Here is a 72,089-nt window from a genome sequence, read left to right as displayed (position 1 = left end):
GACTCAGGGTTGAGGAGGAGACCGAGATCGGAGACTTTGGCGAGGAGCACAGCAGGGAGGTGATGACCCGGTTGGTGACGGCGTTGAACTGGGCAATGGTGGCGCGGACGGTGGGTGCCACGTTGCGGCTCTCCTTCTTGTCCCGCTGAGACCAGACACAGCCCAGGCACTGGAACGGGACCACTTTGATGAAGAGGTCCTATAGGAAGGAGGGAAATACACTTTGTAAGATTTGTCATTCATGCGGAGTGATTGAACAGAAAGGATCGGGTCATAAAGATGATTAACACTTACAGAGTCCAATCGTGTCAGCTGCTCTGCCACTTCTATGACAGGGAAGTCCATAAAGTCTCCAGTCACCTCCTTCAGTACTTCCTCTCCTGATGCCTCCTCTCCTGACCCCTCTTTCTGCTGACAATCACCATTATCTATTGGTGCAGACTGATGCAGACTAATGCGATCTAGGAAGAAAATAAGCAAAAAAATAAGCAAAATCACAACTTGTAAGACTTCTACTGGTGAGGTAGGATGCCGTTTTTTGCTTGTGAGAGAAAGAGACAAGGATAAAAACTTGAAACAGCGATGGACTACCTGCATTTGTCCAATAAAACCCTGAGTTTGATTTGTGTTGAAAAACGTTTTTCTACGGTTTGCCTTACTGAACGCTACCAACCTTCTTCCTGGAGCTTCTTGAGCAGTGTCTCAGCTGTTTGTGCGAGGCGACGAAAGGCGAGGCGGTGACGGAGGTGGAAACAGAGCAGCCTCAGGGAGGGGTGCCGAGGGGGTTCCCTGAAGTCCTCCCTGTGTTCCTCTAGCCAGGTTCTGATCAGGGGCACCAGGGTGCTGGAGGAGGGGGTGGTGATTAATATCAAGGGTGTTTTATGGTGAGAAGACATTGTAGAAGTAGTTGAGAGAGTGAAGTTCCTCATACCTCCTTGGGCAGACTGTGTTGTCTAGGTTGGCAATCATATCATCCCTATGGAAATAGAGACATGCAGTACTTAGAAAAAAACAGAATGTTTGCTCAATGGTTACTGCTCCTACAAGGGATTTAGGGGCACAAAGCAATGTTTTGACCAACATGGTCTCTCCTCCCACGCCATGAATCTGACACGCAAGAGTAGCCCTTTACTAACATATAAACTACAGAGACCTGACCTTCGGGGGAAAGCCCATTGCTGTCGATTACAATCCATGTGCCATGGGGCTAGCGTATGGTGACGTCAGTTTCATAAGGAAGCCTGTTGCTACCAGCGCTGCAGAAACGAAGGTGACAGCTTAAAAAACAATTCATCATTATCTCTAGGGTTCTAAATGTCATAGGTCAGAGCAGATAGCTTTAAACTCCAGTAAAAGGCTAACTACTGAACTGGTAAGGGGTCTTACTAGTCAATAGCTCAGAAAAGTTCAATACAATGTTATCGCAGAATAAGGTTCCCAGATTTTCCAGAAATCCCAGTTAGAGAATTCCTGGATATCATGAGGGAATAAGCAGGAGATCCAGGAATCCTCCAACTATGATATCTGAAAACCTCAGTTGTATTTTTTGGGCAGAAAATATTATGAATAACCTATGAGGCAGCATTTTTAGAAAGGAGTCTTTAGACATTCTTGTTGGACCCGTCATGTGGTAGGTAATTAGGAACCGGTTAGGCAAACTCATAACTGACTGATTGTTGCCTCCCACGGCATCACACAAATATGTATGGGGTGAAACTGAATTATTCAAACTAGGACAGACTTACAACATTAGACTGGTAGTCCTGCATCATGCCAGATGCCTTCCAAATATTGTTGAAAGAGGTGCAACCAAAGTGCAGCCTCGGAGATTAGTCAGAGGTTATTAGTCTGATAAGATTTCAGGTCATTTTGTATGGGTCCTATCTAGGCAAGACTCAAGGGTTTACTTTACAAGATGTCTTTAGTCAACTGTTTTCAATTACTTTTCCCATTTACAAAAACACATACAGTTAAAGTTACCTTAACAGTAAGTGTCTGCTAAATACATTATCATATGACAAAACATTCGAAAAGTAACATAGCATCATATAATCTCTGTAACCATCTCACCTCTGGATGAGCAACAGCACTGTGCCACATACCGAATTACATTTATGGTAAATGTATGTTGCTCTGAATAACAACAAAAAAACAACAACCACCATGAAATCCTATTCTGTGTCTCACCTCTGGAAGAGCAGTTCTATGAGTGTGTTGGTGGTGGTGAAGGTTCTGTAGGTGGACAGAAACACTCTGACATAATCAGATTCCTGGTGTTCTGAGTCCAGCAGGTGGGTTACCAGGCGCTCCAGGGTCCCCGCTTTCAACCGACGCACCTTCAATCAAATACAAATCTACTTTATTCATAATGAACTTTTTACATTAGCAGTTGTCGCAAAGTGCTTGTCTCCCTCTCCCTACATATCTTTCCCTTTCTCCGCCTCTTGTCCTTTGTCTATCCCCAGTCTTTCCTTCTCCACATCTCTCTCTGATCATTCATTCTCTCAAAGTGCTTTTACCTTCACTGTGTGGTACTGGATGAAGTTGAAAGCCGTTGGAGTCGACAGGGACATAGTGAGAGGCTCTGAGGGGTCCTGGGTGGAGGGGCTGGGGAGCACAGGCTCCCTACATAGCGTTATGCCGAACACAGCCCCCTCTTCCACCTCCTCCCCCCACTCCTGCACTGGGTCCTGGTGGGAGACAAAGGGAGTGGAGGTGAGACTTCAATAGAATAGAATAGTAATTGCACATTAAGGGTTGTTGACATTAGCCAAAAGTGCCATAACACACAGAATGAATCAAAATGGGTTTGCCGGTCCTACTAAATTCACATAGATGTTCAACTTCAACTGCAGTGAAGTGGCCTACATTTTCCTCATGCTCTGTGACACAAACACCACCAGCCAAATGTAGAGATCTTCACATTCAAAGCATTCAGGCAATGAGCAGTTTAAGTGAGAAGGTTAAGCACAGCTACGTCAATAGCAGCGTTCCACAGATGCTGCTTTCAAACAACATAGAATTATCAGTTCAATCCAGGCAGGCACTGCAGAGGCATCAATTAGTCTGTCTAGCAGCTGGTGTGAGAGCTTTTTAAACATTGATTGCACATCTCACAATGTTAAGGGACCAAATGTAAAACGTGTGGCACATTTTTAGCTAGACATCCATCTATGCAAATGTAAATGCTGCAGAGGCACCTGCTATTAGACTGCATGCCTGTACAGCAACAGGTATGTGACGTCATTAAATAGATATTAGACATTCACAATGTATAGGGACCTAAACGTCAACGTGTGGCATGTTTTCAGCTAGACATGTTTTTGGTAACAGATGAATTTACTATACTGTATGATTATATCCCATCTGACTGGTATGAGGGCACATTATACATTTTGAAATGTATAATTGCTAGTTATAGACCTCCATGTCTAAAATGTGGAAGGTTTTTAGCAAGACGTGCAAAATCGTTGCTCCCTCCACTCAAGCTATACTACATCAACTCCCATTCCATCATCCAGAGCAAAGATAATATTCAATCTCCATCAAAGAGAACCACAATGGAAATACGTTTAAGTTCTCCTCAACGTTTTTAAATGCATTGCATCCATGTGTTGTTCAATTGTGCCATTAAATGGTCAAATAAATACAATTACATAAAAACACTATGGCATTTCCTTCTCTTTTGAAGAGGCCAACGTACGGCGTTAAAACCATTTCATTTCAAATGACAGCCTATTCCCTATGGGCCTTGGTCAAAAGTACTATATAGTGAATAGGGTGCCATTTGACACACAGCCAGACACTTCCTGGCATACAGAAGGAGACCCACATAGCCCATATTAGCCCAACATCCCATAGACTAGACAGAGGTTATACCCTCACCATGTAACCAGAGAATCAGGTTTCAGTTTCACTGATAGGGCAGAGTGTAGAGTGAGTAGGGTAGAGTGAGTAGGGTGTGGCGCTACCAGCTCTGTAGCCCCTAGACTTTGACCCGACTGGGTGGGTAGACCAGACCTGTAGCTTTTAGACAAAGCAGAACTCACTGTATCCATGGGGCCTGCCTACCCCATGCACTGGAGAGCACTACAGTACCTCTCAGCATCTCTGTGTTCTGTTCACGTCGGTAACAAAATCGGAGTAACACATTTCAGTAACATCTAGCAGTTCCCAGTCCCTGGAGAGAGCCCATGAATTCCATATAATAACTTCTAGGGTGAAGATTCTAGCTAGTATCCCACTGACACACAATAGAGAATCAAGCCATAAATAGAGGATGAGGAAACAAGGAAGTTTCCACATGGTCAGACATATTGGACCTGAGTTATATAGATGGCAACGTCCAAACTCTATATCTATCTCTGGTTGATGCTATTCACAGCCACTAAAAGCCTGTCGATATCCATAGTCTGTCGTAAAGAACATTGACATTCTCCAAATGAGTGTTTTGTCATTATACAACACCTAATGGAGTCTGGCTGGCTGCAGAGGGAATGAGAACAAGAGCCACTATTTACTGTGTCCTCCATATCTGTGTCCTCCATATGCCAGACATGCAAGTTTTGTTGATAACTCTCCATGGTACACTGGTCTGGACCAATAGGCTACCTCAATGTTCTGTCCCTGTCTGGTGTGTGAACACAGACACAAATGCACCTTCAAAAGATGACATAAAAACCAAAATATGAAATCTTGAAGACAATATTGAGTTAAAGTTGTGATTACACTATATGGAAAACAAAATAATATTAACGGGGGGGGGAGAAAAAATTATAATATCACAATATGCCCCTATAATAATACTTTCGATTCTTTGCTTTGTCAGTAAATGTATTAATTATTTGATCAATTATGAAGGTTTAATTATTTTAGGCTATTATTTTTTTTAAATAGCAAAATCTCACAGGATAAAAGGCTGTGTAATTAATTGATTGCATGCGACAAAAGTTGACCAAGTAGCCTAAAAGAACAGAGACATTTCAAAAGAACACAGTAAGCAATGAATAAAAGGTAAAACTAATACCATTGACAAACGCCATTTCCCCATATTTCCCAATCGTTTTAGTTGATGAAAGAAGGTAAAGTTTCCAGTAGTTTAGGGAGAAATGTCTTCTGTTTTGTTGCTGGTAGATACTGATATTCCAATGAAGTAATCCGTGAGTGAATTACCGAATGAAGTATTGGATGGCGAGTAGCCTAGTTCCGTAAATTACCTGGGATGTCGCTGATCCGACCAAAAGAACAATTCTGAATTGCGTATAATAGAGTATATTTTATATACTGTATCAACTCAAACGACATTAATAGATGAATATACTTCTAAGCAGGCTTCAAACTCGATAGCCTAGCCGCTACACAGCCTGTCTGTGTGAGCTTCGCTGTGCGACAGCCGGTTTCTGTGCAAGTCGCAGTGACTGATTGCACCTGAGCGCGAGAGCAGAGGCTGTACTAGCAGGTGAGGGCAGGGCGGGAATCTCGATACCACGCGCTTTTACGTCAACATATTTGGTGATAGCAGTGTCACAAACAGACGGTAACAGGCCATGGCATTCACAACTTTCACACTTGTAATGTTTTTTTTCTGATTATTTAGGCAAATTAAAATAATTTAAAACAATGTAATAAACAAACATTTGCACCATCTTAGTAGGTATAGATGATGTCTGATTACTGTAGGCCTACTATAGCCATAAAGGGAACATTTGCATTTTTTCCTTAAATACATTAATCCACTTTCTATTCTCTATGTACAGTATGTTAAAAAACTGGAGGCACTATGAGCTTTTTACTGTTAGTGTTTTGGGAATTCTTAAACCATCACAAGTCTGAGAAAATTCTTCAGACAAGAACCATGGGCCTGTAATGTGCTTCTCAGGTGACTGCTCCTGGTATCTCCTTCATACCTTACTGCCACTATTCTAAAATCCAGTCGGGACAGTTCTCAGGACTGCTCTCAACCCATGGTGTCTAAGAGGTATGGCATGGTTGGAAATTCCACAGAAAACTAGTCTGTTTTGTTTCTATTGAGTGTTCCAAGCCAGTGTCACCTGTTGCTGTCCTTTTCTACTGGCTGGCTGAAAGTTCCAGAATGACTTAAAACCATATTTATCATTTGGTGAAGAGAAACATGTAGGGTTTCTGTTGAGCCGAACAGTAGCTCTATAGTCCCAATGTTCTTATAGCCTTGGCTTGTGCGAGCCAGAACGAACAGCTGATATAGCATGAGGCAGCTTAATGTACAAGTACCCCCCTGGACAGGACACTAGTCTATCGCAGGGCCTTACCCCCAACATATCTCCTTAATTCTGAGTACCACTCGAGATGCATCGGGTCCCGTTTTTACAGTCTTTGGTATGACTCGGCCAGGGATCGACCTCCCAACCTTTCACTACTCATATCTGATTATAAAATTGTTACTGTAGTCTAATCTACTTTTATCCCTAAATTGTCCCAATGAGAAAGCGCCTTGACCGCCCAATGATAAGAGTGTCAACCATCTCTAGCTCAGCAGATGCCGTTTGATCAATGGCGGTTTCTATTATAAACACCCCTCATTAGCAAACAGTGGGTTTCAAAAGGGGAGAATGGGTAACTGTTGCTTAATGAGTTTCTCCCCCCCCCCTCTCTCCTCTGAATATCTGAACCATGACCATGGCCATCCAATGCCACACTCTGCCAGTCCAGAGGCACAAAGAATGAGAGGGGGTAGCCGAGGGGGCAGGGTGAACAATTAACATTAATGAGACACAGTGAATTCACAACAACGCACAACAATTGTCCGATTAGATGACTTCAAAACAAATTCATCTCGATTTTGTATAATCGATGACATGAGTAAACTGTCTTTTTGGAACAATATTTTTGTTATGAAATACGGTTTACAACTGTGGGACATGTCCAAATGATAGCCCTTATCAGAGGAGGCATGTTAAAACCAGCACGCTTCAGAAGTGACAGACACACTTCCTGTTGGACTTCCTTCCTCCTCAGTGTCAAAATAGCTACTGTGTTCAACAACACAAACTACTGAAGAAAAAGGTAACAAAAGCAGCAGCCTACATGAGAACCACATCTGCTCTGACGTAAAACCACCTCACACTGAGGTACATGACCCCTCCCTCTTACCATTTACGCAGTAACCTAACCTAGACAGTAAAGCTGGCCCCTATAAATCTCAACCCTAAATCTGCAACTAACGTCACTGGAGATGTCAGGCTCTTATAAATCAATCCTGGTAAGAGGAAGCTTCCAAAATTAAGGCAACAACTGGATATTCTGACACAAGAAAAGTGTTTTCATGTCATATTCAGGAAGCTCCCACTCACTGGTTTCACTTGCCAAGTCCCTGTAGGTCTAATACCTGACATTTATATGGTTTTAAATGGAGCTACCAAGCTAACTGACTGCTCAAATGTGTATGCACAATAACTAAATAAGGTATCAGTCAGACAAAACCCTTCAGCCTCTACACATTGAGACTCAAGCAACTCTTTTACCTAACTGGAAGGGGGAAACACCATCCCACCAAATCTAACCTCCTAAATTAATACATTACTATTTGATAGGTACTTTACACAATACCGAGTCAGACAGACCTTTAATCCTCTACGCATTGACACTCAATGCAACCCACTCCACTCTCGTCGGCCCTTAGCTATAACGAAAGGGCAAACATCACTTTTCCACCAACTCACCTCAGTGACCTCTGTGTCCAGCAGCTGGAAGCGCCTCAGCCAGAGCCCCGGCTCCATGTCCGTCAGGACGTCCACACGGTGGGTGTGTCGAAGGCACAGCAGTCTCTTCATCCTGCCTACCCGGGCTCTCAGGCCCCTGCCCTCCCCTTCTCCTCCACAGAGAGATAGTGTAGACCGCATCGTCATCCACAGGTAGTAGAGTCATCAAGGTTCTCACCTGAGAAGGGGAGAGTAGAGAGAGCCCTTACCACCACACAATAGTACAACTATGTAGGACAAGTGACAATGAATGAATGACAGGTCTACAGGACAGAATGAAAGTCATTCTTTGTTATGTTACTTTATTGCCAATTTTCTAGGAAATCCAGTAATCTTATGTTGCAAGGAAGACGTTCAATAAAGAAGACAAGAGTCATTCAACAGTACAGTACTTTATGGGAATTTCTTAATGGCATTTAGAGGGCTGGATAGCAAATATTTTGGAACACTGAATTCCTGTACATTACCCTAACATATTCATTGGTTCATAGAAGCACAATGACGTCCATTTTCTGACCCAATTCCATGAAAAGGGAATGTTGTCTACTTTTAAGAACAGGAAAAATACCAAAAATAATTTTTGAAAACTCCTCCAGTCAATCTATGAAACCATGACCAAGTCAATCAAGAAGTAACTGTCTGTCTACGTCATCACTGCTCTTTCCAGGACCGACAGGCTTTGTTCGCTCTAAACCCATATAATTCTTTGTTGACTCCACACCTTTGAGGCATTAACATAAGTGACAAAATATTATGGTTACAGTTTTGTCTTCACTTAAGTTGATATAAATAAATGGTCCACAATAGTGTACTGTGTGAGCATGAGTGAGGCTGGTCATACACACCAATCTGATTCACTATAGTCTTTTACATGCATCTCAACCCGTCCCTTCACCCAAAGGTGTAGACAACACATAGCCTGGTGCAAGACTGTGTTCTGTAGCCAACTTCATGGCAATGAACACACAGAAGAGTTGACTGAAGAACAAACAAACTATATTACCAGGCTAGGAAACACAAACAGTAACTTACATTTGATTGGTGAGCTTCTCCTTAACCACAGTTTAACAGATCAGCCAAGATTTATCTTTGGAGGGATGAAAATAACATTCCATACAGAGAAACTGTTGAGATGCCATATGATTTGGCAAGACTACAAACAGATCTGAGAACCACCCAGCCTTTTCTTGCTAAGACAGATGAAGTAAATACAAACAATACAAAAGATATGTTGTGTCAACAAGAAGACGCCAGACAACATGTGTTGTCACAACATGCCCTTTTTATAAATGGGGCTTATTTTACCAGCTTTACAGAGAAATAGGGAAAGGAGGCATAGCATGACTTAGGCTACCTATAATAATAATAACAACACAGCCATTTTACCCATATAATCCTTTGACTCCACGCCTCCATCTTTGAGTCATTAACATAAGTGGTGCCAAAAATAAACACAACCAAATATTTAGAACACAAAATGGAATGGTCACTCAGTGATTGTTGATTGTACTGGTTGGTGCTTTAACAACTTATGGTTACATTTTGGTTGTCACTTGGGTTGACTTAAATAATGCTCCACAATAATGTATGAACATGAATGACACTATTGGTCATACCAATCTGATTGACTTTAATATTTCACATGCATCTCAACCCGTCCCTTCCCCCAAAAGGTCTAGACAACACGTCGCCTGGGCCTAGACATTTAGAGTTCTGCCGCCAACTCTTCATGGCAATGAATGAACACAGAGAGGAGTTGGCTAAAGCAAAAACAGACTAGATTCCCAGGCTAGGAAACACAAATAGAAATTTCTGTAACTTACTGTGTTCGATTGGTGAGCTTCTCCTAAACCGCAGTTTGACAGATCAGCCCAGATTGATCTTTGGAGCCATGATGGTTGTACAGTTTCTCTCTGAGTGATGACAAGAGCATTCCATACAGGGAAACTGTGTTGATGGGGAGCTTGGAGCTGGAGAGAGTGGCATTGAATGGTCACTCAGTGATTGTTGATTGTACTGGTTGGTGCTTTAACAGCTGAACTATGGAGAGAGAGGGAAAGAGAGAAAGAAGGGCGGGTGGTCCTCTTTTTTCCTCTTTCCCTGTTCCCCTCTTCTCCATTGTGTAAGGTTATAATACAGTCCTGTATAAGTCATCTGTTGATTACAGATCTGTCTGGTCCAATATCTTTCCGCTTAACTTATCGCTTCATTAAAAATGAGCGAGCCCCCAACTCTGCCGCCTCGCTTTTGTTTTCTTGTTGGCAAACCATCAACACTGGAGAGATGAGCCATGCTACTGTCTCTCTGTGTGCATCGTGCCTGTATTTCTGACAATTAATATATGGAAATACTAGTCCTAAGACCTACAACTATTAAGATTAAACCGTTGTTGACCGTCAACTATATAGACAATAGTTTGTTTCTTACCTGCGAATATCCCCACATTACATGTTTGCATTGATTTTTAACCAGGGCTGATAGCATGTTTCATTATCATTTCATATGATGGTCATTTCATAAACATTGTTTTGATTACAAGTCCATGCATACACACTGGCCTCATTGACAGAGTGTGTGGAGTGGAAGGGTAGTTCAATTTAGGAAAACACAGGTGTACAATGACTAATTGATTGCCTAGCTAATTATCTTAAAGAGGGAGGGTACCTGTTGGTCTCCCTCTCACTCTCTCTCAAGTCATCAGGTTGAATAAGGGCATGAGGTACCTTGCCTTGAATGATGTTCAGACAGGTTGTTAGAACATTCTCTTCAAGAGAACGAAAAATGTAATTCGGGAGGTGTGTCTCATTGGCTACGTTCACACAGGCAGCCTAATTCACAAAAGATCTGAATTAGGCTGCCTGTGTAAACCTATGAGTTTTATATCCAAAACTAAGATTGAAAGCACACAAATCATAAATTAGTTAAAGCTTAGATTAACGGTATAGGCCTATACATGAAAAGTGAAAATGCACAGATGCTTCCAAACCTTATTCCTTATGATGTATTTGTTTACAGGTATTTTTTGCCATTTATGAATGTGTCATACAATGAGTTTATATGGGCTATAGCAGTAAAGGCCAAATTCAATATTTAAAAAAAATATATGTTTATACAGTTACACTTTTAAGAATGAAAAGCCTGTTGTATTAAATGAAGTGCCCTTTAATATAGACCACATGGAGAATTCAATAAAACTGCAAGAATGTATGTCACATTCGATCTATACATTTCATGTGTAGGCTAATGGGTGTGTCTGTGTGTATGGTGTGAGAGCAACCAATGGAAATCTAGCCCGAGCTCTGTATTAGGTCCTTTGAAATGAAGTCAATATTGTTTCCTGTTAGGAGAAAAAAGAACAAGAATAACCAAAATACACACCCATTATGCCTTGGCCTTTGTTCTGTCTCTCTGCGTGACATTCACCTCTTACCCTCTGTAGCTGCATGTAGACACACTGCGTCATAACTTCAGAAACGTCAAACACCCAATCTAAAGCAAGCACATGCTTCTTTCTTGTTGCGTCTGTGGAAAAAAAATGTACTGCTTAAACATTGATCGCTAAGGCCTGTTACAGCCCTTTGAGTATCAATAATGAAATATCTGATAGAATTGCAGGTACTGCAAAACTACAAAAACTACTAATTGAAACCTGTTCTCATTAACCAAGCAGGACTAAAGCGATTTCCAAGTACGTTTCTTCTCAGTACTCTTACAGTACACTGTCTGAAACATGTTGTCCACCATGCATGCCAGGCACTCATACTGTCAAACTCACACAAACACACACAACAAAGAACGCTTAATCCCAATGACTCATTGTGCTGGTTTGAAAAAGCATTTGTCCCTCTGCATGTCCCTCACCCCCAGCTGTCTGTCTGCCTGTCTGTCTCGTTACATAAGTCACACAGCCAGCATCATGTGAGCGAGCATGGAGAAAAGAAGGAAGAGAGAGGGACGGAGGGGAAAAGAGAGAGGGAAGGAGGGGAAGAGATAGGGAAGGAAAGGGAAGAGAGAGAGAGAGAGAGAGAGAGAGAGAGAGAGAGAGAGAGAGAAAGGGAAGGAGGGGAAGAGAGATAGAGATGGAGGGAGGGGAGAGAGAGACAGAGAGAGGAAAGTAGGGGAAGAGAGAGAGTGAGAAGGAGGGGAAGAGAGAGACAGAGAGAGGGGGAGAAAAAGAGAGAGATGGAGAAAGAGGGAGGGAGGGGAGACAGAGAGAGAGAGTTCTTGGACTTGCATCTCTGATTCTACGATATGAGGAAAGGTTGTCCCATCAACATAGTGTTGGGAGGAGATGACAGTATCATTAGTCACAGTTCAACTGAAGCACTAACAACTGGGTTGTTACACCAAATGAGTGCCTTTTGCATCCCTTTGATATTTTAAGTAGAAATTGTGCATCAATATTGAATTTTAAAAGCCTGTTATATTAAATGAATGCCCTTTAGTATAGCACATGGAGAATTCAATAAATCTGACAAACTAGTGCCAAAATGTCTCTCCGTGCATCCTCTGTGACATCTAGGAATATTTTAACTCACTTAACCCCAACATTTCTTCAAGTTTCTCTTGTTTTAATATGGTGAAACTTTATATAAAAAAAATATAAATAAAATTCTCAAAAGAAACATTGAACATCTAATAGTCAAATCATAGTGTAAAAGTAGATGAGGCGCCTCCTGAGTGGCGCAGTGGTCTAAGGCACTGCATCGCAGTGCTAGCTTAGCCACTAGAGATCCTGGTTTGAATCCAGGCTCTGTCACAGCCATCCGCGACCGGGGAGACCCATGGGCGGCGCACAATTGGCCCAGCGTCGTCTGGGTTAGGGGATGGTCTGGCCTGCATGGATGCTCTTGTCCCATTGCGCACTAGTGACTCATGTGGCAGGCTGGGCGCAATGCATGCTGACACAATTGCCAGGTGTACAGTGTTTACTCTGACACATTGGTGCGGCTGGCTTCTGGGTTAAGCGGGTATTGTGTCAAGAAGCAACGTGGCTTGGCTGGGTTGTGTTTCTGAGGACACACGGCTCTCGACCTTCGCCTCTCCTGAGTCCGTACGGGAGTTGCAGCGATGGGACCACGAAAAAGGGGTAAAAAAAAATATTTAAAGTAAAAAAAAGTAGATGAGCTTTGTAGTAACCTGGTATATTTATGTTTACCAATAGATGGCAGTATTGACTCAAGACGGGTTTTCGTTCCGCATCAGTAGCCATTTTCTGTCTGCCATATATAACCATGCTTGAGAAAGCCTCAGGTAGCTTACGCCAGGTGCATTAGGGAATGTTATTCTAAGTTACAATTAAATACTAAAATATACTTATGTGTCCGGTGTCATCAATCTAAGAAGCATTTTAAGATACTACATATTTGGCGATGAGGATGACTATGGAGGACTGCGTTGGATCTGTTTGCCACGAATTCAACGGAGTGTTTGGCGTGCGACGCTGGATGTGAGACTCAGGTGAGCGGTGGAAGATTCGGAAGGATGATTCCCTGGATACGGATAGAACAAATGATTGACTGCGTGAGGGGAGAGAGAATCGGAAAAGATGGCTTTGGCAACAATGGGCTCGCTACCACCATTTGATCCTAAAAATCAGGAATGGGAGGTGTACTGTGAAATAATGGACCATAAGCCTCTGATCTCTCTGTTCCATGAACAAAAGCCAGTACCACAAATGGTCTCTCCAAGAGTTCAACGTTGGGCTGTGTGGCTCAGGGCCTACGAGTACAGAATAATTTACAAACCAGGTAGATACCATGGAAATGCTGATGCTCTGAGTAGGCTGCCCATTCCACAAATCATCACTCAGGAAGGAGAAAATGACCAAGTCTTGATGATCGATGTGTTGGATGGAACACCGGTGAACACAGCACAAATCAGGCAATGGACTTCAAAGGATGTGACATTATCACAAGTCCATGAATTTATCCTGAAAGGATGGCCTACCGGGACAGAGCCTCAGATCATGCCTTACTATGCTCGCCGCTTGGCCTTGAGTGTTGGAGATGGGTGTGTTCTGTGGGGTTCAAGAGTAGTAATCCCATCACAAGGGCTGGGTATGCTACTGAAGTTGTTGCACCAATCGCATCTAGGTATGTCGGGAATAAAAAGCCTAGCGAGGTCATACGTCTGGTGGCCAAAGATGGACCAGGATGTGCAAAATGAGGTTAGCCTGTGTACAGATTGTCAGAGTAACAGGAAGTCACCCCCCACCGCACCATTACATCCATGGGAATGGCCAGAAAAACCATGGACAGGACTACATGTGGGCTATGCTGGAACCTTCCTAGGGAAAATGTTCCTTGTGCTGATTGATTCTCATTCAAAGTGGATAGATGTTTACCCCATGAACACGTCAACATCGCACGCTACGATTGAGAAGTTGAGACAAAGCTTCAGTGTCATGGGATTGCCTCAAATGTTGGTTAGCGACAATGCTACTTGTTTTACAAGCACTGAATTCACAAGTTTCATGAAACAAAATGGAATTCAGCATGTAACGTTGGCCCCTTTTCACCCATCTTTAAACGGATTAGCAGAACATACGGTTCAGACCTTGAAGGAGGGGATGAGGAAGATGCAAGGGCCCAGCATTGAAACAAAGGTGTCCAGATTATTGTTTAGCTACAGGATCACTCCTCAAGCTACAACTGGGTTGTCACCTGCAGAAATGCTGACGTCAAGGAGGTTAAGATCAACCTTGGATCTCATTAGGCCAGACCTGAAAGTGAAAATACAACAAAAGCAATGGAATCAAAAACGGAATCATAACAACAGAGCCACACTCAGACGTTTCTCACCTGGAGATGATGTCTACACAAGAAACTATGGGTTTGGTCCTAAATGGATTCCAGCTACAATTGAGGATTGCCCATGACCAGTATCCTATACTGTGATCATCAGAAGTGGACAAAGACTAAGGAGACGTGGATCAGATCCGAGCTCGAATTCCAGTTCCATCCGTGGACATGGATCAATGCTTAAACGAGCAGGACAGGACATTGGAACGCTCCCCAGAGTTGCAGTTGAACAAACAACCTGAGACCAACAAGTCTCAACCATTTCGGGACGACCTCCTCCTGTGAAGTCTCCACAAAAGGACTTTGTTTCACCATCAGGGGGTGAAGTGCTGGTGGCACCAGCTACACCACCTCTGAGATCCTCTATTAGAGAGACGTCCGCCAGACTATTTCAGATCGTAAGGGAGATCATGTTTGAAAAAAAATGTAATATAAAAATAGCATGTGATTGTTATGAGAAAATCATAAAATGTTTAGTTGGCCGCTTTGGGCTATAAATTGGGTTATTAGCTTTAAATGGGGGAATGTAGTAACCTGGTATATCTATGTTTACCAATAGATGGCATGTTTGACTCAAGACGGGGGTTTTCTTTCCGCATCCGTAGCTGTTTTCTATGTCTGCCATATATAACCATGCTTGAGAAAGCCTCAGGTAGCTTACGCCAGGTGCATTAGGGAATGTTATTCTAAGTTACAATTAAATACTAAAATATACTTATGTGTCCGGTGTCATCAATCTAAGAAGCATTTTAAGATACTGTTCTACTCTTTTTGGCCAATTTTCAGGTGTTTTGTGGTGGGAAACTGAGTGGGTCAAGCATAACACGTCAACCCTGTTACCCAACTTGCATTCAATTGCACCTCCCTGTGGTTCCCAACAAGCTTCCATTCCCCGTCACAAGGGATTTTATGGCTGATTTAAGATGAAATTGTCAACCCTGCCACAGTTGTTACTTTATTTGGCACTTAATAGGCATTTAGTATAGTATTTTTATGTATTTATCCTCTTCAGATGGGAAAATGTGTTTTTATGAAGTTGAACATTTTCAACTTTATGACAATGTAAAAAGTAGGTGACACCAAGTTACACTTTTCAAAAGGCAACGGATTGGTGGAATGACCCAACTAATTGAATGTCAGGTATAAAGGAGAAAGCAAAAAGAGTAAAAAAATACATTTTCTTAATTAGGACACTAGATAATTGAATCATAGCACAAGGGTGTAGGCTACGACTCAGACAGAAAGAATGTCTTTAGATCAGTAGCGTGAGGTTCTCTGTAGTTCCTCAGAGGTGAGGTGTGTGTCTTTCCCATAAGCCCACTGATGTTACACAGGATCTCATGTCAAACATGGACAATGGCACTCGTTTGTTAAGTAGTGTAGTGTATTGGATCGTAAGGTGACCCCGTTATTCACAATAGATGGGTTTGGACCATAAAGAGAGAAAAAGTAAAGAACAGAAACAGGTGACCTGCTCTTATGAAACCAAGTGATGCTTTCATACTATTCACAATACCTTAGGTATATAGTGGATGTGTCAATATACTTGGTACCGGTAGTTTCATTCAAATACACTATATTGTCAGGGTAAACACTTATTCAATTATTTTCAGTTTCAGAGTGTGTACAGTACACAAATTAAAGTTGGTGTTTGGTTTCATATTGTAAAGACATACAGTACAGAATGGCGTGATTGATGTGTAAAGACAGTGGGTCCAAAATTCTAATGCAGCCAGGTAAGAGACAGAATATTATTTAAATGTTTTATTTAACCAGGCAAGTCAGTTAAGAACAAATTCTTATTTACAATGACGCATACCCCGCCCAAACAACACTGGGCCAATTGTGTGCCACCCTATGGGACTCCCAATCATGGCTGGATGTGATGCAACCTGGATTTGAACCAGGGACTCGCAGTGACGCCCCTTGCACTGAGATGCAGTGCCTTAGACAGCTGTGCCACTCCGGAGACCCAAGTGTGAGTAATAGTGAAGGAAATGTTTTCGTGGGTAGGCTACCATGTTTGGCATGACAATGACCATATGATTTGGCAAGTCAGTACAAACAGATCTGAGAACAGCCCAGCTTTTCTTGCTAAAACAGAGGAAGTAAATACAAGCAGTACAAAAGAGAGAGAATATCTGTTGTGCCAACAAGAAGATGCCATATAACATTTCTGTTGTAACAACATGGCCTGTTATAAATGGAGTTTCTTTTACCAGCTTTACGGAGAAATAGGGAAAGGAAGCATAGCATGACTAATTCAACAGTTTTTTTCTATTGTATATTCTACAAAATCAGGGATCATCAACTACATTCAGCCGCAGGACGATTTCTTCTTGAGTGGATGGTCAGGGGATCGGAACATAATTACAAATAAATTGAGCACCCGCGGGCCGGCAGTTGGGAAACCCTGTTCAAAATTAGAGCAGGAGTGCCGCATTCAGTCTTCCCCGAGGTCAAGAGGGCCTCACTTTAAATTGATTATGTTTCTTCGCTGGCAAAATTAGCAAAAATCTCTATCCATTGCTTTTGGAATTTTCCCATGCTCCCTGATTGTCTTGCTTTTGTTCCGATGACGGTTAGGAAGCTGGGCAGAGTGAAGAGACTGTAGATGTAGGGCTATTATCATTTCCAAGGCTCGACCTTAAGGTTTGTCCACTTGCGTGGGGCAAGTAAAACAAATGTTGGACAACCAGAATATATAGATTTCAGTACAAAAAAATCACAATATCAAACAATTACTCCGGTCAGAATTGGATCAGACAGCAGGGTAGTAAATTGCCTATATTCCTATTTGCTATAGCCTATTTCAACAAATGTTAAATTTACAAAAAGCAAGAGGACAATGTAGACAGAGCTAAGAGTCTCACCAAAGCAGCGCAAAATATCAGGTCAGAATCTTCTTTTTTTTTTCTCTCTTTCTTGAATATCGGATGATCTGGGCCAATAGTCAGTCTATTTTAATAGCGGACACTCCGGTGTCTTATTGTTATAGAATCCCAAATGTTCTATTTCCTCTCCGTTTTATATGAATATGACTTGGCCTAGTACACCATTCTTTCAGCTAAATACATGCTAGGTTTCTCCTGCCGCGCAATTTCATGATCAAACATTGAATTAATCAAACGGAGTTCTAGGCTATCTCAGAAAGTTTTAAGTTGTTTTAGAATACCCCAAACACATGGGAGGCCTAAGGTAGTAATGAGAGAGATATAAGATACAATAGAAAGATATAATTTTGAACAAGCCTTGACAGTTGACCAACGCATTATAAGTCAGAAATGATGCATGCATTCTAGGAATGCGAACCGAACGACCAAAAGCCTAATCCTACTAACTGAAATATCATAAAAGCATTGACAAATTAAAGTTATGAAGAGTATTTTACAAACAATTCTAATGAAGTGTTTAATGTCCTAAAGTTGCAGCTTTCAAATGGGAATAATTATGAAAGTCGGAGTCTATGCTATTCTCATTCACAGATTTATTTTGAATTACATATATTTTAGGCCACAAGAACTGAAATTGAGCAATACCAAGATCGACAAATATAATGAGGAGTCAAAGGAAAACTTAGGCTTCAGCTGAGGAAAGCTGATGAAAGAAATGATGCGTAGTTGGCCTAGACTTATTTCCATGTTATTCTAGCCATGTGAAACCTACTTACAACACATACTGGCATATAGTAAGTAGCCTAGATGTGAATCAGTGTATAGTTATCCAGTTGTGAGGAGAGCAGAGTTGCTCTGCAGTCCACAATGATTTACAACCTATCACAAGACGCACAGCCAGCCATCGTTGACTGTGTCACTGCTCCATCTGCACACTTCGGCACACACAGGGTCACACAGCAGTAATCATACAGGAGTAATCATACAGCAGTAATCATACAGGAGTAATCATACAGGAGTAATCATACAGGAGTAATCATACAGCAGTAATCATACAGCAGTAATCATACAGCAGTAATCGTACAGGAGTAATCATTTATTAGGGGGTGCTGCTGCACCCTCAGCACCCCTAATTCCCACGGATATGTGTACTTCACTCATTTTCAGTCACTCTTTTGGCCTGTGTGACAGACCTTTTTTTGGGGGTACAAGTGACTTCAGAAACAAGTAAAAATTCTGTCCTACTTGTCCAAAGGACAAGTGGCTAAACAGGTTAATGTCAAGCCCTGATTTCTACACAGTTTCAATATTTAAGTCATTTCAATGCAGATTAAAATATATATATATATTATACAAAACAAACGTACCACGGGCTGTGTGTTTGACACCCCTGCATTAGAGAAATCTTACCTAACCAAAGATTGAGTAATCCTTCAAATCAAGCTTTTTATTGATTTTCATTCCTATTTTGATTACAATTTTATAATCTACAAATCAGTGGTGCAAGTGGGAAATCAATTATTTTGTGTTGAACTGCTTTGTGATAAAATCAAGTCTTGCATCCATAAAGTAGCTAATGTGGTGACTGCAAGGTACTATATGATCTGTCACCACAACGTTCCCCTAGCTACAGTATCATCAAATGTACAATATACATTTACTGTGTATTCCATTAGTTAATAAGGAATATAATTATTTAGCTAACTGAATAATTATATGTGAGGAGTAAGATTTCCCTAAAGTCCCCTATGCCATCTCAAGCAAAGGTATTTTCACTCAATCCAGGGCACAAATATGACCTATGACCTCACACTAAACACAAACTCATGGCTGCTCTCGTCATAGAAATATAATTACTAGAGCTGACATCCCCATTCTAGCAATTATATTTCTATGGCTCTTGTGACCTCTAGCCAGCCTAACTGATCTAGGATCAGAGCTTGCCCTTTTTCTTCTTGGTCCTGGTCTTCCTCTTAGTCTTGGAGTCGATGATGAGCTGAGACTGGTGCTTCAGTATCGCCCTGGTGATAATGTCACCCTCATCGTCCCCGCTCTCCTCCTCTTCTGAAAGAGAGGGAAAAGAGAGAGGGATTGCGAGATGAGTGTGTCTGTGTGTGTGTATGCAGTATTGCGTCTGATCCCATCTCACCATCATATGGGTCCTGTCTCTGAGCCTCAGGCAGCTTGATGCGGGTGTTGCAATGGGGCAGCTTCCCCTCGATGCTGGCATGGAACTGACACAGACACAACACCACAGACACAGAGAGACAGTTGTTCTCATCATAATAAGATGTCAAAGGGAACATGTTAGTCAAGGAGATCTGTTAATTCAACCATAGGAGTTGGCTATAAAGCACAAAGATCTGGGACCAGGGCTTATGCCTTCAAAATGTAAAGGCATACAACTTGAGACCAGTCAAAGCCAACATCATTAGAGAATCCCAGACAGACATTGCTACATCACAAGCGCTAACGGTATACCACTACCCGTACCCTCTGACTCCTGAACAACCCGTACCCTCTGACTCCTGAACAACCCGTACCCTCTGACCCCTGAACAACCCGTACCCTCTGACTCCTGAACAACCCGTACCCTCTGACTGCTGAACAACCCGTACCCTCTGACTCCTGAACAACCCGTACCCTCTGACTCCTGAACTACCCGTACCCTCTGACTGCTGAACAACCCGTACCCTCTGACTGCTGAACAACCCGTACCCTCTGACTCCTGAACAACCCGTACCCTCTGACTCCTGAACAACCCGTACCCTCTGACTGCTGAACAACCCGTACCCTCTGACTGCTGAACTACCCGTACCCTCTGACTGCTGAACAACCCGTACCCTCTGACTCCTGAACAACCCGTACCCTATGACTGCTGAACAACCCGTACCCTCTGACTCCTGAACAACCCGTACCCTTTGACTCCTGAACAACCCGTACCCTCTGACTCCTGAACAACCCGTACCCTCTGACTGCTGAACAACCCGTACCCTCTGACTGCTGAACTACCCGTACCCTCTGACTCCTGAACAACCCGTACCCTCTGACTGCTGAACTACCCGTACCCTCTGACTCCTGAACTACCCGTACCCGCTGACTCCTGAACAACCCGTACCCGCTGACTCCTGAACAACCCGTACCCTCTGACTCCTGAACTACCCGTACCCTCTGACTCCTGAACAATCCGTACCCGCTGACTCCTGAACAACCCGTACCCTCTGACTCCTGAACTACCCGTACCCTCTGACTCCTGAACTACCCGTACCCTCTGACTCCTGAACTACCCGTACCCTCTGACTCCTGAGCACTCAAACACACACCAGACTTCAAGGTGGCCGGCTGGCTGTGACTCGTTAATAATCAAGATCAAACACCTAATGGCCGTATTTCCATCCAGGAACAGATAAGCTATTCAAGCACCAGTGCACAGATTAAAGAACATGGTCTGTATGTAGCATCTAGTCTGGCTGGCGGGGCTGGTAAAAATCTTGGGAGTACAGTAGCGAATGGATGGAAAATAAGCAGATGGTTTCAGGTCATAAAGCTTTACCCTGGCAGGACCTATTTGAGTAGGTGCTCCATGTACTGTCTGAAACACCTGTCTGTCTCTACAATACCCAATTCACTGTGGGGAGCAGCAACCACCGAAAAATAATGAGTGTACACATGGGTACTGTCAAATTGGCCTGGTCTAAGGGTCTTTTCTATTCTTTAAATTTCTATGGCAACAACAGTCAATGTTTAACGAATAAGGAAGAGTCCTATCTCTGATCCTCTCCTCCATCTCCTTCATGATGGCCGCCATGTCCTTCCCCTTTCCCTCCCCTTACCCCCACCTCTCCTCCTCCCTCTCCCCACCTCCTCTTCCTCCATCTCCTTCATGACGGCGGCCAGGTCCTTCCCCTGGAGCTCCTCCTGCAGTAACAGCAGCTTCTGCTCTGACTGGGACAGCAGCTCCACCACGTACTCCTCTGAGCCGGGGGGCAGCTGGGGCTCCGGGCCCTCACCCTGGAGGAGGGGAGAAGGTGTTCGAGGACACAATTGACATAATGTTTCTGAGCACCTTCACATTTATTTACAAGGTTTCCCAATGCAACTTGATCTAAAGAATCGGACAGGTCTCAGGTCAGTGTACATTATATTGTTAATGGGGTCTTCTCTGTACCAGCTTGATGTGCTGCAGTTTGTCAGATAGGTGTTCCACCCCGGCCCGGACCGTGTTCAGGGTACGGGTCAGCCAGTCCAGACGTTCCTTGGCGGCGTCGCGCCTCCCCTGCTCCGCCTGCAGGTGGCGCTTACAGTCCTCCAGCATCTGCTGACCACTGTAGAAGACAGGACAGTAAGAAATATCCATCAGAATGACTTTACAGACACACTCAACTCAACACTAGGAGAGAAACCTTCCAGACCAACTTCTGTACAACAACAAGTTGCTTGATTGGTCTTCTCCCACAATGTACAATCGTCAAGGATCTGTTCTGAGGGTCACTGTTTTAATAAATAATACCTTCCGTTGAAGGTGTCAGCATCCGCTTACAACTTCTCTGGTCTGCTATGTTTGCTTGCTATGTAATCCCTAACCCTTGACCTCTAACCCCTGCCCACTGACCTGGAGAGCTTGGTCTCCCCGGAGTACTTGATGTCCTGGAAGTGTTCCTGCAGACGGTCCCTGTCCTCCTTCAGCTGTAGCAGGGTTACCTGGTTCTCCTTCTTCAGATCCTCCAGGTGCTGCTGGGTGTCTCCCTGGGAGATGAACCTCTCCACCACCTCCTGCATAGGGACACGGAGATGGATGAACACACACGCACGCACACATACACGCACGCACGCACACACACACACACACGCACATATAGATTAATACGCACGCACCCACACACACACACATATAGATTAATACACACACACACACATATAAATAGCTGAAAAACACACAACACTTGCATACACATACATGGATACAGTAAGTGCACAGACAAACTAACACACATGTACCACGCACACACTTGCATACAAAGACACACAAAACGCACACAAAATGAAAGAATCATATAAAATGACCTCTTCTCCGTACCCGTGTGTCAGTGACCCCCGTGGCCTCCTTGATGCGTCTGAAGGCCTCCTCGAAGGTGGAGATGGCCCTCTCCTCCTCCCCCAGCCCGGTGGCACTGCGCTGGGCGTCGCTACTCAGCTCGTCAGGCTGCATGGCTGCCCGCTGGGCCTGGAGGGAAGGGGGCAGGCATCAGGACATTTACTCTGTAGACTAAGTGATATGTAAGAAGTGTAGATATATAGCTAAATAGAATGGACACGGCACCTCATGATATATCCCTTGATATGGGTACGCCCAGTGCCGTCTCTAGGCATAAGCGATGTAAGCGGACTCTTAGGGCCCTACGAACACCCCCCCCAATCATCAATTTGTTTTAGGAAGTCAGTCGGGGTCTTAACTTACTGTTAGTTACAATAGTAGAACAAACAAGGTGCAATTTTGAAATGTGGTTGTGCATCATCAGATTTTCTCTTGTTATGTCAGTCACTGACAGTCACTCAATTAGCCATGTCAGCTAACATGTTAAAGATTGCTAGGTAAGTTGCTATCTAAACCTTGTAGTATTCCTGGCTGAATTACTGACCGGTCACGCAAGGCACCTGCCCAGGGGCCAAAATTAGTGGAATCACATATGTTTTAAAACTGCTAAATGTTCTCTCTGCCCCATGGAAAAACATGTAGAATTGCAGGTCATTAACTTGACAATTTTCCAAGAGGGTGGCCACTGAAATGTTTTGCCCGCTAGGTTGGGGAAGCCCCCAACCAAATCTCGAATAGGGCCCCCAAAATGCCAGAAACGGCCCTGGGTACACCCAATATGGCAGCCGGTCCAGCCATCATGGAACGTTGACTTGAATAGGAATATCCATTCTTGTCATTGTAATTCTATGGATGTAAGTGTAAAGTGGTGTGGACCAACCCTTCTCTCCACTCTCTCAGCCTGGGCCTTACGGTCCTCTGCCTCTTTCTTGTAACGGGTGAGGATACACTCTCTGTCCTTCCTCTCCCTATACATCTGTTCTTCTTGACGCTGCAGCTCTGCCTGAGAGAGAGCGAGACAGAGAGAGTCAATTAACTACTGTTTATCATACAAACAGCAAAGAAAAGCATTCAACTCACAACAAATAGCTGTAAACGCAGACAGCTGGACTTTACATGATGGACACATCAATGACTGTAAGGTGATGCATGAGGGGGAGAGGTACAGGACAGTCCTCAGTTACAATAATAATACCTATGCTGGTCACCTTGGCAGTGTCTTTGGAGAGGAGTGTGTATGTGTGCTGGTCACCTTGGCAGTGTCTTTGGAGAGGAGTGTGTATGTGTGCTGGTCACCTTGGCAGTGTCTTTGGAGAGGAGTGTGTATGTGTGCTGGTCACCTTGGCAGTGTCTTTGGAGAGGAGTGTGTATGTGTGCTGGTCACCTTGGCAGTGTCTTTGGAGAGGAGTGTGTATGTGTGCTGGTCACCTTGGCAGTGTCTTTGGAGAGGAGTGTGTATGTGTGCTGGTCACCTTGGCAGTGTCTTTGGAGAGGAGTGTGACTGTGTGCTGGTCACCTTGGCAGTGTCTTTGGAGAGGAGTGTGTATGTGTGCTGGTCACCTTGGCAGTGTCTTTGGAGAGGAGTGTGTATGTGTGCTGGTCACCTTGGCAGTGTCTTTGGAGAGGAGTGTGTATGTGTGCTGGTCACCTTGGCAGTGTCTTTGGAGAGGAGTGTGTATGTGTGCTGGTCACCTTGGCAGTGTCTTTGGAGAGGAGTGCGTCACTGTTCATGACCTGCAGGTCCTTCAGCTCCTGTCTCTGTCTCAGGATCTCAGCCTCTAGTTTATCCAGCTGGGACTGGAAGGTCAGGCTCTCCTCCTAATTATAATATATGCCAATTAGCACACGCCTGTATCCAAAGCTACTTACGTCAGTGAGTGTATACGTTTCCGTATGGGTAGCACCTGCGGGAATCGAACCCACGACTTAGCCACTGAGCCGCACAGGACAAAGAGCGAGGTAGGGTACTTTATCATCTGTTAGGAAATTAGAGTAGGTCATGGAAAAGGATTCAACTACCCAAAGAGCACATTGGAGAGGGTGTGTAGGCATGGCTTGGTTGCATAAAGTTAAATGTGGGGCGAGTTGGCGAAACAGCACAAAGAGATCTGGGACCAGGCTAGGACTAACCTGTAGGTGGGCCTTTAGTTTCAGATAGCCCCTCATGATGTGTTCAGCCTCCTGGCACTTCAGCTGAGCTTTCTCCAGACGATTCTCCAGCACCCGCAAGCTCTGGAAAACGACACGCACACACGCACACGCACACACACACACACACCACACACACACACACACACACACACACACACACACACACACACACACACACACAGGCAGACAACACACTTATAGATGGTTGATTGATCCTGAGCTGGGCATGCTAAGTGTTTGAAAAGTTTCTTATTGTGGATAAGACTGGCTAGAATCAGAGGGGTGAGGCAGCGTGGAAGGAAAGAGCGTAACCTTTTGGGGATGCTCCTCAGCCGCCTGTCCTTCACTCTGTGGACCAAGGGCAATACATCAGTCACCTCCACTATATTCACACCACTATATTCACTATTTTGTGTGTGTGTGTGTGTGTGTGTGTGTCTGTCAGTCAGTCTGTCAGTTAATCAACCAGTCAGTCGGTCCTGCACTACATAGAGAATAGGGTTCCATTCCAGTCGCACCCTCTGCTGCACTGTTTATCTCTATATAGTACCTTGGCCTCCTCGTTGCGTCTCTCCGTGTCTCTCTCTGGTCCTCTGTTCTCTAGCTTCATATTCTGGTACAGTGTCTGTAGGTCCTCCAGGCGACGGCGGTACGTCTGGGTGGTGTGCTTTAGAGCGTTCAGCTTCTTCATCTTGTCACACACCTTCTGGTCCAGCACCTTGAGAGCAGCCTGTCCAGCAGGATGCAAAGTAGTTCATCTTGATTATCCCCATTGGGCAATTTGCTTTACAGATGATAGTCAATAATACATAAAAATACACATACATCAAACAAACATAGCTATGTGTTTGCGATGTCCCCACCTTCCCTGACATGTTTCTGAAGGCAGCTTTCTCCATGCCTCGGCTTTGGAAGGCTTCCTTTATCACCTGCTCGTCCCCCTGGAATAGATAAAGAAAACGGCCTGTAACAGGGAAGGACTACCTCAACTTGTCTAATAATAAATGCTCCTTTTCATTTTTTGTTCCAAAATGTTTTGTTACGATGTACACTAATGAATATGACCCTGCACTCCAAAGTTCTAACAGGGAAAAACAACCTGGGAAGTACAAGCTGAGCATTGAAACCAAAACATTTTTGATAGAATAACCAGTTTTACTTACAGCAAGAGCGTTTGCCAACTTCTTGTGTAGTCTCTTGTTCTCCTGCCTCAGCTGAAGGATAGAATTCCTGTTTTTCTTGATGCTTGACTGAGACATTTCATAGTATGCACTTCTGTCGCCCTCTGTTGGGCGAATTCACAATTTCGTTATTTCAGCATCTGACTGACTTTTGGCCTTCTCTTAGTCTTATTCAAAGAAACAGGGAACTAGCAATTACATAACAAGTTGAATCCCATTTATATTTGTGTGTCCCAAACTGTTCCCCATTACTCAGGGAATGTTAATGGCTAGGAAGGTAGGCTAAATATCTCAACAAGCATTTGACTATTTCTAGCTAAGCCCATTTTGCTGGCAACATAGCCTACACATCACCTTACCTTGCAAAATGATTGCAACAAAGTAGCTAGTAGTTAACGTTCTATCTTTCATCATAGCTTCATGTGGCCATACATTTCCCAGCGAGAGTAAATTAACCTGTAAGTAACCTCAAAGATGGAGGTAGCTAATAATCTTTAGTATAATGTTAGCGAGATAGCGCGAATGCAAAGTCTGAATTTGCTATTCAACATTGCGTTTACACACACAACTAGGCCTAGCTATCTAACTAGCATAAGTTACCGGTCCTAGCTAGCCTGCTGCAAGTCTTAACCTACCAAGAAGTTGAATTTTCCTCTGCAGTTCTGTTATTTGGTCATGAAGGGGCGGCTTAATGGCCTCGGCGCTGAACGGCATTTTCAGTGTGCACTAATCACAAACTAATAGTTGACTTTAGAAGTAGCTAGCTAGCATAAGATACAAACTGACGCATTTTTAGGTCGTTTTATCCTTGTATGAGCGGATTTCGCGTGAAAACACCGTCGTTCAAGAGAGCCTCTCGTTGCCTAGCAACATGTACACTGACTTTCCTGTCAGGTCGAGGCTCGACACCGAACACAAACTTAGAGCAAACCGAGCAACAAAGCAGCACTGACTTGACTTCAGCTCACTTTAATTATGTATTTTTCTAGATACAATAACTTGAAATAATAATTTAGTATGTAGCAGTAAAAAAAAAAAACGTTATTATTTACAACACACCCTGCTCCAAAAACACGTTTACACTATCCTTCTCTTGAAAATGAAATATACAAAAGCTTGCATTTGAGGTTAAGTAAATAAATAGTCCATGGGCCAGCAGGCCAAATTTCACATGTTTGTCTACTTTGGGGTGGCAAGGTATAATGATGATTTTCATCTAGGTCCATGTCAGTGTTGGTATTATACCCATGATTCTGAGGTAGGTAAATGTGTGCATTTTATGTTTTGACCCCTATGCGGTTAGTTGGGCCCACAGGATTGATGGTATGAAATAATGTTGCATTATCTGGGAACAATCTTCTCAAACGAAGGGAATTGTATATGTTATTAACTTCATAATACAACATATTAAGGTATGAAACAACTGGAATGGTAATGACATCTCTATGGTCCCATCTTTCGGGGTCAAAGGTCATAAATGTATGCATTTTGGGGTATATCAAGACAGAATGGGAAGTATACAAATATCTAGTTCCGCTATTTGTAACAGTATTGTTTCAACGATGAGTCAGTCTAGGTAAATCATTTTGAAGAGATGGCAAAAATGTACCAAATACCATGTTTTTACAATGATATCCACCCAATAGAATGTACCAAATACCATGTTTTACAATGAGATCCACCCAATAGAATGTACCAAATACCATGTTTTACAATAAGATCCACCCAATAGAATGTTCCAAATACCATGTTTTACAATGAGATCCACCCAATAGAATGTACCAAATACCATGTTTTACGATGAGATCCACCCAATAGAATGTACCAAATACCATGTTTTACAATAGATCCACCCAATAGAATGTTCCAAATACCATGTTTTTACAATGAGATCCACCCAATAGAATGTACCAAATACCATGTTTTTACGATGAGATCCACCCAATAGAATGTTCCAAAATGTTTACGATGAGATCACAATAGAATGTTCAAATACCATGTTTAAATGAGATCCACCCAATAGAATGTTCCAAATACCATGTTTTTACAATGAGATCCACCCAATAGAATGTTCCAAATACCATGTTTTTACGATGAGATCCACCCAATAGAATCTTCCATTGTTGTTTGATACAGTCATTTTCACTGAGCATGTGAACATTCCAACTTGCCTTAATAAAATGTATTTATCAGCCTTCAAACATTCTATTGCATAGACTCCCATACAACTAGACATATGAAGGTGTGAAAAGCATAGAAAGCTACTCTTTTGGAGTGGGTATCACATTTTGTTCATAGGAATGGGGGGAATAAGATGAGACTATGAAACATTTACTACCCCAAAGTGGACTAGATTTTTTACTGGCCCATGGACTACTTAACAAATCGTCAGTCCCAAAACTAATACTGCATTAGAACATGTTGTTTTCTTTACTTTGGTAAGTTACAGTAAATGTACACTGCAATATGCAGCCATTATACAAAGATCAACCAACAGCAGCAATAGTGAAAAATAATATTATTAATGAACCTGATGCAAAAATGATTTAGCATTTAAGCAAAACATTTTTGTGAACTAAATGTAAAAAAACCTATGTAATTCATTATACATTTGAGAAAACTTACAAAAACTTGGAGAATTCTCATGTAAAACATGTGTTCAAATTGAACACATTATACAGAGTCAGCCACAAAAAAAAGGTATCAACGTTTTGTATGTTCAAAGAGTTTCAAGAGGACTGCAGAAAGTAAAACAGCCTAGCCAAAGTAAAACAGCCTAGCCAAAGTAAAACAGCCTAGCCAAAGTAAAACAGCCTAGCCAAAGTAAAACAGCCTAGCCAAAGTAAAACAGCCTAGCCAAAGTAAAACAGCCTAGCCAAAGTAAAACAGCCTAGCCAAAGTAAAACAGCCTAGCCAAAGTAAAACAGCCTAGCCAAACAAAAGGCACAACAAAAAGCAACAACATTAATTTGAATAAGACAAGAACAGATTTACATCTTTAAGAAAACGAAATATTATAAACTCTGTCATAGACACCTTCTGTGGGAAACACAACAGGATATGTTGGCTACTCATTCAGACCTCTCTGTTTGTGACGATGGCATCATTCTGTAGCCATACAGTATCATGATCTTAAGGCACATTCGATACACACAGCACACTGCGCAGGCGAGGCGGCTTGACCTCATCTTTCTCTGTTCTCCTCACACATACACGCACACACACACAAACAGCTAGTCTACAGTCTTGGCCTGATCCTCGTTGGACTTCTTCAGAATGGTGAGAAGGTTCTGAGACATGAAGTAGGGTCTCTCTGCAGTTCCGTCATTGCGTTCCAGGTCTTCCACTGGAAAATCAATGAATTGATGAGACAACAATAAGAGAACCAACCATTGTCAAACTCAACATCTCTTCAGGTAAAACAGTATCCTATTCCTAACAACCTAAAGGGCCGGTTTCCCAGACACCGTCTAAGCTTAATCCTGTACTGAAAAGCATGTGTTGATGAAAGTGCTTGTATAGTTCAGGACTAAACTTATTAAGTCTGTATCTGGGAAACTGGCCCAAAGTGAATAGAAACTCACCATTGTGTCATTCTCCCACTGTCCTATCATCATTCAATATGATTACCTTTGTCATTTACATACAAAAAAAAACTATATATTGATCAATACAACAAACTTTAATCAACTGCTGCATCCAACAGAAGCAAACTGAGTGGAAAGTATGATATATAAGTGAAATACTACACCAGCTAACATGTTTACAATGTGACACACACTGACAGAAACAGATAGAAAACATTGACAGAAGGTTGCAAGGTTAGTTTTGATAAAGCACTTGATAGGCAATGTTACTGAAACACCATTCAGCACAGAGATAGGAAGAAGAGAGAGAAAGAGAAAGAGACAGAAAGAGAGACAGATAAAGAGTGAGACAGAAAGAGAGAAAGAGAGACAGATAGAGAGAAAGAAGAAAACAAAGGCAAATAGGGTCAGTAAACATTGAACAGGGCTTGCAGGGTCATATTCATTAGGCCATGCAGCGGAAAACGTTTAAAATCATTTTGCAATGGAAAACAAAAACAAGTTCAGGTACGCCTCATAATAAGGCTGGAATGGAGCAAATGGAAGGGCATCAAACACATGGAAACCATGATTTCGATGTATTTGATACCATTCCACTGATTCCGCTCCAGCTATTACCAAGACCCTGTCCTCCCCAATTAAGGTGTCACCAACCTCCTGTGGTTAATACGACCCAGGCCTGAGAGGTTAAAACGATTGCATCACAGCAACACAATCACAGCAGTTAAGCCAGTCCGAAATTCCAAGGCAAGTAGTTTGTGGAATTTCACTACAATACATTGAGTCCAAAAACGTGTTCTTGGCTGGAGGGAGCATCTATATAATTGATACAGAACTTAATAAGCAAAATAAATAATTACAGACAGATGTAATAAGACATAATAAGCATACTAATTAATAAATACATACTGTACATACACATTGATTCCATTGGAAATCACATTTTCATATCAAAGGATATCAAAGGATTTACCATTTGGTGTCAGCTGGTATCAATGTAAACATTGCTCATTTTCACCGTTAGTTGAAGTTTTGTTTTGATTGACTGTAAACATTGTAATAGTGAATTCATAGTGCATTCATTACTCATTAATGATATTAAGACAATTAAATATTCATAATAACAATTGTAGTAGTCAGGCACAGACAGGTTCAGCACTCACAGATCTACAGATCCTCACGATAAAAAACCATCACTGTCTAAAACCAAACCAACACAATAAATGAATAATCAATAAATAAACATAATATTTTCAAGCTACAGAGATGCACTGGGTTTTTGATCAGCCTTTTACAACCACAGGACCTTGTTAAAACCATCTACCGTTACGTTAAAGCAACCTTAAGTGTGAATACAATACATTAGCACTGTGAAAAGTCTTGCATTTAAAAGCTGGTCATACATTTAACTGGTTCAAATCACACAGTCGTTAGCATAGAATTACATATTAGCATAGAATTACATATTACGTCGTTAGTAACAGGTACTGTATACTGGCTCCATACGACACGTTATATGAGTAGGGCCAGGAGCATTTCCTGACCTAGTTATGAGGTTTACCAAGCTTCACGTCTCCATGACAACGTAAACTACTACTCCTGGGGTGTAGAAGGAGGGTCTTTAGGCTCCGCCTCTTGAGGTTTCTTTTCCTCCGTCTCTTCCTTTTTAGGTTCTGTCGGCTGGTGATCCTTCTCTTCAGGCTTGTCCTCCTTTGATCCCTTTTCTTCCACTCCTTCCTCCTCTTCTGGTCCCTTCTTTTCTGGTCCCTTCTCTTCCTTCTCCTCCTTCACTTCAGATTTCTCCTCTTGTGGTTCTTCCACTTCCGCCGCTTCGGTCTTCTCCTTCAGAGGTTGCTCCTCTTCGTTGGCCTGCATGAACACATCTTGGCGTTTCAGTTGTATCTCTCCATCTTGTTCTTTCAGCGGTACTTCCTCCTCCAGGTGAACTTCGTCCATCAGTGTAGGTTCACTTGGGTCAGCGTCTGGCTGTTCCGTACCATCTTTGTTGTCCTCTTCCTCCGCCATTTTAGTTTTGGAGAGAATCTCGTGAAGCTCCGGAGACATGAAGTACGGCCTTTCTGGAGAGCCGTCGTTTCTCTCCAGGTCTTCGCCTTCGTTGTGTGTGTGTTTGATGTGTATGATGGGGTTATGTTTGTTCGGGTTAGTGGAAAAAAAGAACAGATGCAAAAAGTGTGGAATAAGCAATAGTGAAGTGTGGAATAAGGAGGGAAGAGACAAAGAGAAGGAAAAGTCAGAAACATGGCAGGCAAAAGAGGAATCTCAGGTAAAAAGAGCATTTCAGATTTGGAAAGTTGTGTGAGTGACTAAAGAGTATACCAATAAAATAGGATATTACTCACAGAAGCAGAGGAAGAGTGTGTCCACACACATAGCGTACACACTGAAGAATCCATGGGCAATCAGGTAGGATCCCACCACCACCGTCTAGGAAGAGAGAAACAGGCACACACACAGTGTTGGAATCAATACAAACAACACTTACAGACCCTCTAAGGCAGTATTTCTCAGCCTTGGGTCAGTAGACCGGCCCTGGGATAATGTTGACCAGTTTTAATGTAAGGGTCCTATGAATAAGTATGACCCTTAGCTTACCAATCCCTAGCCCCAAAAACATTGAGAAACATGACTTGAAGTAACAGTATAAGAATTCATTCAGGCCTGTCTCTCACCAGAATGGGAACCCAGTAGTAGTTGAGAGAGGGGGCAGTCTGCTCCACAGCCTTAATCCTCCCAGAGAAGAAGAAGAAAGAACATATTCCTAGCAAGAGAAGAAGAGATGCATATTATTAGGATATGAGGGCTTACTGAAAGGTATCACAGATGGTGGGAAACTGTACAAGGTGTAAATCAAGTCTCTCTGCTTGTGTTTCTGAGGATCACTTACCAACAATTCCAACGATGAGGAGCTTCCCCAAAAACAATAGGAAGTCAGTCACCTTGTCCAAGACAGCCACCCTGAGAAGCCAACAGAGAAATTAATCAAAAGAGACGGAAAACCAAAGAGATACATGAATACTGTATATATGAATGGAGAAGAGGAGTTGTTAAAGATGCTATTGCTCTTCAGAAAAGGTCCCAGAGACTGGGGTTTGAGAAGGAGTTGTGAAGGGTTTATGGAGGGTTTATGAAGGGCGTCTCAGTAGTCAACAACACTCACCTGATTATATTTCTCATGAGGAGGAAGAAGGCATCTCTGGCTGAGGTACAGAAGCTTTTACCATATATTGCCACCTAGGGGAAACATGTGGTGTTACATACAGTGTCAATTCACACAGTTCACACTGCCTTCAATTCACACAGTTCACACTGCCTTCAATTCACACAGTTCACACTGCCTTCAATTCACACAGTTCACACTGCCTTCAATTCACACAGTTCACACTGCCTTCAATTCACACAGTTCACACTGTCTTCAATTCACACAGTTCACACTGTCTTCAATTCACACAGTTCACACTGTCTTCAATTCACACAGTTGACACTGTCTTCAATTCACACAGTTCACACTGCCTTCAATTCACACAGTTCACACTGCCTTCAATTCACACAGTTCACACTGTCTTAAATTCACACAGTTCACACTGCCTTCAATTCACACAGTTCACATTGTCTTCAATTCACACAGTTCACACTGTCTTCAATTCACAGAGTTCACACTGCCTTCAATTCACACCGTCTTTAATACACAAAGAACTTACATTCGCACAGTTAGGTTGATGAACTCACCATGATGTAGGCGTTTCTGTTGAGGAACTTGATGCATTTCTCCAGGCACCAGAAGCAGCACTTCAGGCAGCTGAGCAGGAACTTGGCAAAGCGATTCTGGGCAGCTAGTGGAGTACATAACAACAAACAGGAGATAATGATTCTGGGCAGCTAGTGGGGTACATAACAACAAACAGGAGATAATGATTCTGGGCAGCTAGTGGGGTACATAACAACAAACAGGAGATAATGATTCTGGGCAGGTGGGGTACATAACAACAAACAGGAGATAATGATTCTGGGCAGCTAGTGGGGTACATAATAACAAACAGGAGATAATGATTCTGGGCAGCTAGTGGAGTACATAACAACAAACAGGAGATAATGACATCTGTTCCTGTTCATTTAGATAACAACCATCTATTCAAATGTAATAATTAGTAGTGACATTTTTTGGTCCATTTCCCACTGTATGATGTCAATGAGGAAGTATCCCAGTCATTCACGTCTGAGAATGGAACAGGATATGTGAGAACACCACCTCACCTTTCAGCTTCTGGTCCAGGTACTCCAGCAGAACCCTGATGACCTGAACCAGAGACAGGATGAGGGAGCCGAAGGCCAGGGAGCCTGTATGGTATCTAGACAGGGGGAAGAAGGTAAAAGATTGTGTCCAAATTATTGGTCTCTCACTAACTCTCCATGTAACCCTTTCTTTCTTTCTTTCTTTCTTTCTTTCTTTCTTTCTTTCTTTCTTTCTTTCTTTCTTTCTTTCTTTCTTTCTTTCTTTCTTTCTTTCTTTCTTTCTTTCTTTCTTTCTTTATTTCTTTCTTTCTTTCTTTCTTTCTTTCTCTTTCTTTCTTTCTTTCTTTCTTTCTTTCACTCACTCACTCACTTGCTCACACACTCACACCTCCCCCACCCACATGCACTGCTTACACCCACACCACACACACATGCATCCCCCCCATCTCACATAGTACCCCTCCTACCTGAGGGCTCGACCAAGTGAGGAGCAGATGGGGTTGGCTGGGATGTCGTCAGGCTTCTTGAAGGCCCAGTAGTAGGATGCGAAGGCCCCAGCCAGGGTCACCTGACCTAGCGCCGTCACAAAGTTAGCACACCAGAAGAAGAGGAACACGTTGTAGAACTGGAACAGGATGAGGTATTTATGGTAGTAGGTCTCGCCTCCGTAGAAGGCAAACAGGCACTCGGCGTCCGGGCACTGGGCTGTGATGTTGGTGGTGTTGAACGTCTGAGGAAAGAGAGGGGAAATCTCTGTGATATTAGCACTTCTGCTGGTATTAAAGCAGTAGTCCACTTATATTCAATAAATGAGAAAAAAAACATTTTTTGAACACTATATACAGATAGAATAGAAAGAACATATTAAAGTTTACAAAAAATAAGCCTGATATGTAAACAGGCAGATATGGAAGAACAGAGACATCTTGTGGCTCACCTCAGGTTTGCAGGTGTCTCTGGAGTACTCACACTCAGTGGTGTTGAACACTTTGTACACCTGGTCATTGGAGGTGGACAGGAAGCTGGGAAAGGCAGTCAAGGAGGTTCCATCACCAAGGAAGTAGATACTGAGACATGTCATACAGATGTGACCATCTGCATGGAAACTTTCCTGATACATTTAGTTTCTGCAGCGATGACTTGTGGAGGAGTCGTCCCAGTTATTTTCCTTGACGGTCTCAGTCTGTCCACATTTCAATCTGCACGGTTCCCTTCACCATCTACAGCTATCTAGACTAGCGCTACAACAAAACCTATAACTAAAAGTAATCTAGTACATCTCACACCATTACAAGGACCGTTACAGGAGCACTTCTTTCCCTGGACAGACATGTAAACATGAATAACATGATTGACAGCTGAAGGATACACAGCGGTGATGGCCCAGTAGGCTATGACCAGGGCCAGCAGGGCAAAGGTCAACAGAGGGTAGAACAGTGATGACATCACATGGCCAACAGCCCTGCTGGCCTCCTTGATGAGGGCGATGGCGATGAGGACTCTCTTCCTGAGGAAGATGAGCAGCAGGATGACAACCACCTCCACGATGGACAGGATGATCACTGATGGAGGAGCGGAGCGCAGTTAGAGTGTTTGTGTGTGTGTGTGTGTGTGTTGATGTGAGAGAGCGAGGGAGAGAGAGAGAGAGAGAGAGTGGGAGAAAGAGTATAGAGAGGGAGATTTGAAATCCAAATTTGAAATCCTTATTCAAGGTTTCAAAGACCTCTCTGATGAGAATAGGCTACCTGTCCTGTTGGGGGAGGACGCAGAGAGCTGTGGGTTGGCAGCGCACTACATTGCTGCCTGCCTTAACCTGTTGGGGCTAGGGGGCAGTATTTGCACGGCCGGATAAAAACGTACCCGATTTAAACTGGTTACTACTCTTGCCCAGAAACGAGAATATGCATATAATTAGTCGAGTTGGATAGAAAACACTCTAAAGTTTCTAAAACTGTTTGAATGGTGTCTGTGAGTATAACAGAACTCATATGGCAGGCCAAAACCTGAGAAGATTCCATACAGGAGCCCTGTCTGACAATTTATTGTCCTTCTGTAGCCTCTCTATCGAAAATATAGCATCTGTGCTGTAACGTGACATTTTCTAAGGCTTCCATTGGCTCTCAGAAGGCGCCAGAAAGTGTAATACATGTCTGCAGTCTCTGGGCTAAGTACAGCAGCTCTGTTTGTTACTGGCCTGCCTGGGGACAGTGACACTGGAGATGCGCGTCCACGAGACTACTCCATTTTGTTCTTTCAGTCTTTGAATGAATACAACGTCGCCCGTTTGGAATATTATCGCTATTTTACGAGAAAAATCGCATAAAAATAGATTTTAAACAGCGTTTGACATGCTTCGAAGTACGGTAATGGAATATTTTGAATTTCTTTGTCACGAAATGCGCTCACGCGTCACCCTTCGGCTTGTGACCTGAACGCACGAACAAAACGGAGCTATTTCAATATAACTATGGATTATTTGGAACCAAAACAACATTTGTTGTTGAAGTAGAAGACCTGGGAGTGCATTCTGATGAAGAACAGCAAAGGTAATCCAATCTTTCTTATAGTAAATCTGAGTTTGGTGAGGACCAAAGTTGGTGGGTGTCAAATTAGCTAGCCGTGATGGCCGGGCTATCCACTCAGAATATTGCAAAATGTGCTTTCGCCGAAAAGCTATTTTAAAATCTGACACCACGATTGCATAAAGTTCTGTATCTATAATTCTTAAAATAATTGTTATGTATTTTGTGAACATTAATCGTGAGTAATTTAGTAAATTCACCGGAAGTTTTCGGTGGGTATGCTAGTTCTGAACATCACATGCTAATGTAAAAAGCTGGTTTTTGATATAAATATGAACTTGATTGAACAAAACATGCATGTATTGTATAACATAATGTCCTAGGAGTGTCATCTGATGAAGATCATCAAAGGTTAGTGCTGCATTTAGCTGTGGTTTTGGTTTTTGTGACATATATGCTTGCTTTGAAAATGGCTGTGTGATTATCTTTGGCAGGGTACTCTCCTGACATAATCTAATGTTTTGCTTTCGCTGTAAAGCCTTTTTGAAATCGGACAATGTGGTTAGATAAAGGAGAGTCTTATCTTTCAAATGGTGTAAAATAGTCCTATGTTTGAGAACTTTGAATTATGACATTTTGTGGTTTTAAATTTGGCACTCTGATTTGTCACTGGCTGTTGAATAGTGTGGGACGATTTCGTCCCACGTACCCTAGAGAGGATAACATGAGGGACAGTGTCTGACAGACCAACCAACCTGCAAATGTCCTCTATGCTTATTGTTATTGTTCAATGTATGGTTATTTTGACCCTTGATTATTGTTGTTACTTATGTCCTGTTGACTATATTGATTATTATTATTTTAATCAAATTCAAATGAATTGAGAAAGAAAGAAAAAGTGAGAGCGGAAGAGAGAGAAAAATAAATAGACAGGGAGAGAGAGAGGGAGGGAGGGAGGGAGAGAAAGATAGACATAGAAAGAGAAAGAGAGAAAGAGGGAGAATGAGTGCATGTACTCACTGAAAGCCAGCCAGGTCTGTCTGATCTGCAGGTAAACAGAGAAGTCTGTCTGCAGTCCCAGATCACGGATAGTGACGTCAGAACCCGGCTCTCCCTTCAGGTTGCGGTACTCCATGGCACAATGGAAGATCCCTAAACATTTTAAAGGTAAGAGTCAGCGAAATGACGTTGCACGAGCAGCACTGCAGATATTGCGATGAGCAAGATGAAATACTTCGCTCTCACACAGTGACACACAGTATCTGTCCATGTGTACGGGGTTTGCTTCACACTGTTACAGACTGGTAGCCATGGGACCAAATCAGCTGACAAGTTTAGCCTTGCACTTCAACACTCTTAGTTGTTGCGGAAATTGACCCACTATGCTGTTTACTTAGTGCACCTACGTCATATCACTGAGCCTACCGCTAACATTTCTTAATGGCTAACTTGATAAAGCACAATGTTGATATTATTCTTTTGAATGTTACTTTAAATAGGTAAGACAACAGTGTGTTTTCAGGAAATGGGAATATAATACCATATCCGATGACCAGTATCACCATGACGATCATGACCCAGATCATGATCCCGGCCAGGTAGCGCAGGAGGACGATGAAGATGAGACTGACCACCATGGCAATCACCAGACCACTGGAGGAGAGACAGGAAATAACATTCACATTCACAGAACTTTATTAAGATGAGACTGACCCCACCACTATCACCAGACCACTGGAGGAGAGACAGGAAATAACATTCACATAACTATCACCAGACCACTGGAGGAATGCAGATAATAACATTCAAATTCACAGAACTTTGTTGTTCCTGTGAGGGAACATTTATATCTATGGGGATAATAGGGGTAACTGGCCTATAGCGTGTGCAACTTTCTTTATTGTCTTGTGTCATGAGTGTGTTTACCAAGGAGAGACACTCACATCAGTATCCAGTACCAGGACACAGTGTAGTCCTCAAAGATCCTCATGGCTACCTGGCGAGCCTCAACAACCACATTGGACTTCCTGTAAGAACAACAAGTCCACTTAACACTTTGCTAACAATTGACAGACAGACAGGTGGGCGGACAGGCAGACGGACAGACAGATTGAAAGGTTGGTTGGTAGGTTGATTGATTAATTCATACAGTACCAGTCAAAAGTTTGGACACACCTACTCATTCAAGGGTTTTTCTTTATTTTGACAATTTTCTACATTGTAGAATAGCAGTGAAGACATCAAAACTATGAAATAACACATATGGAATCATGTAGTAACCAAAAAAGTGTTTTCAAAGTAGCCACCCTTTGCCTTGATGACAGCTTTGCACACTCTTGGCATTCTCTCAACCAGCTTCATGAGGTAGTCACCTGGAATGTATTTCAATGAACAGGTGTGCCTAGTTAAAAGTTCATTTGTGGAATTTCTTTCCTTCTTAATGCATTTGAACCAATCAGTTGTGTTGTGACAAGATAGGGGTGGTATACAGAAGACCAAGTCCAAATTATGGCAAGAACAGCTTAAATAAGCAGTCCATCATTACTTTAAGACATGAAGGTCAGTCAATCAGGAACATTTCAAGAACTTTGAAAGTTTCTTCAAGTGTAGTTGCAAACACCATCAAGCGCTATGATGAAACTGGCTCTCATGAGGACCGCCACAGGAAAGGAAGACTCAGAGTTACCTCTGCTGCAGAGGATAAGTTCATTAGAGGTAACCACCTCAGATTGCAGCCCAAATAAATGTTTCACAGAGTTCAAGTAACAGACACATCTCAACATCAACTGTTCAGAGGAGACTGCGTGAATCAGGCCGTCATAGTCGAATTGCTGCAAAGAAACCACTTCTAAAAGACACCAATATTAAGAAGAGACTTGCTTGGGCCAAGAAACACGAGCAATTGACATCTGTCCTTTGGTCTGATAAGTCCAAATTTGAGGTTTTTGGTTACAAACTCTGTGTCTTTGTGAGACGCAGAGTAGGTGAACGGATGATCTCCGCATGTGTGGTTCCCACCGCGAAGCATGGAGGAGGAGGTGTGATGTTGTGTGGGTGCTTTGCTGGTGACACTGTCAGTGATTTATTTAGAATCCAAGGCACACTTATCCAGCATGGCTACCATAGCATTCTGCAGCGATACACCATCCCATCTGGTTTGCGCTTAGTGGGACTATCGTTTGTTTTTCAACAGGACAATGACCCAATACATCTCCAGGCTGTGTAAGGGCTATTTGACCAAGGAGAGTGATGGAGTGCTGCATCAGATGACCTGGCCTCCACAATCACCCGACCTCAACCCAATTGAGATGGTTTGGGATGAGTTGGACCGCAGAGTGAAGGCAAAGCAGCCAACAAATGCTCAGCATATGTGGGAACTCCTTCAAGACTGTTGGAAAAGCATTGCATGTGAAGCTGGTTAAGAAAATGCCAAGAGTGTGCAAAGCTGTCCTCAAGGCAAAGGGTGGCTACTTTGAAGAATCTAATTTGTTTAACACTTTTTTGTCAACTACATGATTCCATATGTGTTATTTCATAGTTTTTATGTCTTCACTATTATTCTACAATGTAGAAAATAGTAAAATAAAGAAAAACCCTTGAATGAGTAGGTATGTCCAAACTTTTGACTGGTACTGTATATTGACGGTGCTTCAGGTTGAGGCATGAGGACTCACTTTGAAGCGTCCAGAAAATCCGTGGCGTTCACCCTCTCTCCCTCCCCGTTGTCAAAAATAGTCTCGTTGCCAATAACGACCACACCACCTTTCATGGTACTGAGAGCTGGGAGGCACCGACGAGTGACTGGAGGGAGAGTAGAGAGAGTGGAGATCAAAAATCACTAACTGTGTGGTCACTATACATTTACTAAGTCTTTATAAAAACACAAACGCACGTTCCATACACACACACACACACATACAGTGCACGCTATGGCTCGTGAGAAGACTTACATGGTTTGCTGGACATGAGCATCGAAGGACACAGGCCATCCCTCAGGATCTCGGGAGCACTCTGCGAAACACAACAAAATCACCCTTAGTTACACATTATTTCCCTAACTACCTACTTTGCCACTGCAAATGTATCTCCTCTGTCACCCACCATTTTGGAGAAGTCCACTCCTTCCTTGCAGAACTGCTTGTAGTACTCCTGCTCTCCTTTGTTCAGGTAGGCTTTCAGCAACGTCATGTGTTTGGTAGGACAGCTTTCCACACATAACTGAGTGGTGGGGCACTGGAACTCCAGCAGGGTCAGGGGACTGGCACACTTCAGGATGTTGAAGTAGAACAGGAGAGGTTTCTTCCTGTTAGAGACAGTTATAGTTGAAGTCGGAAGTTTACATACACTCAGGTTGGAGTCATTAAAAATCAAATTTCTTGTTAACAAACTATAGTTTTGGCAAGTCGGTTAGGACATCTACTTTGTGCATGACACAAGTCATTTTTCCAACAATTACTTACAGACAGATTATTTCACTTATAATTCACTGTATCACAATTCCAGTGGTTCAGAAGTTTACACTAAGTTGACTGCGCTTTTAAACAGCTTGGCAAATTCAAGAAAATGATGTCATGGCTTTAGAAGCTTCTGATAGGCTAATTTACATAATTTGAGTGTAACGGCCGTCATATAAAGGGGACCAAGGCACAGCGTGTTGAGTGCTCATCTTGAAGTTTAATGAAAAAATCGAACACTTTACCAAATAAACAAAATGACAGCCGACAGTTCTGTCAGGTACTTAAACTAAACAGAAAACAACTACCCACGAAAACAAAGGGAAAAACAGGCTGCCTAAGTATGGCTTCCAATCAGAGACAACGATAAACAGCTGCCTCTGATTGGAAACAATACCCGGCCAAAACATAGAAAAACAAAACATAGAATGCCCACCCACCTATCACACCCTGACCTAACTAAACAGAGAAAACACAGCTCTCCTAGGTCAGAGCGTGACATTGAGTCAATTGGAGGTGTACCTGTGGATGTATTTCAAGGCCTACCCTCAAACTCAGTGCCTCTTTGCTTGACATCATGGGAAAATCAAAAGAAATCAGCCAAGACCTCTGAAAAAAAATTGTAAACCTCCACAAGTCTGGCTCATCCTTGGGAGCAATTTCCAAACGCCTGAAGGTACCACGTTCATCTATACAAACAATAGTATGCAAGTATAAACACCATGGGACCATGCAGCCGTCATACCGCTCAGGAAGGAGACGCGTTCTGTCTCCTAGAGATGAATGTACTTTGGTACGAAAAGTGCAAATCAATCCCAGAACAACAGCAAAGGACCTTGTGAAGATGCTGGAGGAAACAGGTACAAAAGTATCTATATCCACAGTAAAACGAGTCCTATATCGACATAACCTAAAAAATAAAAAAAGTTTTAAAAAAAGTAAAAGTAGTTTCTGTGTAAGCCCTCCCTGTAGCCTTCCCTGTAGCTCAGTTGGTAGAGCATGGTGTTTGCAACACATGGTGTTTGCAACGCCAGGGTTGTGGGTTCGATTCCCACGGGGGGCCAGCACAGAAAAATAAATTATTATGCATTCACTACTGTAAGTCGCTCTGGATAAGAGCGTCTGCTAAATGACTAAAATGTAATGTAAATGTAACCTCATAGGCCGCTCAGCAAGGAAGAAGCCACTGCACCAAAACTGCCATAAAAAAGCCAGACTACGGTTTGCAACTACACATGGGGACAAAGATCGTACTTTCTGGAGAAATGTCCTCTGGTCTCTGATGAAACAAAAATAGAACTGTTTGGCCATAATGACCATCATTATGTTTGGAGGATAAAGGGGGAGACTTGCAAGCTGAAGAACACCATCTCAAACGTGAAGCACAGGGGTGGCATCATCATGTTGTGGGGATGCTTTGCTGCAGGAGGGGCTGGTGCACTTCACAAAATAGATGGCATCATGAGGAAGAAAAATGATGTGGATATATTCAAGCAACATCTCAAGACATCAGTCAGGAAGTTAAAGCTTGGTTGCAAATGGGTCTTCCAAATGGACAATGACCCCAAGAATACTTCCAAAGTTGTGGCAAAATGGCTTAAGGACAACAATGTCAAGGTATTGGAGAGGCCATCACAAAGCCCTGACCTCAATCCTATAGAAAAGTTGCGGGCAGAACTGAAAAATCGTGTGCGAGCAAGGAGGCCTACAATCCTGACTCAGTTACACCAGCTCTGTCTGGAGGAATGGGCCAAAATTCACCTAACTTATTGTGGGAAGCTTGTGGAAGGCTACCCGAAATGTTTGACCCAAGTTAAACAATTTAAAAGCAATGCTACCAAATACTAACTGAGTGTATGTAAACTTCTGATCCACTGTGATGAAAGAAATAAAAGCTGAAATAAATCACTCTCTCTACTATTATTCTGACATTTCACATTCTTAAAATAAAGTGGTGATCCTAACTGACCTAAGGCAGGGAATTTTTACTAAGATTAAATGTCATGAATTGTGAAAAACTGAGTTTAAATGTACTTGGCTAAGGTGTATGTAATCTTCCGATTTCAACTGTAGTAGTTCATATGTAGAGACAGTTATATAGTAGATCATATGTTGAGACAGTTATTTAGTAGTTAATATGTAGAGACAGTTATTTAGTAGTTAATATGTAGAGACAGTTATTTAGTAGTTCATATGTAGAGACAGTTATATAGTAGTTAATATGTAGACAGTTATATAGTAGTTAATATGTAGAGACAGTTATTTAGTAGTTAATATGTAGAGACAGTTATATAGTAGTTAATATGTAGAGACAGTTATATAGTAGTTAATATGTAGACAGTTATATAGTAGTTAATATGTAGACAGTTATATAGTAGTTAATATGTAGACAGTTATTTAGTAGTTAATATGTAGAGACAGTTATATAGTAGTTCATATGTAGAGACAGTTATTTAGTAGTTAATATGTAGACAGTTATATAGTAGTTCATATGTAGAGACAGTTATATAGTAGTTAATATGTAGAGACAGTTATATAGTAGTTAATATGTAGAGACAGTTATATAGTAGTTCATATGTAGAGACAGTTATATAGTAGTTAATATGTAGACAGTTATATAGTAGTTAATATGTAGAGACAGTTATATAGTAGTTAATATGTAGACAGTTATTTAGTAGTTAATATGTAGAGACAGTTATTTAGTAGTTAATATGTAGAGACAGTTATATAGTAGTTAATATGTAGACAGTTATATAGTAGTTAATATGTAGACAGTTATTTAGTAGTTAATATGTAGACAGTTATATAGTAGTTAATATGTAGACAGTTATATAGTAGTTAATATGTAAAGACAGTTATATAGTAGTTAATATGTAGACAGTTATTTAGTAGTTAATATGTAGAGACAGTTATATAGTAGTTAATATGTAGACAGTTATATAGTAGTTAATATGTAGAGACAGTTATTTAGTAGTTAATATGTAGACAGTTATTTAGTAGTTAATATGTAGAGACAGTTATATAGTAGTTAATATGTAGACAGTTATATAGTAGTTAATATGTAGAGACAGTTATATAGTAGTTAATATGTGGAGACAGTTATATAGTAGTTAATATGTAGAGACAGTTATATAGTAGTTAATATGTAGACAGTTATATAGTAGTTAATATGTAGAGACAGTTATATAGTAGTTAATATGTAGAGACAGTTATATAGTAGTTAATATGTAGAGACAGTTATATAGTAGATCATATGTAGAGACAGTTATATAGTAGATCATATGTAGAGACAGTTATATAGTAGTTCATATGTACAAGAATTACATATACAGCAGTTATAATACATCCTTCAGGACGTTCTTTTTTATCTTCACACAGCAGGGTGTTACAGGCTCACCACAGAGCATCAGGATGATACCACAAAAGACATATTAACACAAAGAGACAGATAATATCTTGACATGTGAAAGGACAAGAGGAATTCTAAAGGATCAGCACTGAAGAGAGATGTTCAAAGGCAGAATAAATAGGGGAGTAATGGAAGGGGCTTACTCCAGGGGGGTCCCGGCCTGGCCACAGAACTGTCCTCTGCTGTCAGTCGGGTAGATAACCTTCCTGGGGTCCCCCTGAGACCAGGCTGGAGTAGGAGGAAGTATAACAACACTGTAGTTCAGATACTGTCCAGTTATCATAACGACACACAATGGAATAGAATAGAATCCCTTCAAATAGAATAGAATATCACTTTACTGTGTCTTGTTAGGGCCTTGTGTTTTGGTTAATCATGTCACATGACCTGGAATTTAAACTTTATTTAAAGCTTTTTCATCAAACTGTCCCCTTTTCTTTTCATGTCAGACGGCCCAGCACCATCCTCAGACAATTGCATACATTTTTGGTCCAATTACCATTTCTGGAAAAGGCTTAAAATAAAAGTTAAAATCCAGGTCATGTGACATGATTAACCAAAACACAGGGCCCTAGAACTGATGTAATGGCCAGTAATCGTGTAGTTGTGGAGACACTGACCCAGGATCCCCACAGCAAAGTATCCCAGTATGGCCAAGATGAAGAGAATACAGCAGAACACATCTGTGCAGCCCCTGGCAACCACAAGAGCAGAGAGGGAGAGAGAGAGATGGTTCGACTGCTATGTTTTGACGTTGAGCTTTATTGAGCTTTGCGATGTGGGTAATTGGTAGAGTGAGGATTGGCTGTCAGAGCTGATAATGAGATGATTACCTGTTGTGGATGGGCCCTTTGAAGGTAGGGTCAAACTTCCGTGCTTCACCTGTGAACAAGCAAACAGAGAGAGTTTAATATGTTTCTTTACATTTATACACAGATGTGTGTCTATGTGTGTGTGTGTTTGTGTGTGTGTGTGTGTGTGTGTGGGGTGTGTGTGTTTATATCTGTGTATCAGTATATCTGTACGTGTGTGTACACATTAACAAAGCTGAGACGTATTTTCCATAACAAAAGGATTCTCCCGCAAGACTGACATGCCTAGCAACCCACAAAATGGTTCCCCGGTGACTCAGAGCTCCCGGTGGACATTCGTAGGCGCCATAGTAACGCTATGGCAACACCTCAGAGACTAGGCAGGCGCCACATCAGACAGCACGTCTACTCAATTCACCATAGTCTGGTAGCAGAGCAAGACAATTATAATTTTGTGTATACAGTCTGAATGTTCCTGATACAATGTATTTTACATAACATCTAGAAACCAACACAAAAAGCTCAATCATCCAAGAACATTTTGAGTTCTTATCCAGAGTGACTTACAGTACTGAGTGCATACATTGTCGTTCTTTCCCCCCTCGTGGGAATCAAACCCACAACACTGGCGTTGCCAACGCCATGCTCTACTAACTGAGCTACACACTTCCACAATACGCAAATGATGTGGGGCAGCATTGTATTTCCTGTTTTGCATCTAAGATCTTGATCCTTATCCTGTTATGACATATGGCCATGTGTCTTGTTAATGAACGTGTCACCTTATTTTCTGAACATAGAGCACAGTGTGACTGAGAACATTGTTGCAGCTTCTTGTGGACATGATATACTGTTCTGTCAACGTGAGATATAACGGTGAGGCTTTCCATCCTGCTCAACGAAAAAATAGGAAACACCCCTTTTCTTTGGATGGCAGAACAATTAGTTTGACTGTACAGTATCTAAGAACATTATTGTATGAGTGTTGGAAATCCCATTGTACACAACGGCTGCAATGTGATGACACACTGTAACCTACACTCTTAGAAAAAAGGGTTCCAAAATGGTTCTTCGGCTGTACCCATAGGACAACCCTTTTTGGTTCACCGGACGTGCTTGTTGCACCCTCGACAACTACTATGATTATTATTATTTGACCATGCTGGTCATTTATGAACATTTTAACATCTTGACCATGTTCTGTTATAATATCCACCGTGCACAGCCAGAAGAGGACTGGCCACCCCTCATAGCCTGGTTCCTCTCTAGGTTTCTTCCTAGGTTTTTGGCCTTTCTAGGGAGTTTTTCCTAGGGAGTTTTTCCTAGCCACCGTGCTTCTTTCACATGCAATGCTTGCTGTTTGGGGTTTTAGGCTGGGTTTCTGTACAGCACTTTGAGATATCAGCTGATGTACGAAGGGCTATATAAATAAATTTGATTTGATTTGGTTCCAGGTAGAACCCTTTTTGGTTCTAAGAGTGTACACTATTTCACTGTGTCATCAGATCACACACGTTGCAACCATTGAACACCCAGTGTCCCATAGAAAAAAACATATTGGTTTATAAACAAAAGTGAGTTGGCTCAATCTCAACCACATTCATTTACTGTCTTTAATTACAGTCCATAATGTTCAGTTCAAAACATAAACAACGTCACAGACAATAACTGAAAAGGCTACTCCCATCATGCCCTCAATCAGTGAGAAGTGAAAGAAACAACAGGCACAACAAAAACCGTTACACCGCTGTCCTGAATATTTACAATACCTTTATTCTTTGCCATTCTCACTCCTCAGTCACTCCTTTTCTGTCTTTTTCATCAACAGGTTGGCTGTATTCATGTGTTGTGTTGCCTATATTTCTTTCAGTACACTTTTACTGCATTAAGTGTGTCTCGACTCTAGACCACCACCTTAGACCTCACTTCCTTCTTCCTGTGTATTGCAAAATAAAGAACAAGTCAAATCTTGTATCTGGCAGAGTTCTGCCTTCCTTTACCGTTATGCTCCCTCCTTTCCCTCGCTCTCTTCATTTCTCCCTCTCTTTGCCTCTTTTACTGGGCTCTTATCATGGGAATGGGTGGCACACAGGAGGGTTGGAGAGGAGGGAGAGAGAGGTAACAGTGTTTTTCTTTTCCCTCGGCGGCATTACTTAACCTTTTTCACTCCTAAAATGACTTTGGTGAGTTCACCCTAATAAGAGTGGATTTTAAAAGCTATAGAGGACTTGCATCTATCCTAAAATAGATGGGTGTGGATGCAAAAGTCCGGGTGGCTAGAAACGAAGCTAAACATCTATCATTCTCATGTAGGTCAAGTATGTAGACACTGATATAATATGATCATTCGTAAAACTCAACTGCAGTTCCCTTCCAATTCTGGGGATAGCAACAGGCGATGCACCTAACTGGGTCGACTGCAAACACCCAGTATGTGGTGCACTGTGCATGACTTAGTTAGGTCTAGTGGTTCATACAGAATGTTCCTTCAAATAACATATGCAACCTTATATCTGTAAAAAGCCTACAGGAAGAGGATCCTTCATATGATTCGGTAGTTCTCTCGCTAGCCAGCGATGATGGGACTTGATGGGACTTCTCTGAACTTTCTAACTTCTTATTTCAAAGTTAAGACGTATTTTATAACTTTCACTCCTCTGATTGCCTTCACAACCGTGCTGAAAGTATCTATAACTAGACTACATATGATTTACAAACAATTGATTAACTATCAAATATATGATCTATAAGTCTATAGTCTATAAATGAGTTTTCAACAAAACACTGACAATGTTTGTAGTCTACCCAGCATTTTATTTTGTACTGTAATGTATTTTAATGTGTATTTTATATTGCATTAGACAGAGCGCATTTGGAAAAGAGAGCTCTCAATATGTCTTCCCTGTCGAAATAAAGTGTCACGTCCTGACCAGTAAAGGGGTTATTTGTTATTATAGTTTGGTCAGGACGTGGCTGGGGGTATTTGTTTTATATGGTTCGGGGTGTGTGTGTATGTAGAGGGGTGTTTGGTTTATGTATTCCGGGGATTTTGTCATTGTTCTATGTTAGTGTATTTCTATGTTCTGTCTAGTCATTTCTATTTCTATGTTTAGGTATTGGGGTTGGGGCCTTCAATTGGAGGCAGCTGTCTATCGTTGCCTCTGATTGAAGGTCCTATAAATAGGAATGTGTTTGTCATGGGATTTGTGGGAGATTGTTCTTTGCATACCTGTGTGTTGCCTGCAAGACTGTTTGTTGTCCGGTTATCGGTTTCTTGTTTTGTTTATTAAAAGTTAAAGTTATTAAAAGTTAAAAGTTAAAGATGAGCACTCAACCTGCTGCGCTTTGGTCCATCCATTACGACGATCGTTACAGAACCTCCCACCAACCACGGACCAAGCAGCGGGTCCAGGAGGAGGAAGGATCCTGGACCAGGGAGAAAAGGGAGTGGAGGACATCGTGGACATGGGAGGAGATAATGGCAGGGGACAAGACCCTGCCGTGGAGACAGCAAGAGAGGAACGGAAAAAGTGGAACGAAGATCGGGACTGTTACAGGGGTACACGGTTGGCATTTAAGCCTGAGAGGCAGCCCCAATCATTTTTTGGGGGGGGCACACGGGTAGTTTGGCGGGGCCAGGATTAAGCCGCAAGCCAACTTCCCGTGCTTATTGGAGGCAGCCTATTACTGGTCAGGTCCCGTGCGTTGGAGTGATGCGCACGGCGTCGAGGCCAAGCATTTACAGGCCAGTGTGCGCGGTGCCAGCGCCCCGCATTTGCCAGGGGGAAGCCGGGCATCCAGCCAGTAAGGGTGGAGCCAGTACTGCGCTCGAGACCGACAGTGCGCCTTCACGGTCCAGTGCGTCCTGTTCCCGCTCCTCGCACTAGTCGTGAGGTGCGTGTCTCCAGTCTGGCATATCCGAAACCAGCACCACGCACCAGGCTGCTAGTGCGACAGCTCAGTCCAGTACGTCCTGTTCCTGCTCCTCGCACTAGCCTTGAGGTGCGTGTCTCCAGTCTGGAACCTCCATTACCAGCACCACGCACCAGGCTCCAGTGCATCAGCCCAGTCCAGCTCGTCCTGTCCCTGCTCCTCGTACTAGCCCTGTGGTGCGTGTCCTTAGTCTGGCGCATCCTAAGCCAGCCCCACGCACCAGAACTTCCGGCAACAGTGCCTCGTCCAGAACTTCCGGCAACAGTGCCTCGTTCAGAACTTCCGGCAACAGTGCCTCGTCCAGAACTTCCGGCAACAGTGCCTCGTCCAGAGTGTCCGGCGACAGTGCCCCGTAGTGAGACGGCCCACTGTCCGGAACCAAGAGAGACGGCCCACTGTCCAGAACCGAGTGAGTCGGCCTACAGTCCGGAACCGAGTGAGTCGTCCTACAGTCCGAAGCTCCCACAGTCGTCCTACAGTCCGGAGCTCCCAGAGTCGCCCTACAGTCCGGAGCTCCCAGAGTCGCCCTACAGTCCGGAGCTCCCAGAGTCCAGTCCAGGGTCTACAGTGACAGGCTTCAGGCCGAGGTATTCAGTGGGGGTGGACTGGTCAGGTAGGGGACTAAGGCCTAAGCCTGAGCCACCTCCACTGTAGGAGGTTTGGCGAGGGGGGGTGTAGCACGGGAGCCGTCGGTGACGGCAGCCACCCTCCCTTCCCTCCCTTTTGTTTAAGGGGTTTATTTTTTAAAGATTTTTTTTGTTAGGTGCATCCGGGGTATGCACCTTTTGGGGGGGGGGTACTGTCACGTCCTGACCAGTAAAGGGGTTATTTGTTATTATAGTTTGGTCAGGACGTGGCAGGGGGTATTTGTTTTATATGGTTCGGGGTGTGTGTGTATGTAGAGGGGTGTTTGGTTTATGTAATCTGAGGTTTTTGTCATTGTTCTATGTTAGTGTACTTCTATGTTCTGTCTAGTCATTTCTATGTTTAGGTATTGGGTTGGGGCCTTCAATTGGAGGCAGCTGTCTATCGTTGCCTCTGATTGAAGGTCCTATAAATAGGAATGTGTTTGTCATGGGATTTGTGGGAGGTTGTTCTTTGCATAGCTGTGTGTTGCCTGCAAGACTGTTTGTCGTCCGTTTATCGGTTTCTTGTTTTGTTTATTAAGTGTTCACATTAAAAGTTAAAGATGAGCACTCAACCTGCTGCGCCTTGGTCCATCCATTACGACGACCGTTACATAAAGGTTCAATCAAAAATGAAAATGCAGCCTGCATAGACCACCATACATATCTCAGACGGACTGTTCTGGAAGGATGATACGCCCTCCTACATGTTCTCCCTGGTCTGGCCATGACACCTTCCCACCTCCAAGGCCATGTGATAAACAGACAGCATGGTATAGACAATAGCGACTAGTGTGTATTGAGAGATTTCAGTCTGACAATGGGACCTAGAGTGGGAGTGCTGTTTGTGCTGTCTTGTCAATTGTCATGACAATGACCTAAGCAATAAAGTTCAAACAGATCTGCCTAGCAGAAGCTTTTATCCAAAACAGCCAGTCCAGTGAGTCCTTTCACGTGTGACCCCAGCAGGAATCGAACCCACGACCCTGACGTTGCTGGCGCAATGCCCTTACCAGCTGAGCCACACAGTGCTGTCGTGATGGACATGTTCCACTTCCAGACCCAGTGGGACTATTGAATGTCCACTACCTAGACACTCTTAATGGGGTTGTGGTCTAGTGATCTAATGGTTTAATGTATGTTGTTCTGTTGTGGTCTAGTGATCTAATGGTTTAGTGTCTGCTGGTCTGTTGTGGTCTAGTGATCTAATGGGTTAGTGTCTGCTGGTCTATTGTGGTCTAGTGATCTAATGGGTTAGTGTCTGCTGGTCTGTTGTGGTCTAGTGATCTAATGGTGTAGTGTCTGCTGGTCTGTTGTGGTCTAGTGATCTAATGGTTTAATGTCTGCTGGTCTATTGTGGTCTAGTGATCTAATGGTTTAATGTCTGCTGGTCTGTTGTGGTCTAGTGATCTAATGGTTTAGTGTCTGCTGGTCTGTTGTGGTCTAGTGATCTAATGGTTTAATGTCTGCTGGTCTGTTGTGGTCTAGTGATCTAATGGTTTAGTGTCTGCTGGTCTGTTGTGGTCTAGTGATCTAATGGTTTAATGTCTGCTGGTCTGTTGTGGTCTAGTGATCTAATGGTTTAGTGTCTGCTGGTCTGTTGTGGTCTAGTGATCTAATGGTTTAGTGTCTGCTGGTCTGTTGTGGTCTAGTGATCTAATGGTTTAGTGTCTGCTGGTCTGTTGTGGTCTAGCACACAGAGACAGGGCATTACTGCCATGGCTGGATGGTCATCATAGCAGTAGCTACAGATAGGTGGTGGAGAAAGAAGCCTCTCGTTCCAATGCTACTCAAAAACATTGCATTTGAATGTGGATATGAATCTTGTATATTGATGAGTTATTACTAATTCCATGTGTCTGTACAAGAATAGGTTGGAAGGACTTCTCTAATAACACAGGCTACTATAGTGGCAGGTAGCCTAGTGGTTAAATTGTTGGGCCAGTATCAAAAGGTCACTGGTTCTAATACCTGAGCAGACAAGGTGAAAAATATGTTGATGTGCCCTTGAGCAATGCACTTAAACCTAATTTGCTCCAGGGGCGCTGTACTACTATGGCTAACCCTGTAAAACAGCACATTTCACTGCACCTATCTGGTGTAGGTGACAATTCAACAACAGTACATCATATTGATGTGTATATGGAATAGGTCATGGTGTAGTTTATACTGCACAATTCAACTGCTTCCAGAGTAAACTCTTCTTTGGCAGTAGCCTGAGAGAAGCCATCAGATATTCCTGAGACTGAAGAGGGGGGAGGGGGACGTGTCCAATTCCCTTTTCTGAAATGTCTAAACTTGCCGCTGGTTGCCAAATAAATCCAGCCCAAATCCCGCCTGCCGCCCCCCTCTCATTCCCCTACAAGGCTCACTACGATCACACTAAGCAACTCTCTCTAACAGTTTTGCTGTGACCTAACAGCCAGAGACAGCATGACAAAGGATCATTGTGAAACAACACACTCACAAGCAGTGTGTGTGTGTGTGTGTGTGTGTGTGTGTGTGTGTGTGTGTGTGTGTGGCCTCTTCAGTTGACTGCCCCTAGACTCAGTGTGTTGAGTGGGTACATCAGACAGTCAGCAGCAGGCCTGTGCATGCTGCTACCGGCGGGTGCTTTAGACAAGACTTCCAGCCGGCACACTGGCCCACTCATACACAGTCAGAGGATATTCATATAGACAGACAACATGGCAGGAAACTAGCCTGGTCCCTGTGCTGTTTGGTCTGTTTTGTTGTCTCCAGGTTGTTGGCAAAACAGCACAATGAGACATGATACCAGGGCCTGTATGTGTCTCAGAGTAGTGCTGATCTAGGATCAGTTTCAATACTCCTACTCCAAGATAAACACTCCTACCTCCTAGATCAGCACTCCTACCTCCTAGATCAGCACCTCCTAGATCAGCACTCCTACCTCCTAGATCAGCACTCCTACCTCCGAGATCAGCACTCCTACCTCCGAGATCAGCACTCCTACCTCCGAGATCAGCACTCCTACCTCCTAGATCAGCACTCCTACCTCCTAGATCAGCACTCCTCCTCCTAGATCAGCACTCCTCCTCCTAGATCAGCACTCCTACCTCCTAGATCAGCACTCCTCCTCCTAGATCAGCACTCCTACCTCCTAGATCAGTACTCCTACTCCTAGATCAGCACTCCTACCTCAAGGATCAGCACTCATACCTCCTAGATCAGCACTCCTCCTAGATCAGCCCTCCTACCTCCTAGATCAGCACTCCTACCTCCTAGATCAGCACTCCTCCTCCTAGATCAGCACTCCTACCTCATAGATCAGCACTCCTACCTCATAGATCAGCACTCCTCCTAGATCAGCACTCCTCCTCCTAGATCAGCACTCCTACCTCATAGATCAGCACTCCTACCTCATAGATCAGCACTCCTCCTCCGAGATCAGCACTCCTACCTCCTAGATCAGCACTCCTACCTCCGAGATCAGCACTCCTACCTCCTAGATCAGCACTCCTACCTCCTAGATCATCACTCCTCCTCCTAGATCAGCACTCCTCCTCCTAGATCAGCACCCCTACCTCCTAGATCAGCACTCCTCCTTCTAGATCAGCACTCCTTCCCCTAGATCAGCACTCCTACCTCCTAGATCAGTACTCCTCCTCCTAGATCAGCACTCCTCCTAGATCAGCCCTCCTACCTCCTAGATCAGCACTCCTACCTCCTAGATCAGCAGTCTTACCTCCTAGATCAGCACTCCTACCTCAAGGATCAGCACTCCTACCTCCTAGATCAGCACTCCTCCCAGATCAGCCCTCCTACCTCCTAGATCAGCACTCCTACCTCCTAGATCAGCACTCCTCCTCCTAGATCAGCACTCCTCCCAGATCAGCCCTCCTACCTCCTAGATCAGCACTCCTCCCAGATCAGCCCTCCTACCTCCTAGATCAGCACTCCTCCTCCTAGATCAGCACCCCTACCTCCTAGATCAGCACTCCTCCTCCTAGATCAGCACTCCTACCTCCTAGATCAGCACTCCTCCCAGATCAGCCCTCCTACCTCCAAGATCAGCACTCCTACCTCCTAGATCAGCACTCCTCCTCCTAGATCAGCACTCCTACCTCATAGATCAGCACTCCTCCTCCTAGATCAGCACTCCTACCTCATAGATCAGCACTCCTACCTCATAGATCAGCACTCCTCCTAGATCAGCACTCCTCCTCCTAGATCAGCACTCCTACCTCATAGATCAGCACTCCTACCTCATAGATCAGCACTCCTCCTCCGAGATCAGCACTCCTACCTCCTAGATCAGCACTCCTCCTCCTAGATCAGCACTCCTCCTCCTAGATCAGCACTCCTACCTCATAGATCAGCACTCCTCCTAGATCAGCACTCCTCCTCCTAGATCAGCACTCCTACCTCATAGATCAGCACTCCTACCTCATAGATCAGCACTCCTCCTAGATCAGCACTCCTACCTCATAGATCAGCACTCCTACCTCATAGATCAGCACTCCTCCTCCTAGATCAGCACTCCTACCTCCTAGATCAGCACTCCTACCTCCTAGATCAGCACTCCTACCTCCTAGATCAGCACTCCTACCTCATAGATCAGCACTCCTTCCCCTAGATCAGCACTCCTACCTCCTAGATCAGCACTCCTTCCCCTAGATCAGCACTCACACTCTGAGACACTTTATGAATACAGGCCCTGGCTAGCAGAAAACTGGGATCCAGGCTTTTACTCTCTATAGGTACCTGAAACATTGGTTTAAAGGCCTTGTGTTCAGTTTCTGACATTTCTGGCTGATGTGTGATGTGGGGGCAGGAAGCTGACTGAGGACAAGGCCTGTTTACATGGCAACAGGAAAGTCACAAGGATACTGAACTGACATCAGTGGCTCCTTAGATAAACCATAGAGCAGGGATCATCAACTAGATTCAGGACAATTTTTTCTTGAGCGGATGGTCGGTGGGCCGGAACATAGTTACAAATAATTTGTAGACTGCAAATTGACTGCAAGAAGCCCAAACAGATAATAACATAATAACTTCAAACCTTGCTTACATTTGTATACGATCATGTCTCTCTATTATGCGTTGTAACAGATTTCCCAAATTAAAATCACTTGGAGCTGATTTCTGGTGTTTTTACCGTCTTATGTCCACCAATGAAAATTCCAACAAAAAATGATGATTATTCAAATACATTTCTGTTTGGCTCAGATAACTTGGGGGGCCAAATAAAATCACCTGCCAGTTGGGGAACCCTGCCATAGAGAATGTGTCTATAAGTCAACTATTGTCCGTCTCTCACTCCTTACAAACTAGTCATACTGGATGGATATCAGTGAATCCAATTTAACATGACTTAGATTACATTGGAATTAATGACTGTAAGTCGCTTTGGATAAAAGTGTCTGTTAAATGGCATATATTATATATATTATTACAAACCTAGGCCTCTATCTTCATCATAGTATGACTAGGGTGGGGCCTAAATGCTGAATTACCGACAACGTATTGTAAGCCTGCTATGTTGGTAATCAGTTGAGGTTTGAAGTGTAGGTCTATTCTAACATGTGATGACATTGACTGGAGGGATTAAGGCAAGATAAACAGGACGGAGGACCTCGATGACTCAAAAGATGTTATGAACAACAACTCAGCCCAAAGTCCAACCACCATTTGGAAGTGCAACTGCAGCGAAGGACAGGCTGACTATCAGTCTACCTCCTTGAGAGACATGTGTCATGCTACGCAATGAGTGACGTTTTAGAAAGTCGTCATGGCAAAACTTAAATAAATCAGTGTTAATGATGCACTATAGCTGAGGGCCAATTGTTTCTGCTGCGGTGGTGTGTGTGTGTGTGTGTGTGTGTGTGTGTGTGTGTGTGTGTGTGTGTGTGTGTGTGTGTGTGTGTGTGTGTGTGTGTGTGTGTGTGTGTGTGTGTGTGTGTGTGTGAGTAATAACCATATGGCATTCTAGACATCACCACATGGGTGTTGTCACACAAACAACTTCTGCTTCTGTGAGAGAGCAGACTGAGCAAACCTCACCGTTATAAGCTGTCAATACACATTCATTGTATTGATTATTCTGTTATAGAAATGAATTGGCAATGAATTAATCATTGCCTGCAAAGCAACATTTGACTAATAGCTTTGTCCTATATACTTGTTCAAGTCAAATGGACAAAGGCTGTAGAATAGACTATCCGAGTTTGCTATCTGATTCTTCTGATTCCAATTAGTGGGAACAATGGACCGTGTGGGCCATAGGGGGTTATTCATTGTCCCTATATCAGTGTACATAATAGGGCAACAATGAATAACCCTTAGTCCTTAAATTGAACATAAACAGCACATTTCTTGATAGATGTAGGCTGGAGCAGCACAGCTGCAAGCCTTTGATAAACGCAGGATTCATTCTTTGTAAAGGGTATTTTTAATTGGAAACGTAAACTATTATTCTGCAGGCTGATTAGGATGATGTTGCGATTTAAATCTGTTTGGGAGTGGGACACACGCGGCCGGTCCCCACCCATCATTCACGAGTCATTGTTTAAATTTTTTCTACCCACACCCCTTTTTTTAAAAATAACGGTGCGAAGAGAATGCGAAGAAAGGGAATATTTCTTACCATATTTCGAGTCCGGAGTCGGATTCTTCTCGTTTAGCTCCATGGTTGAATACTTGAGTGTTCTCGCTGCTGGCTGCTGATCAAATTTTGGACAGTTACCATGGAAATGTCGAAGAAAAAAACATCAATAACACAGTGAGCGACTCCCTTATTCGCCGTCAAAACCGAACGTACTGTGGCAAGACCATCCCAAATCATGATACATTCCATACCACGAGAGAGAGAGCGAGAGAGAGACAGTGGCCAATCAGCTATAAAAACTAACAACTGACAGCTTGCTCGGCCAATTAAATAACCCTGAAGGCCGGACCAAAACTATTTATTTCTTGCTGCCACTTCAAAGGAATGTGAAGAAGGGTTGTGCTACCAGACACTAGGAATAGCCTATTTTAATTTAAAAATCATTAGGCAAAATTATTCTTTACAACATGCAAATAAAATGTAGAGAATGTAAGTTGTTTAAACTTAAAGGAAATCTCTCACAGCTTTGAGTGGGAAAATTCACTTGATATCAACAAAATCGAAAAGAATGCAAACAGTAAAAAGGTGCATGCAGTGAAGAGAGGAAGAAAGAGAGCACTTGTGTTGAAATAACAGAGTTGGAGAGAGAGAGAGAGAGAGAGAGAGAGATAAGGGGGTCTGAGGCTTTTAGCCTAAAGAGCAGGAACCCAGACTTCACCAAAGAAATCTGAAATATAGACATTGTCATCCTGCAAGAAACATGGTATAAAGGAGATGGGCCCTGACAGTGAGTCTCAGTAAAACTAAAATAATAGTGTTCCAAAAAAGGTCCAGTAGCCAAGACAACAAATACAAATTCTATCTACACACCGTTGCCCTAGAGCACACAAAGAACCAGTGGTGACACGCCATTCAGGGCAGGTGGGGCTCCGCCCCACATTTTTGGGGGTCTTGCCTGTTTTGCATGTAATTTTGTCATTAATACGTGTCACATATCAGTTTGCAAACAATGTAAAAAAAATATATATATAATTGAGTTAATAAAGCCACATACAAACATGGTCTATTTTTGTTTTCTTGAGTAAGGCAGCTCCATAATGACAGTGTTTCAGCCTAGCTAAGTGCTTTCTGTGGTGGAGGGTCAAGCCAAAAGAAAATACTGAGCTTTACGCCGCGATTGGCTCAGTGTTCTGTCACTCATGGGGACACTACGTCACCTCCAAGTCTAAGGGTAGACCTCGAAAATTCTAGCCCTTTGGGTGCTGCCATAGAGTTCAATTAGAAGTTCCCATCCAAGAAGGCTCAAGGCCACAGATAAAATGACATCAAATCATGTTATATCTACAGTAGCTTTGATTGGACTGATCATGTCAACTTTATACTTTCAAAATCTTAGCTAGCAGTCATCATCATGAATGAAGTCGACAATCTACTGGCAAATCCTTTTTAATCCTTGTCATATGAAGATAAATAATGAAGAAAAATTATAGATAAAACGTATCGGTGCTCATCGGCCATTGGACATAAACATTACACAACAAGTTGGAAATCGTAAATTCAACAATGAGTGGTTTGGAAGGAATCAGTGACAGTGGCTGTGTGGTCCCAAATCTGGGATTTTCCAAATTTAAAATAATAAACGTTCAACATGGGCAATGCTGTCAATGAAGCGTGATTTGTGCCGTGCTCAAAACAACTGTTAACTCGTAACTGCGAAAACTTGACTTCAGTGAGTTCAAGACAACTGGGAAGTCGGGAATAAACGAGCTCCGACTGGGAAAATAAGTTTTGAACGGTCATCCAACTCGGAATTGTAAATCTGGCCTCTTTCTAGTGCTATGACCTGAAGATCAATGACGTCATCATATTTCGACCGTGTTTTTTTCAGAGTTCCCAGATGTTTTGAAAGCACCATAAATCCAGAGAATGCCAAACTTTGATAACAAAATTTGCCCACGAAGGACCGCCACGCCACCTTCCTGTTCAAGTGAGCACAGCACAATAAAGTGAGTCCAAAAATGTATTGTATGCTGCTGCATAAATCATGTACTATGCCAGGGAGTAGCTAAGAAAGTAATACCAAGTGTATGTTGTGTAGTAAGATGTTAGTAGCCCATGTGCCTCACCCTAATAATTTGGTCTATTTACCCCTCTTTATTTCGCCTACTGTTCTGACTTGGTGGTGCACATGTAGCCTATAGCCTGTTTTAGAGAAAGGTTTTAGAAAATATTGTAAGAGCTTTCATTGCGTGTTTATATGCCCCCTTTATTTGTTCTATGGTTCTGACTTGGTGTACAGGGAGAACACTGTAAGAACGGCCCATGTTCTGAATTCTGTCGTTGTATATTACAAAAGTGCTTAAAAAATGGTTATATTGACTACGTCCGTCCTAGCTCGCTCATTAATGCCTTAATCAAAATCACGGATTGTCTTTTATCCGCTTGTCGTCCCCTTATGCCACAGTTTGTACATCTCAATTGTCATTAGAAACCACATTTGTTTAAGCAAGTCAGCCATAGCAGCTATTTTTTTTTTAAAGGCAGTAAATGAGGCTGAATTAACTGTTTTGCTACCAGACAAGGTTCCGCTGATAGCCAGGTGTAGCAGTGGTAAAATGTTTGGGACTGCTGTTGGGACAGCTTTATGTAGACCCTAACAGTTTGTGGGAACTGTTTGTCACTGTTATAGTACACAGGGCACTGATTCTAGTGTCGTCCTGTACTCTCAAGCAGGACTGTATTGTTTAGTGTTGTGTTGTGGCTTTTCTGGCATGCATCTCACTTTTATTTATTTTTGCCCCACCAAGATTTACATGCTAAAATCGCCACTGCAAAGAACTATACCTACCTCGACCTGAACATCAACACCACAGGTAACTTCCACCAGGCTGTGAACAATCTAAAAGACAAGGCAAGGGCTTTCTATGCCATCAAAAGGAACATAAAACTCAACATCACAATCAGGATCTGGCTAAAAATATTTAATTCAGTTATAGAACCCATTGCCCTCTATGGTTGTGCGGTCTGGGGTCCACTTCAGCAACCAATAATTTACAAAATGGGACAAACACCCCAAAATATACTTTGTGTACAACGCAAAACCCCAAACAATGCATGCAGAGCATTAGGACTATACATGCCAGAAAAGAGCTGTTCAATTATACAACCACCTAAAAGGAAGCGATGTCGACACGTTCCACCACAAAGCTCTCACCTGCAGAGAGACAAACCTAAAGAAAAGTCTCCTCAGCCAGCTGGTTTTGCTCCTCTGTTCACAAACATAAAACAACCCCACAGAGCTCCAGGACAGCAACACAATTACCTGACACACTGGAAAGAATCAACCAAGAAACAGTGAAAATTGGAATGCTATCTGGCCCTAAACAGTGAGTATACAGTGGCAGAATACAGGACCACTGTGACTGACCCAAAATTAAGAAAATCCTTGACTATGTACAGACAGTGAGCATAGCCTTGCTATTGATAGAGGTCGCCATAGGCAGACCTGGCTCTCGAGAGAAGACAGGCTATGTGCCCACTGCCCACAAAATGAGGTGGAAACTAAGCTGCACTTCCTAACCTTCCAAATGAATGACCATATTAGAGATACATATTTCCCACAGATTAAACAGACCCACAAAGAATTTGAAAACAATCAAACATTGATAAACTCCCATATCTGTTAGGTGAAATAACACAGTGTGCAGTCACAGGAGCAAGATTTGTGGCCAGTTGCCTTGAGAAAAGGGCAACCAGAAACAACATTTTAAATACCACCTATATTTATCTGTTTATTTATCTTCCCCTACTATTCGTACTACAATTATTTGCACATTGCTAAAACACTGTACATAGCTGATAATATAACAATTGAAATGTCGTTATCTTTTTTAAAACCTTTTTCAGTGCAATATTTACTGTTAAATTCAAATAGTTTTTTGTTGATGTTGTTTTGTATCTTCTCACTTTTGTTTATTGTTTATTTCACTTGTTTTGGCAATGTAAACACATGTTTCCCATGCCAATAAAGCCCCTTTCAATTGAATTAAGAGAGAGAGAGATCGTACCTCAGCAACCGTGTAGGCCGGGTGACATAGCAAATAGAGGCTATTGTGGTCAGCCCTGACAACCCTATCCTTGCTTTCAGGGGTGTCATGTGGATTAACTATGCCAAGATTCGTCTAACATAACATACCATGAATATTGAATGAGGTTACGCTTCTTATATTTAGTTTCCTGGCCTTTGAATGCTTGGAAGTAATCATGTTTGCCTAATTAATCATTTCTGCATAATGCATTTTATATTGTCGTTAATTTGCATTGACAACTGTAATCATTATACACACATTTCATTCAGCAAACTGATCTATTCAAAGTATTGTGTTGAGCTATTTACTTTTTCTATGTGAAAATATCCCAACCACACATGTTGTTCACCAAACAAACAAATTTAGGCTTATCTCATTAAATTCTGATTAATGCCACATAGCCTAATGTCAGTGGCGTAAAGTACTTAAGTAAAAATACTTTAAAGTACTACTTAAGTAGTTTTTGTGGGTATCTGTACTTTACTTTACTATTTATATTTTGGACAACTTTTACTTCACTACATTCCTAAAGAAAAGTATGTAATTTTTACTCCATACATTTTCCCTGACACCCAAAAGTACTCATTACATTTGGAATGCTTAGCAGGACAGGAAAATGGTTAAATTCACACACTTATCAAGAGAACAACCCAGGTCATCCCTACTGCCTCTTATCTGGAGGACTCCTTAAACACAAATGCTTTGTTTGTAAATTATTGCCTAGGTGTTCGAGTGTTCCCCTGGCTATCCATAAATAAATAAAAACAAGAACATTGTGCTGTCTGGTTTGCTTAATGTAGGGAATTTGAAATGATTTATACTTTTACTTTTATTTTTGATACGTATATTTTAGTAATTACATGTACTTTTGATACATAAGTATATTTATAACCAAATACTTTTAGACTTTACTCAAGTAGTATTTTACTGGGTGACTTTCACTTTTACTTTAGTAATTTTCTATTAAAGATATCATTACTTTTACTCAAGTATGACAATTGTGTACTTTTTCCACCACTGCCTAATATAAAGCCTACATTTCACTTCTCAATGTTTAATTGAAAACGTTCAAAAAATATGTTTTTTGTTTTATTTTTTAACAAATATGTGTATGTGTATTTTTTTACAAATATGTGTAAATAAACACTATAATTGCAAAATATTTTTAATACCTTCGGGCTTGGTTTAAGATACAGTATTTTGAAGCTAGTCTTCAGAAGCACATGGCCATTTGCCACCTGGATCTATTTTTTACAATCTAGTGGTGTATTGACGACAACTGGGAACTCGGAAATATACGACATCAAATTATGACGTCAGTGATCTTCAAGTTCCCGAGTTGGATGACCGTTCAAAATAATATTTCCCAATCGGAGCTCGTTTTTTCTGAGTTTCCAGTTGTCTTGAGTGCACTGAAGTCGGAAGTTGGAGATTTCCGAGTTCCCAGTTGCCATTTGTTTTGAAGGCGAATATTTTGAAACGAATTGGCAAATCGACATCTGAACGCGGCATTTATATAGTCACAGCCAATGAGATGGGAAGGAAGTGTGCCAACGCCCACGACATGCCCTTGGCCAGATGGCTATACATTAGCGCCATTTTGAGTGTGGCATTCTTAACTTTTGGAAAAAGTTCCAAAAAGAAAAATCAGTGACAAAAAGTATTTAACTCACACATAACTTTATGAATCATTAGACTCTAAATAGTTTTATAATGCATATATATGCATTTGTTTTTATGCTTTAATTCAAGGTTAAAGCATAAAAACTACTTCACAGGTGTCTCTATTGGCTTGATTCGCTTATGACGGAGAAAAGCTGTCCCCACGCCCTCACGTAGCCATTTGACGTCACACTGCAGCGATTACAAAACAAAACAACGTTATCAGATCATCGGAAATAATTATCAGACAAGAACAGGTACAGTAATGATACTATGTTGTGCATGAGGTTGCTCACTGCAATATTACATTGTTACGGAATAAGACTTGTTTTTACTGCTACTGTTTAGAACTTTTTTTTTTACCTGCTGGTCAACATGTGTTATACAATGTTTTGTAACAGGCTGGTGTAATGAAGGACAGCTACTATAAAACATGACATTTCTTATCTTATTCGTTCAAATAGAGCTATGGAACACCAGGAAAATGATATTAAAACATAGGATTTTTTCCCATTTGATTATAACTGCCATTATTGGTACAGTATGTTACAGTATTGTCACTAAAATGCTTCAAATGTGATTTTTTGACCATCACATTGTTTTAAATGTCATACATTTATACTCAAAATGAATAATTCACTTGATAATATGGTAATATCATGTTTTGTAAATGTATAATCTTTACTCTCCTTACTGTACCATTAAATGTGTCTTGTGTTGTAATTTCTTTCAGACTGTGTACCATGGCTCTCAGAGGTGCTGTGACTCGTTTGCTCTCCAACGCTAAGAAATGTGCTGCAATCTCAGCCTCCCGGGCACAGGACACAGCAGCAGCTTCACCAGCCCAAAACGGGGAGTTTACATGTGAGCATATAATAACATAGAATGGGATTGTATTAAAGTGACATTTTTAAGTGTCTAGAATGTATTGCTGCTTTTTTGTTGGTCTCTGTTGATGACTTATTGTGCCGTTGACTCTTTCAGAAGCCGAAGTGGTCGCCAAGAAGCCAGAAAAAGCACGTAAGTCATTTATACAAGTTCAACTCGTAAAGCTACAGTATTGGACAAACCGTATCATATGTACATTACCAATGTATTACATATGTAAACTTAACCTGCTAGATGCCACTGGCTACACATACAGACATGATGTATTATATTATGAAACGTGGTGGTGGACAGTATGACATCACCATGTTTGCGTCGCCTCATGTTCTAATTCCCATGGCCCTCTACAGCCAAGGTGCAGTTTAACTGGCGTGACGCCCTGGAGCTGGACGGCCTGCTGACAGAGGAGGAGGGGATGATCAGAGACTCTTTCAGGACCTACTGCCAGGAGAAACTAATGGCCACGCATCATCATGGCCAACAGACACGAACGTAAGCACTGGCACAGTGTGTAAGCACAGACATAGGCTGAGGCATGGTCATGGCCAACAGACACACGCACGTAAGCACTGGCACAGTGTGTAAGCACAGACATAGGCTGAGGCATGGTCATGGCCAACAGACACACGCACGTAAGCACTGGCGCAGTGTGTAAGCACAGACATAGGCTGAGGCATGGTCATGGCCAACAGACACACGCACGTAAGCACTGGCGCAGTGTGTAAGCACAGACATAGGCTGAGGCATGGTCATGGCCAACAGACACACGCACGTAAGCACTGGCGCAGTGTGTAAGCACAGACATAGGCTGAGGCATGGTCATGGCCAACACCGACAAGCTGAGGCACTGACAAATGGCCAGCGGACACGAACGTCAGCACTGACACATGGCCAACGGAGATAAATGTCAGCACTGACACATGGCCAACAGAGACACACGTAAACACTGACATTTGGCCAACAGACACAACCGTAAACACAGGCTGAGGTGCTATTCCTGGAGAGAAGACTTCTCATGTTGCACAATGAACTTCTCTATAAACTATTTATTCATGCTCACTTTCTGTTTGTTTGTCTCCCCCCCACAGATTTCCACCGTGAGATTCTCAGAGATGGGAGAGCTGGGTGTCTTGGGGCCAACCATCCAAGGTAAATAACATATTAAACATGCATCATCCTGTTATTGATGTGTTCATATTCAATCTTCATGCTCAACTCGATTAGTCCACTAATTGTCCTTCTTCCTCAACTTTGTCTCTTCTTCACCCAGGTTATGGTTGTGCCGGCACCAGCTACGTGGCCTACGGGCTCATTGCCAGGGAGGTGGAGAGGGTGGACAGTGGCTACCGGTCAGTCATGAGTGTCCAGTCCTCACTGGTCATGCACCCCATCAACGCCTACGGCACAGAGGAACAGAAGGAGAAGTGGCTACCCAGGCTAGGTAAGCAATAACTACTATATATTCCATAGTAAAATGACACATAGTATAGAAACTAGAGCTGGGCGATATGGGAAAAAAAATCCATATCCTGATAAATTGACTGAAGTATCACGATAAATTGAACGCTAAATTCATAACATTAATGTGCGCCAGTTCCTTTTTTACAGTACCCTTAAAACTACTACTACTTTAGATGTTGTAGCTATCGATTGAAGAAAGGAAAAACCCGCACTCACTCAGATATCAATTGGCCCATTAGCAATAGCCCATATTAGCAGACTTACTTCATTTCAAACTTCACATTCCTCTAGTAAAGGCTACTTATCGTTATTATCGATATCAATGTCCTCAATAAATGGTTGGTTTGGTCAGTATCAACAATTTTCGGTTTAGAAACTGTGTTGGGTTTCAGTTCATAAGTATGAAGAAAAATAACGTAGATGAACAAACAACAGGTGTTTATACATAGCTAATATTGGCACATAGACAAAAGTCTAAGTTGTTGTACAAAGTAAATGTGGTGCGAAATTGAGAATTAAACTAATGCAGACTGAAGAAGAGCTCATATTCCAGTTAGATAAGGCCTCTTCATAATCCCATCTCTCTCTGTGTAATGATGCAGCTCGTGGGGAGATCTTGGGCTGTTTCGGCCTGACTGAGCCCAACCACGGCAGTGACCCTGCGGGCATGGAGACCAAGGCCAAGTACAACCCCTCCAGTAGCACCTTCACCATCAGCGGAGCCAAGACATGGTAAGGTTCTTCTAACCTGGCTACCAGTCTATCTGACCAGTCTGCATGTAGGTCTGACTGGGTAGGTTCTAGTCTGGGTTACCATACCAGTCTGTTTCTGCTTTAGTTCACTTCTTTGAAAGACCAGGCTAGGTAGGTAGAGTAGTTATGAGTCAACAATAAAATGTCCCAATGAGGAGACATATCCCTTCAGTTATATGGCTGCTGAAAAATGCAGGTGTAACAAACAATACTTCCACAATGTTTGTTGTCTCCACTGTGGGAACTTTAGGTGGCATGACATGAAGGTTAGATGTATGTGTGACTGTCTCATTACGGAAAGAACGTTATGAGAAGAACCTCATGCACAGCTTCATGCATAGCCTTCCATATATAGATAACCTTACACCAGTTGTTGGCAAAGCCCACGCCAGACTTTTGGAACTGTTACGTCTCTATATATGTTTCGAGCCAAATACTTATTTCCCTCATTAAAATGCAAATCAATTTATAAAATTTTTGACATGCGTTTTTCTGGATTTTTTTGTTGTTATTCTGTCTCTCACTGTTCAAATAAACCTACCATTAAAATTATAGACTGATAATTTCTTTGTCAGTGGGCAAACGTACAAAATCAGCAGGGGATCAAATACCTTTTTCCCTCACCGTACATTCTCCCTGCCTGTCCCCCCCCACCATATTATATACCCTTACCCTCGCATATGATGTAGTTGAACCTATAATACCCTAACTCTCACTATGGGTAACTAACTTAGCGTATTCTCTCCCCTATCCTCCAGGATTACCAACTCACCCGTGGCGGACATCGCGGTGGTCTGGGCCAAGTGTGAGGATGGCAGGATCAGAGGTTTCATCCTGGAGCGTGGCATGAAGGGCCTGGCAACGCCTAAGATCGAGGGCAAGTTCTCTCTGCGGGCGTCGGCCACGGGCATGATCCTGATGGACGAGGTGGAGGTGCCCCAAGAGAATATGTTGCCCAACGTCTCTGGACTGGCTGTGAGTAAGCCTAACTGTTGGACTCAAACACATAATGTTGTTTAGAAATACTGTAAATGGAATGATTTACTATAGGAACAATTCTGACTGAATCAAAGTTGCTGGCCGAGATACTGTATGTTTAGAGAACTCTTGAGATGCGATCTAGAGAACAAAGTCAGTTCTCTAAAGATGAAGAAAAGGTGTTCTGTTAAAATATAATATATTGAACTGAACATACTGTATATGTCTCATTTCTGGTCAGGGTCCCTTCGGCTGCCTGAATAACGCCCGCTACGGTATCGCCTGGGGAGCTCTGGGTGCTGCCGAGTTCTGCTTCCACGCTGCCCGCCAGTACACACTGGACAGGTAAACATCTCCCTCCCTACTCATTATGTCATCAACTCTATTAATTCAGAGCACTTTTTGGTATGAATGGACGAAGTAGCTTGTTCAGGAAGACGTTAGCTCAGTAGTAAAGAGTATTGAAGGGAGTCAAGCTGCCATCCTGACTCTTCTTTCAGCATTTTAGGACCCTATTATATGTCGCTGACATCTGATTCGTTCTCTTTTGTTTTGGTCCATTCAGGATCCAGTTTGGCGTGCCCCTGGCCAGGAACCAGCTGATGCAGAAGAAGATGGCTGACATGCTGACAGAGATCACCATTGGCCTGCAGTCCTGTCTGGCCCTAGGCAGACTCATCGACAACAAGAAGTGAGTGCAGTCCCCACTGAGTGAGCGAAATGTTTGCTTTTGGATGTGAGGAGAGACTGCAGTGTGTGTTTATGCATTGGTCTGTGTACTAGTATCATGTTGAATATGTGAAGAGAGACTATCTCATTGTGTGTACTGTATGTGTCCATCTTTCTTCATTATATTAAACACTGACCTCTATCCTGTATGTCTTCCCTCCCTCAGAGCGGCCCCTGAGATGATCTCCATGCTGAAGAGGAACAGCTGTGGGAAGTCCCTGGACATCGCCAGGCAGGCCCGAGACATGTTGGGAGGCAACGGCATCGCAGACGGCCTCCACGTCATGAACCTGGAGGCCGTCAACACATACGAAGGTGAGGAGAAGATTGATTGAATATGGTATTTAAAGGATGGAAAGGCTAGATAGAAGAACAGGTGAATGGAACATGAGCAGAAAGTAGTCTGGATTGGAGCGAGAAAATGAGACTGGATGACCAGCAGAGGTCAGTAGTGTACAAATTAAGTTTTACAGTTACTTGTTGGTTTTGTGGTATAATTCTCAGTCAGTGGAGGCTGCTGAGGGGAGGATGGCTCATAATGTCTGGAACGGAGTAAATGGAATGGCATCAAACACATGGAAACCATGTGTTTGATGTATTTGATACCATTCCACTTATTCAGCTCCAGCCATTAACACGAGCCCATCCTCCCCAATTTAAATGCCACCAACCTCCTGTGTTCTCAGTATGTATGTATTACATATCCCTAAAATATCTAATTTAAATTAAAAGTTTAGCCTCACTTGCACATTTCTCATATCAAATAATCAACCCACAATGCCTTTGTGTTTGCTTGTTCTTCTAGGTACCCATGACATACATGCCTTGATCCTGGGCCGAGCCATCACTGGACTGCAGTCATTCACTGTTGAGAAGTAAACTCTCCTCCTTGTCCTCCTATTACAACAGACTGAATAACGGACTTAAAGTAGACTGGGAAAGCCTTGAGCTACCCATCTATCTGTCTTCTGAGAAGTAATCACTGAGGGTGTGTGCCTAACTGCTGATGGACTTCCATCCCCAAGTGCCTCTGTTTGGTGAGAGTATATTAAAGTAAAAGTCAACCTGAAAGAAACACTGGGTCCAAATATGAGACGGTTTTGTTTTGCTTATGTACCTGTACTCAATCAATCGACGATTGAAATACAATGTCAGCTTGAATGTTGATACAGTAGCTTCAGTCTCCTACTACGAAGGGATGTCACAATGGTATGTAGCATGTTGATAAGGGATCTGTATAGATTAGAAAGATGTTATGGAATAAGTTAACTTAATGGGTGAGAGGTTGTACAGTATGTATGTGTATCTTTAGAGATTTGTTCGCAACTGGTCTATTTGATTTATTTCTAGGTGAAAGAAATGAACTGTGCATAAAGCATATTTTGAAATGATGAATTGTATAATTTCGTAATTGTGATACCGACGGCTGACCTAAATCAGTGCTCTTTTTGATGACAGAGAATGTTCCAATTCAGTGATCTGCCATATCGAAATAGTCATAGGATTAGGGACTCATTTGCAAATGATTTTTTTTCACATTCTGGTCAAAAAAGCCATTGACACGCAATCACACTAACTGAAATGACAAAGAAGCGAGCCATGGCTTTGTAACAACACACTCAGGTTTATTAACCAAAACAGCACTTACAAAAGCACCGGACTTAAAACTGCAGAGTAAGTATATTTAATCAGCTAGTTAACACTTGAACCAGCACAGTTATACTATAACCAACCGCCGCACGGGGCTGGCACAGTACAGTGGGGTCCTCAATGGCTGTCCAAAGGCTGGCAAACTACACTTAGAAAAAAGGGTTCCAAAAGGGTTCTTCGGCTGTCCCCACAGGGAAACCAAAAATGGTTCTCATGTAGAACCCTCTGTGTAAAGGGTTCTTTATGGAATCCAAAAGGGTACTACCTGGAACCAAAAGGGTACTTACTACCTGGAACCAAGAAGGTTTCTCCTATGGGGACAGGCAAAGTATCCCTTTGGAACCCTTAATTTCTAAGAGTGTAGTCACTCACTACTCCGGTGCAGAGTCAGGCCCCTGTTGAGTCCTGCCAGGGCCTGGGAGACGGTGTGGAGCTCAGTGTTGAGCCTACTGCAGCTCTCCAGCACCAGAGTAAGCTCCTGGAGCGTGGCCTGCATGGCATGGCTGTTTTCCTCATAGACAGTGTACATGTGCTCCTTCATCTGCCCGCAGATCTCAGCCACCTGATGGAGAGCATTGACATGGAATAGTATCTAGAGTACACTATAATGAAACTGTTGGACAGTCTATGACAATGTAGTACAACACAACGGCCTACAAATATAACATACCCATTTATACGTGCATTTGGTTTCTTGAAGTTAATACACATTGGGAAAGTACATTTTGAATTGTTGAGCAACTGGTGTGATAACTATGCCCTATGTACATAGTCATTGAACACTGGTCACTTTAATGATGTTTACATACTGTTTTAGCCACTTCATATGTATATACTGTATTCTAGTCAAGGCTTTTCCTATATAACTACTGCTGTACACAGCTTTTCTATTCATATACTGTCCATAATGCCTTTACACACCATCATATACATTTATATTCTGGACTCTGCCATTGCTCGTTCTAATATTTTTACATTTCTTAATTCCTTTTTTATTTGGGGGATTTGCGTGTATTGTTAGGTATTACTGCACTGTTGGAGCTAGGAACATAAGCATTTTGCTACACCCGCAATAACATCTGCTAAATATGTATACACGACCAATAAAACGTGGTTTGATAAACCGTGATGTTGGCAGTTAGCTACATACCTTTTCCACTAGCTTGTCCTGAAAGTTGTCCATAATCGTCTGGTCCATGGTGCGGCTGTCGTTTATCTTCCCAACCAGGTCCTGGACCTTCTTGCCAATGTCATCTATCCTGGAACTTCAAGCAAGAAAGTACATTTAGTTCATTCATCTTAAATCAACATTATGGCATTGGTTGACTTTCCACAGATGACGTGACTTTCCTTTGAGTTTCTTCCTTTACTATGTGTCCCCAAATCGCGCGATAAATGAGCTGAAACGGAGACCGGAGTAGGACTTGAACTATTCACGAACGAATAAAGAGTCTTGACTAGGGACTTCAATACCTTATCTGGTGTTCCTGACTCTCATCCGTGCTCATGGTCATGGATGAAGATCTCTCACTGGTTGAGTCGTGGTCAGTGCCAAGACCTTCATCAGGGTCCACCTGGGGGCAGGAGACATTCATCTGCAATCACAAGAACATACAGCGGAACTATTAGAATCAACGAAATCCGATTTAACTGTCTACTGTAACTAGGTATATAATGTCAGAAAAGGTCAATCAATAGCTGTACCTGGGAAGTCTCATGTCTGGGTTTAGGAGTTGATTGTGAGGTGGAAGGCAGCTTGTCAAAGAAAAAGGAATCCATTTGCAGATCTTCAGATTACATATGAGAAATAAATGTGAATGTTCAGACTTTCGCCTTACATCTGGAGCTACACTGGCAATGCACTTCGCATGACAGAACAGTGGGGGTCGCTGTTTCAGCTAACGTTAACTAACCGTTAGGTAGGTAACGTTAGCGGGTGGATAAGAAATGAACTAGCCAGCTGTGACAGTAGGTTGGACAGGAAACACTTTACTAACTGCACTGGAATGAAAAACGACGAGCCCTATAGAAGACAGCTATTTGAAAAGTCTGCTTCTACAGGTAACATTACCTAGTTGGCTAGCTTACGTTATTGCATTTTGTCTAGTACTGCCATTTTGTCTAGTACTACATTAATTCAAACCCGTAGCTCGCTTACAACGACGATGCGGCTTGTTTACAAGCTAACGTTAGCTAGCTAGTTTTGGTACTATATCCTGGCTTGCAAGCTAGTTAATAATGGTACGACCTTTTTACAATTCTCTGAGTATAATGTTTAAAAATAGCTAGCTACTTACTACAAGCGTCGTGTAAGAAAAATAAGCCTTTGATTTTGAGATGGAATGTCAAATTAAGCGCCTGTTAGTTTCCCGGGAAAATAGCTAACTAACATTAGCCTCGAGCGCTAGTGGGGCAATATTGAGAGCCTTTCAGGGTCAGCTATTTATTTTGAGGGAATAACATTGGATTTGAGTTAACACAACCACAGTCGGACATTATACAATGCTGCTGATTGTTAATCTAGGTTACCTAGAAGTAAAATTCTCTAGTGAATGAAGTAAAACATTTCCAGTTTTACTTCTGAATAGAGTATCATAGTATGAGTCCTAATACCCATAAAACCTGGCAGTCAAACACGGAAATGGTTCCAATCGTTTTTCCACCATACATTTTTTTCCATGGGGGATTTTAGAAACACTTAAAATAAGGGCTGTGTTTTGTGTAGGGTTAAATATTTTTGTTTAAATCGAACCTCTATTTAACTAGGCAAGTCAGTTAAGAACAAATTCTTATTTACAATGATGGCCTACCCCAGACAACATTGGGCCAATTGTGCACCACCCTATAGGACTCCCAATTATGTCCGGATGTGATACAGCCTGGATTCGAACCAGAGACTGTAGTGAAACCTCTTGCACTGAGATGCAGTGCCTTAAACTGCTGCGCCACTCGGGCTTACCCTGGAATGACGTTTTGATAACCGTGTAAATCTCTTTAGGACAAGGCGACTACTATTACAACTTTCCAGAGTAAGTTGAAAGCCAGACTGAGTTCCCCCCTGCTGAGCCCTCACCCCACAGTTTGGGAACCGCTGGTCTAGTGGACTCCACTCCATGGTGAAGGAAGTTTATGTAGATTCCAACAACGGAGTGGAGCAGAGACCAGGCTTTGTGGAATCTAGCTCCGACTACATCGATACGCCCAAGGTCAATATAAAAAAATAATAATAATAGGAAACGCCTACCTTGTATTTATGTTTGTCCTCTGTAGTTGCATGCCTGTCTTTGTTTGGTGAAATCCATCTTTTTTCAATAAATGTTAATAGAACTGACTTTCATAAATTAGGTGCATTACTGCCACTGACTTCGTTCGTCTTTCAGTCACCCACGTGGGTATAACCAATGAGGAGATGGTACGTGGGTACCTGCTTCTATAAACCAATGAGGAGATGGGAGAGGCAGGACTTGCAGCGCGATCTGCGTCAGAAATAGAACTGACTTCTATTATAGCCCTTGGCAACGCAGACACTTGTTGGTGCGAGCGAGCAGTGTGGGTGCAATAATTGAATAACATAGATTTCTAAATGTATTTTGTAACGCGAGCGCACGCGACGTGAGCGATGTAGTCAGCCTGTTATGGGATTCCACTTCGCTCTGAGGCCAGTGGCGTTGCTGGCCTGGTCGAAGTGGTTATTGGAGGGTCTAATTTAGAGCTGGGCGAAATATGGATAAAAATCCATATCGCCAAAAAATTGCCTAAATTGATGCGATAATGATACATAGAACAATAAGTTTATAACGATGTGCACCACAGTTTTTATTTTTTATCATCCTTTAAACTACTACAACTAATTTG

At 42.6% G+C, this 72,089-nt stretch overlaps 3 protein-coding genes and 1 pseudogene across 8 annotated transcripts in view; 1 reads left to right on the top strand and 3 right to left on the bottom strand.

Annotated features, from left to right (window-relative positions):
* The window catches only part of LOC106589534 (ral guanine nucleotide dissociation stimulator-like 1), an 18,574-nt gene extending 8,191 nt beyond the window's left edge, over positions 1-10,383 (bottom strand). The window contains exons 1-9 of one of the 2 annotated variants that reach the window (XM_045707682.1): positions 10,164-10,383; positions 9,560-9,706; positions 7,698-7,914; positions 2,520-2,690; positions 2,188-2,336; positions 932-976; positions 674-843; positions 295-461; positions 1-199 (exon numbers count right to left, since the gene is read on the bottom strand). The exon at positions 1-199 is cut by the window's left edge and continues 89 nt beyond it. In XM_045707682.1, the coding sequence (XP_045563638.1) occupies positions 1-199; positions 295-461; positions 674-843; positions 932-976; positions 2,188-2,336; positions 2,520-2,690; positions 7,698-7,883 (1,087 nt within the window). In that variant the 5' untranslated portion in view covers positions 7,884-7,914; positions 9,560-9,706; positions 10,164-10,383. Of the gene's footprint in view, positions 200-294; positions 462-673; positions 844-931; positions 977-2,187; positions 2,337-2,519; positions 2,691-5,026; positions 5,413-7,697; positions 7,915-9,559; positions 9,707-10,163 lie in introns of those variants that run through there. The other variant, XM_014179638.2, reaches the window with a different exon arrangement.
* A 7,626-nt stretch (positions 10,384-18,009) lies between these two features.
* Positions 18,010-27,811, bottom strand: LOC106589514 (outer dynein arm-docking complex subunit 3). 2 transcript variants are annotated; one of them, XM_045707672.1, is made up of 14 exons: positions 26,496-27,811; positions 25,843-25,964; positions 25,543-25,620; positions 25,230-25,409; positions 24,992-25,027; positions 24,659-24,760; positions 24,221-24,346; positions 23,409-23,531; positions 22,511-22,657; positions 22,046-22,206; positions 21,602-21,758; positions 21,295-21,444; positions 19,583-19,667; positions 18,010-19,497 (listed from the first exon to the last, which is right to left on the bottom strand). In XM_045707672.1, exons 1-14 carry the CDS (start codon positions 26,572-26,574, stop codon positions 19,367-19,369), a joined length of 1,677 nt encoding a protein of 558 aa, XP_045563628.1. In that variant the 5' UTR covers positions 26,575-27,811; the 3' UTR covers positions 18,010-19,366. The 2 variants fall into 2 exon arrangements, with proteins under 2 accessions (XP_045563628.1, XP_045563635.1); XM_045707679.1 differs by lacking the exon at positions 24,992-25,027.
* Positions 27,812-28,175: 364 nt separating this feature from the next.
* Positions 28,176-56,290, bottom strand: LOC106589603 (choline transporter-like protein 2). Of its 4 annotated transcripts, none has more exons than XM_045707668.1 (20): positions 56,065-56,289; positions 44,917-44,965; positions 44,704-44,777; positions 44,227-44,311; positions 40,322-40,523; positions 40,171-40,231; positions 39,895-40,021; positions 38,164-38,247; positions 37,761-37,873; positions 37,241-37,372; positions 35,068-35,260; positions 34,636-34,720; positions 34,166-34,428; positions 33,720-33,814; positions 33,195-33,298; positions 32,626-32,699; positions 32,353-32,423; positions 32,138-32,226; positions 31,808-31,892; positions 28,176-29,206 (listed from the first exon to the last, which is right to left on the bottom strand). In XM_045707668.1, exons 1-20 carry the CDS (start codon positions 56,105-56,107, stop codon positions 29,094-29,096), a joined length of 2,142 nt encoding a protein of 713 aa, XP_045563624.1. In that variant the 5' UTR covers positions 56,108-56,289; the 3' UTR covers positions 28,176-29,093. The 4 variants fall into 4 exon arrangements, with proteins under 4 accessions (XP_045563624.1, XP_045563626.1, XP_045563621.1 ...); XM_045707670.1 differs by lacking the exon at positions 56,065-56,289 and adding an exon at positions 46,665-46,947; XM_045707665.1 differs by lacking the exon at positions 28,176-29,206 and adding an exon at positions 29,522-31,558 and having other exon boundaries at positions 56,065-56,290.
* Positions 56,291-61,744: 5,454 nt separating this feature from the next.
* LOC106589572 (glutaryl-CoA dehydrogenase, mitochondrial-like) lies at positions 61,745-67,975 on the top strand (annotated as a pseudogene).
* The last annotated feature ends 4,114 nt before the right edge of the window (positions 67,976-72,089 follow it).

Source organism: Salmo salar, chromosome ssa02 (genome assembly GCF_905237065.1).
Source record: "Salmo salar chromosome ssa02, Ssal_v3.1, whole genome shotgun sequence".
NCBI classification, from domain to species: domain Eukaryota; kingdom Metazoa; phylum Chordata; class Actinopteri; order Salmoniformes; family Salmonidae; genus Salmo; species Salmo salar.
This window is presented reverse-complemented; position numbering and strand designations above follow the sequence as displayed.

Bases quoted from the DNA above. Each gene is read 5' to 3' on its own strand.
- LOC106589514 (XM_045707672.1), bottom strand. From the start codon at position 26,574: ATGCCGTTCAGCGCCGAGGCCATTAAGCCGCCCCTTCATGACCAAATA. The intron at 25,028-25,229 runs GTACTATATAGA...CTTGGTCCACAG, and splicing joins GACGCAACGAGGAGGCCAAG to AGTGAAGGACAGGCGGCTGA. The intron at 19,668-21,294 runs GTGGGGAGAGGG...TGTCTGTGTCAG, and splicing joins AGGAGATGGAGGAAGAGGAG to TTCCATGCCAGCATCGAGGG.
- LOC106589603 (XM_045707665.1), bottom strand. From the start codon at position 56,107: ATGGAGCTAAACGAGAAGAATCCGACTCCGGACTCGAAATATG. The intron at 44,312-44,703 runs GTCAGTGTCTCC...CTCCTACTCCAG, and splicing joins CTTTGCTGTGGGGATCCTGG to CCTGGTCTCAGGGGGACCCC. The intron at 40,524-44,226 runs GTAAGCCCCTTC...TGTCTCTAACAG, and splicing joins CAGGCCGGGACCCCCCTGGA to GAAGAAACCTCTCCTGTTCT.